General features: G+C 50.9%; 6 protein-coding genes across 8 annotated transcripts; all 6 read right to left on the bottom strand.

The window, feature by feature from the left end:
* Positions 1-612: 612 nt before the first annotated feature.
* On the bottom strand, positions 613-1409 carry LOC134421042 (homeobox protein Hox-D1-like). The gene is made up of 3 exons (XM_063161410.1): positions 1108-1409; positions 995-1065; positions 613-875 (listed from the first exon to the last, which is right to left on the bottom strand). The coding sequence occupies exons 1-3, from the start codon at positions 1407-1409 to the stop codon at positions 613-615; spliced, it is 636 nt and encodes a 211-aa protein (XP_063017480.1).
* A 7221-nt stretch (positions 1410-8630) lies between these two features.
* HOXD3 (homeobox D3) lies at positions 8631-15880 on the bottom strand. Its single transcript, XM_063162184.1, has 4 exons — positions 15760-15880; positions 14763-14846; positions 11031-11576; positions 8631-10623 (listed from the first exon to the last, which is right to left on the bottom strand). Exons 3-4 carry the CDS (start codon positions 11524-11526, stop codon positions 9872-9874), a joined length of 1248 nt encoding a protein of 415 aa, XP_063018254.1. The 5' UTR covers positions 11527-11576; positions 14763-14846; positions 15760-15880; the 3' UTR covers positions 8631-9871.
* Positions 15881-22229: 6349 nt separating this feature from the next.
* HOXD4 (homeobox D4) lies at positions 22230-28537 on the bottom strand. The gene is made up of 2 exons (XM_063162185.1): positions 26286-28537; positions 22230-25877 (listed from the first exon to the last, which is right to left on the bottom strand). The coding sequence occupies exons 1-2, from the start codon at positions 26692-26694 to the stop codon at positions 25573-25575; spliced, it is 714 nt and encodes a 237-aa protein (XP_063018255.1). The 5' UTR covers positions 26695-28537; the 3' UTR covers positions 22230-25572.
* Positions 28538-42528: 13991 nt separating this feature from the next.
* Positions 42529-44494, bottom strand: HOXD8 (homeobox D8). Of its 3 annotated transcripts, XM_063161384.1 has the most exons (3): positions 44344-44494; positions 43926-44073; positions 42529-43360 (listed from the first exon to the last, which is right to left on the bottom strand). In XM_063161384.1, exons 1-3 carry the CDS (start codon positions 44461-44463, stop codon positions 43065-43067), a joined length of 564 nt encoding a protein of 187 aa, XP_063017454.1. In that variant the 5' UTR covers positions 44464-44494; the 3' UTR covers positions 42529-43064. The 3 variants fall into 3 exon arrangements, with proteins under 3 accessions (XP_063017454.1, XP_063017452.1, XP_063017453.1); XM_063161382.1 differs by having other exon boundaries at positions 43926-44494; XM_063161383.1 differs by having other exon boundaries at positions 42529-43357; positions 43926-44494.
* A 3812-nt stretch (positions 44495-48306) lies between these two features.
* On the bottom strand, positions 48307-50975 carry HOXD9 (homeobox D9). The gene is made up of 2 exons (XM_063162183.1): positions 50074-50975; positions 48307-49491 (listed from the first exon to the last, which is right to left on the bottom strand). The coding sequence occupies exons 1-2, from the start codon at positions 50741-50743 to the stop codon at positions 49250-49252; spliced, it is 912 nt and encodes a 303-aa protein (XP_063018253.1). The 5' UTR covers positions 50744-50975; the 3' UTR covers positions 48307-49249.
* Positions 50976-54121: 3146 nt separating this feature from the next.
* HOXD10 (homeobox D10) lies at positions 54122-57460 on the bottom strand. Its single transcript, XM_063161381.1, has 2 exons — positions 56646-57460; positions 54122-55231 (listed from the first exon to the last, which is right to left on the bottom strand). Exons 1-2 carry the CDS (start codon positions 57385-57387, stop codon positions 54954-54956), a joined length of 1020 nt encoding a protein of 339 aa, XP_063017451.1. The 5' UTR covers positions 57388-57460; the 3' UTR covers positions 54122-54953.
* Between the last annotated feature and the right edge of the window lie 3488 nt (positions 57461-60948).

The raw sequence follows: 60948 nt of genomic DNA, 5'->3' as shown, positions 1-60948 counted from the left end.
ATAAATGGGAATGAATGAATGAATGAATGAATGAATGAATGAATGAATGAATGAATGAATGAATGAATGAATGAATGAATACAAGCAAAACCAGCTTCTATTTTGCAGCAATTTAGCAAAGGGCAGGGCAGCAAACAAGGACACTTCTTTCAAAAGGGGATCTTGGATTCATGCCATGACCATCCCTGACCCTTTCTGTAAGAGGAAGTTTCCCTGTTCTCCCCTTCTCTGCCTTCTTGGGGTTTCTCCCCTTCTGTACCAACTCTGCCTGAGCGCACGGATCTGTCTTTTTTAAATGCAAAACGGAGAACGGCTCGGGAGCATGGGGCACGCACCCACCTCCACGCACCCACCTCCGCCCGAACCGGGGGAGCTGGCAGAGCCGCTCGCTGCGCTGCCTTGGGGAGCGGCGCTCTCCGCTAACTCCCGAGTACACCCTCCCGCTGCCTCGGCCCGCTCCGACACCGGGCAGCGGCGCCCCGGGCCGCCGGTTTTCCCGGAATCCTCATAAATAAAACTGTACATAAAGTTCCAACAGAAAAAGCAGCGGAACAGCACAACCGGTGTCCGCGGCCGCCGCTTCCAGCCCAGCCCCGACGTCCCCGCGGGGCCTCAGGCGGGGCCGCCCGGGACAGCGGCGGCGGGGGCGGCCAGCGCCTCCCGCTCCCGCTTCTTCTGCTTCATGCGGCGGTTCTGGAACCAGACCTTCACCTGGGCGTCGCGGAGGCGCAGCGAGCGGGCCACCTCGAGGCGGCGGGCCCGCGACAGGTACCGGCTGAAGTGGAACTCCTTCTCCAGCTCCGTGAGCTGCCGGGTGCTGAAGCTGGTGCGTGCGGAGCAGGCGGGAGCTTGCCCCCCGCACGGCGCCGCGCCGCCTGCAACGCCGAAAAACACCGCGCTTCAGCGGGGGCAGAGGCAGGGGGTGGAGGCAGGAGAGGGGCAGAGGGGAGCCGGGATGGGAGCAGCCCCCGCCCGCACCCGCCGCCCCACTCACTTCTGCCGGGCGGGCTCCGCTTCGCTCGCATCCACTCGAAGGTGCGGAGCGCCGCCGGGGCCGCCGCGGGAGCCGGGCGGGCGGGCGCGGCCCCGGGGCCGGGCGGGAGGTGCCGGAGCTCCCCGCCGCCCGCGCCCAGGCAAGGGCAGGGGCGCTCGGGGTCCCGGGAGCGGCCTCTCCCGGCGAGGATGGACGAGGCGCAGGCCGGCGGTCCGGCTCCCCGCGACGGGCGGCAGCCGGGGCCCAGCGCCGCGGGGGCAGCGGCCGCGTAGCCCGGCGCCTGCGGGGGGGACGCGGCGCTGGCCGTGGTGCCCAGCGCCAGGAAGGCGCCGTCCCCTCGCTGGGGGTACGGGGCCTGCGGGGCACCGCGGCACAGCCCCGGCGGAAAGGCGAGAGCGAAGTACCCCAGCTCCATGGCCCACGGGGCAGCACCGAGCCCCGCCGGTGCAATATTGCCCTAATATAGGCCCTGGAGCGGGGCACGTCCCGCCCCGCGGCCAATGGGAGCCCGGAGGGGCGAGCCCGAGCCGGGGGTCCCGGGCGCCCCCAGCTCCCCTGCTCCGGCCGGCTGATCGGGCTGGAGCGGGGCTGGAGCGGGGCTGCAGGTGGGCAATCCTGCCGTGCCGCACCGGGATTACCCCGGGACAGATCGCTCCCCTTGGCTCGACGGAGTCTCCGCACGCTTGGGACGTTTGCCGGGAGTTTGGAAGGTGAGCGAGCTGGCGCTTTCCCGCTATCCGGGCGCCCGTCTGCGCTCTCCCGTGCCCTGCAGCCGGCCAGATTCTGGGGGCTCCCACGGGAGCCCAGCCGGCACACCCCGGCCGCCCCACCCGCGGAGGTGCTGCTGCACCTCATGGCACTTAATGGTCTCGTTCCATCAGATAAGTGCTCTGCAGCCTCTCAAAAATGAATCTCCTCACCGTTAACAGGCTCACACCGTTAATGGACTTCTATTTTTCCCTTGGCGATTCAGCATTGTTTACTGAGTGTTCACCAAGTTGCTCTACCCAGCCAAATCGTCCAACTCTCTCTTGGTTTTCAATCCCCCAGAATGGCAGGAAACAACAGCAAGGTGAAGGAGGTGAAATCTGGACTCCCGACATGATCATCTTTCCCTAAACGTCTCCAAGTGACATTTGACCATCCAGTGTGAGCCACGCTGATGTTTGACTTGGGTAATGATCGGTTTCATCTCAGCTGATAACCGTGTGTCAGTGCAGTTCAGAAGGGTGTGCTGGGCAGAGCACACCTGGGCTTTCGTGACTTGGGACTGGACATAAAAGGAACACAAAGAGGGGCTACATCATGCTGCTTTGAATTAGACTTGCAACCTTCTAATTCTTACTAGGTGGATGTGGAGTCAGCTGGCAAATGCAAGGGTTGTACTTTATTTAAAAATATATTTTATTTCTAAATAAAAGCATGAAATTTATATACCTTTATCCATCATCTAGTGCCTTCCACTCAACAGCTCAAGGAGTTCCACAAGCTCTTGGCAAAAGTGCCATTTGTTGTGGTCAGGGAGAGGCCACAAATTTTGCAAGGACCAAGCACGATGCCAACCTCATGAAGGCAACCAGAATCCCCGGAGAGGGAAACATTCCACTGGATCTCCTGTGGATTTCAGAGGGCCAGACTGGTGACAGGAAAGGGATATAATGGGGAGACATAATCAGACCATTTCACTGACTCAGTATCAACTCTTTCCCACGGAGATTTGTGCTCTGCAGCTCAGCTTCACCATTATGCCCAGCTGATGGATTCAGAGCAGATCTGTTGGGTTTTTCCTGCAGGGGCCCTGAGAGGACACATTGCTAGGACAGGCATGCACATCCTGCAGAGGTACAGGAGCATTTCCCTGCACAGGGACTCTGATCAGTGACATGACCTCCTATCAGCCCCACTTTCTCCCCAGCTAATGTTGTTCATCTACTATAAACCAACTATTGCAGAGCAAAGGCTGGCTGTGTACAGATTATGTCTTAAGGGTGCTTGAACTTCGAGTCTACAGACACAGCAGGCACTGAAATCTCAGAGTCCTGACACTCAGTGTTCTCCTGGCACAGACTTGTTCACTCTGGTGGGCTGTGCTGCCCTTATACTCTAATAATGGGGTATCACCTAAATTTCCATTTTCAGGGGGTGCGAGAAGAATTAGAAGAAAAAAATAGAGGAACAGTTTAAATGAAATACACTCTGTCAGGCAACATACATTTGGAGGAAGGGGTTAAACTCTGGATGATACAAACTTTCTCAGCACTCCCATGGCAATCAGAGCAGTTTGGAAAATGTTGTCTTCTGAAAAATCAGAAGCCTGGGAACACCAGGTTTTCTCTTTAACAGAGAATGGCTGTCCATGCAGCAGAGCATCTGTGCTCTTCAGTCTCCCCTGCTGTAAAAATTCCTGCCTGCAGGGAAGGAAAGAAAATTGGCTTCAGAACAGGGCTGCTGCTTTACTTGGGTCTTGTGTTTGCAGAATGCAACTGGTTTAATTACACCTAAGACTGGTCTAAATGCTAGAAAAGCTGTCGGTGTTCACACTAACATACGATCTTTCCATTTACCCAGCTGGATGCTGTTACCAGTTTCCTGTTCATTACCTGTTTGTTTTGGCAGGACTGTTCAAGGGTGACAAAAGCAGAAATCAGTGGCTAAATACAGGAAAAACCTCTCTTGTTGATACTCTGGCTTTAGAGGGAGAGCTTTTTCTACATGCAGGAATTTCAGTGTTCAGACTTTAAAAGTTAACTTCCAGTGACAGATAACAGAGTGACTGAAGATGTTTTTTTACAAGGAGTCTAATGGAAAAGATGAAGGACTCATTGGAAGCCAAAAGAAGGAAGAAGAAAAGTGGGGGGGGGGGGGGGGGGGGAAGAATGTGAAGAACATGATGCTATCAGAGACAACTGGAGAATTGCTGGGAGGTTCAGGGATGCCTGTGTGAGTAGTCAAGTGATGGTGAGACAGGGGAGCTGCTGGGGCAAAAACTTATGTAACAACAATGGGCCAAATGAGTCCTTGTGTCACCGTGTTTCTGGAAGTATGTGGGCCTCTACAAAGCCTGAGAAAGTCCTTGTGGAACCAAGGAGATGCAGGAGAAAGTCCAGCCAAAGAGCCCTGAGTCCTGTTGGTTGCAGACACCAGCCCCTCTGCTGCTGCAGCCCTGCCAGCTGGGCACAGCTGGTTCTCAGTGCTAAGGGGGATGTACATCCATGGTGTGGGGACAGCAAGGGTGTGGGTGGCATCCTGAGGGCAGATAAGCAAACACTGGGCATTTAAGCAGTGGCCCTGTTAGCACAAACAAACCACCAAAGGCTCCTGTGAGAAAGGCTGTTACAGAAGGAGGGGAAGCTCTTGGGAGTTTATTTGTAAAATGTGAATAAACCCAGGGATGAACAGAGACTCCAGGGCAGAGATGGGGAGTTGTTCTGGCACTCTAGGGGAGCCATCCTCAGCTCCTGCACTAGCACAGGCAGGTACATCATCCCTCAGGAAAGGGTGTTTCCCTCTGCCATCCATGTTTCCCTGCCACAAGTTCCTCTTTCCCAGGTGACCCCTGGGAGAGGAACCTGTGTTCTCCCAGTATGTGAGATTAACAACAAAGATCCTCTATATGAACACAGAGAAGAGGATAGTCTATCCCTTCTTCTGTAAAGATTTGCTCTGAAGGGTGATTCCACGCTGGCCCCTTGCCATGTAAAGCCCTGTTTCCAGTCCCATGGCTGTGAATTTTTTGGGACGGAAATATTACACATATTGATAACCCAGAGGGGTCAAGGTAAGCCATGCAAAATGTGTGCAAAATGGGTGTCAATGAGTTTGCAGCCAAGATTTCTGTCTTCTCTTGCCTTTCTGGCTCCCAAAGATCCTAAAATGTTTCTTAGAGGAAAGATTGAGTCTGTGTACCTCACTCAGCATGGGATTGCCTACCTTCAGTTGTTGTAAGAAAAACTGCATGTAAAAATAAACGAAGTGTTCAAATCCTACATTTGTGAGTATTTTTACCGGGAAGATGTCCATCCTGTCTAGTACAAATTCCTTGCTGTTTTCACTCTGCTTTGTGCTTATTGTCATTGAAGCTGAGCCTTTCTGTAATTCATCCCAGAACATTCTGAAAACTTCAGAACCCTGGACTCCAAAAAGAGAGACAAAGACTCACCTCTGCTCCTGAGCAGCATCTGCAGAGGCTTAGGGATGTGCAGGCACAGGTACCTCACTGAGTCCCATTTTGTATCTTAGCCTATGTGACCCAAGGGGTTCAGTCCTGCCCTGTTACTCGATGGCTCTCAAGCTCTGGGACTGCATTCTGTTGGATGGGGTTTCTGCTCTGGTCCCAGCTGGCTCAGGTCCAAGCAGAAGTAGGAGGAGCCACTGTCGAGTAAAAAGTGCTCTGGGTGTGATTGCTGACCCTTAACAGAGCCAGCCCTGTCACCCCCTGACAGCCCCACTCCAAGCAAGCACCACGGGGTACTCACTGCTGCCTCTCACGTGGGAGCAGACAGGCATTGCCCATTCAGGGATTAACTTGCCATTCAGTCCCTGGAAAGTGACTGCAGCCAACAGAGCTCTGGCCCAGCTTACCTTGCACCTTTTAAAAGCAGAGGTATGTTGTTCATCAGTGTACAACACCACATGACACCCAGCCACCAGCACGGCCCTCACTGCCCTGGCAGCACCAGCCCCTGTGTGCTGCCCACCCAGCTCCTGCCTGTGTTCCCTGGCAGGTTTGCAGTGCAGTGCTGGGCACCTGGGCTGCCCACCGTGCAGCACACTGTGACTTTGCCAGGCTGCCATGGTGCGTGGCACGCACAGCAGGCTGGCATGTAGGAGGATGGCATCACATCCTGCAGCTCCTTTCCTCTCTCCTCAGCTGACAGCTATCAGCAAGGCACCCTCCCACTGGTAGACCAGCAGCCCCATCCCCTTTACCCTGTTTTTTCCCCTGGCAGGTTGTCCTTTTAGTGCCTGGATGTCCCTGCAGGCTGTTCCAAAGGGCTTCCCATGGGGCTGGAGGGGTGCAGACACCCCAGTGGTGGATCCTGCCTTCAGGCTTTTTGCCATGGAGCCCAAAAGGCCCAGCTGACCCTCAAGAAAGTCAGGGGACTTCTAGTTGATGCTGGTGGGCTCCCTCTTATTTAGCCAGCCTCCTCCCTGCATGCCCTTGCCTCCTGGGTATGCAGCCAGCTGCATCCTCTTCATCTTTGGATAAGGTTGCCTGCAGCCCCAGGTGACCCTGGTGCAGTCTCATAGTGGAAGCCACGGGGGTGTCCCTGAGTCCTTCCCTGGCCTGCCCATGGAGCAGGGCTGGGAGCCTGCAGTGCCTGCTCAGGAAACTCTTGCTAATGGAGCAGGAGGCATTTGGCTTTGTTTTCCCAGCCAAACACAAATGGCACTTACAAAACTGTGGCATCCCTGGAAGCCCCTGGCTGTGCCTGTGTAGGGTCCCCTGCCCTGGTGCTGCTAACCAGGCTATGCACAGTTGGACACTGATGGGCCCCCCCTCAAAAAGAAACAGGATGCAAAGGGGTGGCTCAGCCCTGCACTCACTGCATGGAGATAACACAAAGCCTCAGCTCCTTTTGCACTGGGGAAACTGCCATTGAATGGTGAGTTACTGTAAAGGCCAAACCAGAAAGTGGAGACCCAAACTCCACTGATCTGAACAGAATAACTTGCATGGCCTCACTGAAGCTCCGTGCACCCCCGACACCTCTCAACCAGTGCTGTCAGCAGCTGCCTATCCCAAATACTGCAACATCACTGCTAGCATTTAGAGGGCTTGGCTCACTGACCCTTTTATGGGTCTGGAGCAGATGGAGGGAGCAGGGAAGGAGAGGAAGGGGTGCTGTGCCTCCCATTTGTAAAGAAAGGCAAAGGTAAGATCAGCCCCAGGCCTGGCCTTGGCTGACTAGCTGTGTTTTAAATAGGTGACTGGAGTTCATCACATCAGATGCTCTTGCAAAGGAGCTGAGCTCCTGATGAGTGTAAGAGGGGTTTGTTTATAATTTATGGGTTTTAAATGATGGGCCAAGAAAAAGTCTGGCTTGTGCCAAAGTGTATCTCTCCTCTAGATTGCTGATGCTTGTACAAACATTGTAAAAATGCCAGCAATCTTGCTAAAGTTACATTACTTCTAATAATTAGGTTATCATCATGGACTTCTATTGCATTACAAAGGAGACACCTCTGCCAGAGTCACGGAGAAGAAAGTGAGTTTATTTACAAGATTCTCCCTCACACGAGCTCCTCCTCCTCCCCCCTGGAAACCATGGCTGCTGTCTTCCTGCAACATGAAAGCAATTCAGGGCAGTGGGCCTCAGTAACACCGTGTTTGTGGTCAGGGCTCCTCTGAGCTCCCTTCCTTCCCCAGATCTCTAAACAGCCTTTTCTTTTTCACCAGATTTAATGAAGGACTAATAGTCTAAGTCGAGGCAGACACTGACTCTCAGCCTAGAGAGCACAAAGCAAAAGGGAGAAGGGCGCTGGGTGTCCTACAGAAATGGTGGTGCCTTGCTGTTTCACAGAGAGAAGCAGGTGATGCAAAATATATGGTGTTTCAAGAACACACAAAAACCTACATGGGGAATTTTGTTTGTGGGCACACTGATTGCAGAAAGTTTTGGAGAGACAAACATATGTATATATTTATGGGAAATTACAGAAGTATAAACCACAAGTGGTGTCTAGCATTACTTTTTGTGTTGTTTGTATGTTTTATTTACTCCTGGGTGGTTCTTCTAAAAAACAATTTGTGTGAAAACTTCCATAGAATACAATTTTAGGGCTTAAAAGGGTTAAAATATGTCTCCAAACAAAGAAGTTTACTCTGTTCTGTTTTGTTTACAGATCTGTAACACATATATCCAAATTTGCTTGGTTAAAACTGGAATTTAACAAAAGATACACTTTTCACTGTAGCACAGCATTGTTGAAATCTCACAGAGGGGAAAACAAAACCCTAAGTAATATTTTGAATCATTAGTGCTCAGCTGAACAAAAATAGCAAATGGCGAGGAAGAAAGCAGGGATGGGAAAGAAAAGAAGAATAAATAAAAGAAAACTTGTCTGTATTGACCAGGATGGGAGGTGGCAAAATATTTCTCACAATAGGAATGCCAGGTCTGTCATTAGAGGATGGAGTAGGAGCTGCAGTCTTTGTCAAACTGGAAAGCGATGCATCAGACGCTTTGGTGGGGAATATAGAAGTTTGGATTAATATTTAACCCAACACTTTTAGAAAGAGACAAGAATAGTCTTCTCAGAGCAATATGTACTGTCAGGAAGAGACTTTAATCACAGCGTTTACAAAAGAAATATCTCTGTAAATCCAGCGAGTTCAATACAGCCGTGTAACTAGAGAGGAGGCAACACGAGGCTTCAGAGCACCGTTCCCTTTCTTTTTCCCATTTTTGCATCTTCTCGTTCCTTTAATTTTTTCTTCCCCGCGTTAGCTGTCCTGTTGGTGTCAGGGAGGTGGCGGTGCCCCCTGCGGCGGTCAGGCCGGGTGGGACTGTCCTTGCCGGGCACCGGGGAGCGCGGCGGCACCGCCCGGGCCCTGCCCGCGCCCCGTCTCAGCGTCTCCCTTCGGCTGCGTGTATCTGATTGTCAATTTTCTTACAAAGTTTATATTTATGGAAAAAAAAACAAACAAACCAAGAGGAAAAGCTCGGCCTTCCAAAGATGTCTAAAAATTGATTTATGGTTAGTAAAAGACAACAGTATAAAAATAACAAAGGAGGTGGCAGCTGCTGCGCGGATTGCTATGGAGACCCTAATGAAATTAGCACTATCAGAGGGTTTCTAATTTTTTTGCCTTCTAAGCTTCTAATTCCTTTTCTATTTTGGATAGCCAGAGTGTAATTAAAAAAAAAAAAGAAAAAAAAAAAAAAGAAAAAAAAAAGAAAATAAAACAGCCCACCGAAATAATATGCGCGATACATATCTAGCCAATAAATAAATGTTAACCTCACCGAGGTTTTTATATGCAGGATTTGATCTGAAACAAGATGGCCAAGAGCCCCTCTTTGTAGATCGCCTCCTCAAAGCGGCTGCGCCTCCATCTGAAGGTGGCTTCACGCGGCCGAGCCAGCTGCCGGCCAAGCCACCGAGGCGCTCGAGTGGGGCCAGCCGATTAGAAATAAATACTTTAAAAATACTTTCAATATTTTTTTAAAGTGTAACGGCTCTTTGTGTGATGCCACAGCTTGTTTTACTCTATTAATGATTTACGACTTGCTGTCTTAATTAATCCTTACATAAACTACAAACACCAGCCACTGTTACAACTGTTCAAGACTACTCTCTCAACTAGCTCAGACCGATTATACTAAATAGGTGAAATGTAAGTCACCACGGACCTGAATCCCTCTCCCGAAGTATTGGTGAAGAAACTCTACAAATACCCACATAAATACATTAAGACGAGGATAAATAATCAGTGATACAAAAAATGTCTCGCTTAAAATAATAAATACATATCATTTAGTCCAATGCGATCCTTACGTTACGGAAGAACTCATAAATTAACTTCTCTGAAATAAGCTTACGCGCGGGCAAGTTCCGACGGCTCACGACTGGTCTAAAACACCTCAGCATGACGCGCTGCTAACACTACAGCATCTCTAAGACTTACCTTCAAGTACATCATTACCAGCTTATCAGTCCCTCGGTTGGCAGTATATTGCACTGTCATGCTTAAAACAGCTCTAAGAGAGAGGCTCCTGCTCACGGACCTACTCGGGGCTGCGGAAGAAAGAAGGGAGCTGCTAAGGGAGACAAATCCACTAATACTGTTGGCACTCGAGAGCACAGTAACACTGTCCCGTCAGAAAAGTGAGGTAATGGAGAGGGGAGCGGGGCCCGCTGGCCGCCGCCCCGCTACAGATGCGTGAGCTTGGGCGCCTCCTGCATCCGTCCCTGAGAGGTGTGGTGAGAGGAAAGGTCCGTGTAGGTGGGGTGGGGGTCGCAAGGTCCGTGGTGGTGGCCGCCGGGGATCTGGGCGGCGCAGCTGTAGTCCACGCTGGCGGAGGAGGGGTGCTGCAGGTGCCCCAGGTTGAACATGGGGCCCGAGGCCGGCATGGAGTCCACGAAGTTGCCCCCCACGTAGACGGGGCTGCCCTGCAGGCTGGGGTTGGCGAAGCCGCCGCCGCCGCTCTGCATGGGGTGGGGGTCGTACTCCGCGCCCGCGTAGCGCTTCTGCTGCGGCAGGCAGCTGCTGAGCGGCGCCGTGTAGGCGGCCAGCCCGTACATGCTCTGCTGCGACTTGGCGAACGAGGTGGGCGAGGGCGCGTCGTAGCTCAGGCTGTTGACGCCGGGGAGCTGGCTGGAGTAGCCGACGTGGTTTGGGCCGCTTAGAGGGGGGCTGCGGTCCGGGGACTGTCCGACGGGGGAGTGCATGATGCCTTTGGCTTTTTGGTCCTTTTTGTACTTCATCCGGCGGTTCTGGAACCAGATCTTGATCTGCCGCTCGGTCAGGTTCAGGAGGTTGGCCATCTCCACGCGGCGCGGCCGGCACAGGTAGCGATTGAAGTGGAACTCCTTCTCCAGCTCCACCAGCTGCGCGCTGGTGTAGGCTGTTCGCACCCTCTTGGAGGCCGGCCCGGGGGGGCTCTTGTCCTCGCAGCTCTCTCCTGCGGGGAAGAGACACAAGGAGACATTGGTTTCCCCCCACGAAAGACAGCCCCCCTTCCTCCCAGGGTTCCTCGGAAACCTGCTATACCCTCTCGCTCTGTCGGCCCCGGGGAGGGGGTGCAGAGGGCCCGGGGGCAGCCTCTCCCTCCTCCCTGCCCGATATCCACCCTCCTGCGGCTGCCCCTCCCCAGAGACACCGACCAGGCGTCCCCAGCACCCCGCCCCCAGCCTGTCCCACCTGCAGCGCCCGGCAGGGCTGGCACCTTTCAGTGGGGTGCGGTGGGGGGATAAGAGGGCGATGGCAGCTACAGGAGCAGCAGACAAGGCCCTGAGCCGGAGTTCAGCCCGAAGGACTCAGCCCTACTCCCCGGGAGAGCAGTGGATCGGGGCGGGGGTTTTGGGCTACCTGGTGGGGCGCAGGTGCTTTTCTGCTTGGAGTTCTGCCGGGACTCCTTCATCCAAGGAAATATCTGCTTGCTGAGGCTGGCGCTGGCCGAGCCCGAGGAGTTGGGGCCCCCCTTGGCTTTTTTCGGAGGGGGCACACTGGGAGGGGGGTTGGGCGGGGAGGAGGGCGGCAGGGCCGGGGGCTGATGCTCGCCGATCCCTGGGGGCTGGCTGCCCCCGGGGCCGCCCCCGCCCGACCGCATGCAGCTCCCGCTCAGCTCGCTGCCCTTGTGGGCCGGAGCGCGGCCGGGCGCCGAGCCCTGCACGGAGCAGGCGGAGCCGGGGTACTCGCCGTCCAGGCCGGCCTGGCCGTAGGGCTGGTGGGCCGCGCCGTAGGGGTAGGCGTCGGCCTTGCTGTAGGTGTAGCCCCCGAAGAGCCCCGCGTTGTCGTAGTAGGCGGCTTTCTGCATCCTCTGCTCTGCGCTCGCCGAGGCCCGCGGCCCCCGCTCAAATAACATTGACCGCCGCCCCGCGCCTCACGTCCTCGGCCCGGGCCACTCGCAGCCACCTGGGCAGGGAAACAGCAGGGACACAAAAGAGACTTTTAGAGGGAGGAACCGGCTGGTAGCGGCTGGCACGGGCCGGTCCCTGCGTCCCCCGCACCCCGGCACCCTCGGCCTCCCATGCAGGGGAGGGCTGGGAGGCATCAAGGAAGGAGCAGGGGACTCAAAGAAGGACCAAGAGACAAAAGGGTAGGATCAGGGTCACCAGGCAGGAGTCAGGGCAAATTGGGCCACACCACGCGAGGGCAGAGAACACCAGGGAAAGACCCGAGCCGCTGCAGGTAAAGAGCCACCCGAGAGCCATGGTGCGGGAGGAACGGAGCACATTGGCGGGACATCCTACAGGCCAGCTTTTGAAGCATTTGGGGGGATGTTTTATTTGCTTTGTTTTGCCTTTGGCCTGTTCCCGCTCGCGTTTGGCAGGATCGGGTTGTAGGCACGGGCTCTCAGTGACAACTGTGCTGGGTGGTGTCCCCAAAGAGCCCGCGGCCCACTCCGGCCGAGAGCATGGCGCCCCCCGGCCGGCACGCGTGCGCACGGCCCTGCGCGGCTGACATGATGGATGGAGCCCGGGCTGCGGCCGGGCAGAGGCAGAAAAATCCCGTCCCCTTTGTAATCCCGCCCTGCTTCTTTCCCCGGATTCCTCCAGAGTTAAAGTATAACCGGCGCCATTCACTCCCTTTACTTTGCACTATAAAGGAAGTCGCAGGTCAGCTCCCCTATTTTAATTCTGTGATGAATTAAATTCCCTCACCCAACGTTTCTCGTCCCTTTTATTTGTACCCAGTAGAAAGAACCTGAGACATTTGAGATAATTTTTAGAGGGTTCTTTTCTTTTTTCGGCCAGCAAACTTACGGCTCTCCCCTCCCCGCCCCCCGGCTGCCACATGGGGCTGCTCCCCCCGAAAGCGCACGGTCCCTTAGGGCAGATGTTTTGAGGCAGGGTGCTGATACCTTTCTCCTTGCTGCTCCCAAAACTTCTCTGCGCTTAGTACAAGATGGAAACTGTTCTGCAGTTTTGGTGCGGCTTTTTAATATTCCCTGCTCCTATTTTTCTTGTGGGATAGGGGTTTTCTCTGACACTTTTGGTCATTTTGTAAATTAGCACATACTTCTCCTGACAATATAAATCTGTAAATCAACATATCTTGAGACTTCCTTGTATTTCTGCAGGATTTAAGCCTACTAACATACCAGAGAAAAGTAGCTAGAAATCTTTGAAAGATGCCCGACAATTATAGTTCTTCTGCCTATACTTATGCAATATTAGGAGAGTACTCTTCCTTCTCTCGCAAGTATCATTGGTCTCGCCAAGTATCGTTGATCTGTTCTCTAAAATTCACCGGGAAACACATCTCTGTAAGTGAAAATAACCTCAGCGAGCTGCGATTCACGGCCGCTCTCGGCGGTTTATCCCGTGTCACAGACCGCCGGGGTCCTTTTCTTTCCTAAACAAAAGCTTGAGATGATCTGTATAGCTGACAGAACGGGAACTGTTTTTCTCTCCTGGAAAATTTTTGTTTTAAAAGTCTGCAGAAATGGACGGTGGAGATAAAAATGAGTTTTAATAATGATGTGATAATCTTGACGAGTCTTGGACGTATTTTTGTCCAAATAACTCTGTCTCTCTTTTCCCACTTCTATCATCTACATTTGCGGGACCGGTGTGGACTGAGGACTTTTGTTAGCACAACACTGCCTTAAGCGTAGGCTTTTATATGCCTTGTGAAATATAGTTCCCAAAAGAATACGCAGAATCTTAAGAAAGAATATTGCTGTTAAGCTGTTAAAAGCCTTATTTCTTTTCTGAAATACCAACTGCTTGTGAACTCTGCTTGAACCTAAAAAGGAGGCTATGGGCCATAAATCATATGGACAATGCTCAACTGTTTGGTGGCTCATCTTTAGATCTTAAAAAGAGAGAGAGGGAGAGAAAGAGGGAGAGGGAGACCTATCCAGGGTTTGATTTTCCACGAGTGAAAGGCCCGGGGTGATGTTTTTATAGGTAACACCAAAGCAAGGGCTCAACACTTGGTGGTTTGGCCAGAAAGAGCCTACAGGGGAAAAAAAAAAAAAAAAAAGAAAAAAAGTGACATCCAAATGGTGAGGCCGAGCCGTGGGAGGTGGGCTTGGAGGCACCGAGGGTAGGAAACCGCAAAGTATCCATGTCTGTGTTTCAGATTTCCCTTCTTCCTCTCCAGAAAGGTTCACCTCATCTGAACTGTTAGGTGTCTTACACGATAATGGGACTTTTTGTCCTGCCACTGGTTCCAGTGCCTTTGCAGGATGCCGGGCCTCTCGGGGCTGTACCCGGAGAGCAGCTGCGAGCCCCGGCTGCCCCGGCTGGCCCCGGCTGGCCCAGGCTGACACGGCCCGCCGCTGCCCGCCGCTCTCCTCCGACACTTTCATATTAAGCAGTTCTCTACTAAAACTTCCACTACACTTAATTCTGCTTCGGATCAATATCTAATATGATACCGAATAAATAAGAGGCGGTGAGAGCGGCCAGCGAAGCGGTTATTAAAGCAGCCGGAGCTCTCAGGGTGCATATCAATGCACCTGTCATTGCGGTTGTAGCAAAATTTATGACTGCTAGCGCCGTGGCAGTAAACGCTCCGGCCAGGAATGAAAAGGAAAACACTTCCCAAGCCCCGGCACTTTCAGAAGTGCAAAGCAGCCGGCGCGTAGGAGGGAGCCCGGCAAAAGAATCCCCCGCTCGGCACGTTTCCCGGCCGCCGGCCCGGGGCAGCCCTGTATATAAGGAAAGCGCCGGGGCCGCCGCCGGGCCCGGCCGCAAGCAGGGCAGCCGGGCACCCACCGCTGGGGCTGCGGGCACGTCCCGTCTCTGGGAGCTCTGGGGAGCGCGAACGGGCCCTGCGGGACGCGGAGCGGTGGCCGCCGTGGGGCCTCTCGAAGCGGCTATGGAGCCGCCCGCTCCCCGCGGCTGGTCCGGGCCTTGGCTGCTCCCCAGCCGGGCCCGGCTTCGCGGCACAGGGGCGGCTTCCAGCGGGCTCTCTGCGGGCCGCTCCTTATCTGACGTGCGGGACGCGCCCGGGCTGCCTCCGCCTCCCGGCTTCCACCGAGCAGCTCTCCCCGCTCGGCGGGCACGGGCCGGGCTGCGCTCCCTGCGACGGGCCTGTCGCGATAGGGAAAGAGAGAGATGGATGGAAAAGGAAATGTAGAGAACTCACCAAACTTACGTTTTTTCTTGATTTTTGACTTTAACTGTGTGAGTAGGATCTTCAGGTTCCTTTGGATAATCCGTGGGCACGGACCTGCAACAGAAGTGATAACTCTCAGCGGAAACTGCTTTGTTTTGGACTTTCTTCCTTAGGACTTTGTTAATAAATGCACATCTCGTCCGCAGCCCCTCACCGTGTCTTTCCGTCCGCGTCAGATCTTTTACCAGACAAAGGGTAGATGTTTCTCTTCATTTATTAATAGAGCTTTGAGAGAGGCGGGGAGCAAACAAACGTGCAAAATTCTCCGGTTGCGGGTGGGAGCCGGGTAGGGCGGCCTGCGGCAGCCGCTGCGACGGGCCCCGCGCACCCATGCCTGCCTTCCCGAGCACCCACGCCTGCCTTCCCCAGCACCCATGCCTGCCTTCCCCAGCACCCACGCCTGCCTTTCCGAGCACCCATGCCTGCCTTCCCGAGCACCCATGCCTGCCTTTCCGAGCACCCATGCCTGCCTTCCCGAGCACCCATGCCTGCCTTTCCGAGCACCCATGCCTGCCTTCCCGAGCACCCATGCCTGCCTTCCCCAGCACCCATGCCTGCCTTCCCGAGCAGCCGGCCCGGCAGCGCACGGGGAAAGGGAGCGCCTTTGCGGGGCAGCTGCGGGCACCTTCGAGGGTCGCAAGCACCTCTCCCGCCGCCCGCAGCCACGGCCCGCGAGGAGTTCCGCGGAAACGGAGCTAGCGCGGGTCTCTCTCCATTTCTCCCCCCAGATACCGAATAAAACCAAGAGAAAGATAAGCGAAGAAGTCCCAGCATTGAAAATGCGCTGCAAGCATTTGCGTCTCGGAATTAGTATTTTGCCTTTGTCTGTGCGATGTGTCGATTCAGGACTTTAAGAACTTAAGAGTGCTAGAAAATCCCCCACAAAGAAGCCCAGGTCATTATAAAGACGATATCTAGCCACCATAAGCCTTTGAAATGACCTTTGGCTCGTATAGCAATAACTCACCACTTAATGAACAACCAACGGAAGCGCCTCCGATAGCTCACAACACAACAGATCTTACAACTTTCCACCAAGTCTTCTCTCTCCCTAACCAAACTCAGTAGGATGCTACATTCCCCTTCCAAATCACCTTAATTTATGCTGGCAAACTGGAGTTAGGGAAGTGGAGCTTCATGATTACACACGATGCTCGCTCAGGTTCCTGGCCCAGGCCTGTCCCGGTAACGTCTTATATAATGTATTCACGTGGGCGTACGTCAACTTTAAGTGCTTTATTTTTTTTAAAGAGAATTCATTAGAAATAGCACTTTACACGGTGTATGAAGGCAACCTAAAGTGGGTTGCACCTTAGCCCCTGAGCGGAGAGATCATAATATTGCAAACCGAGTCATTGTTAGCCGCTGTTGATTAACACGGTAAGTTTTCATTTTGTGCCTAATTAATTATCGACTTCTCATCCCTTTCCGAAGCAGCTCCTCAGCCTCACAAGCGATAGCCTTCTAGCTCTAGATATGCTTTATTTAGCCAGAGCTTGGCCAAATACCAAGACTTCCACGGCCACAGGAATAACCCCCAAAGTTTGTACTGTGGAGAGAGGAGTCTGGGCACGCTAGGGTTGTGCTCGTCTCCCAGCGCTCGGAGAAGACGTTCCCAGAGCTGAACCCAGGGAAATCTTTGGAATTATTCAGGCGTGGGACCAATATAGGTATTATTGAAATTTTAGGTGAAGTTACAAGTGAGTGCTTCCATCGAGCCAAATGAAATGCTGCTTGCAGTAATTGGATTCAGCTGACTAACTTGGCAGGCCAGCAGCTTGGAGGCATACAGCTAAGAAAAATGTTCAGTGCTTTTAACTTCTGATCGAGCAGAGCAACACGCAACAGAAAATAATAAATAAATAAATAAATAAATAAATAATAAACAAACACCCTAACTTTCTCCTTCTCCCCTGGCCTCCCACCCTATTTCCTTCGGGGCACTCCGACCCCCGCCGGGGACTCGCCCGGGTGACTCGGGGAGGGCAGGGTCCGTTCCAACCTTACACACGCCCTTGCTCCACAGCACAACGCTGGGCTTTACAGCAGCCATAACCGAGAGTTCAGCCGGGCTCCAGGCAAGGCACAGTCTGTAGAAACAGGCGTTCCTGGGAGAGTGGGGCTGGTTGCAGCAGCCCAAGCGGGAGCTGAGCTGTAAGTGTCTGGGAGGAGGCTGTGTGGCCGCTTCCAGACCCCCAGTCCGCCCAGAGAGGCACCGGTCCCCCCCAGGCATCTTCCCACCGCCTTATTGATCAAACCACACAAATGCAGGGCAAGAAACTTCTCGGTAGATAAATATCAAGCCGTGCTTCAAATCGCATGTGTAACTCGAAGGCATGAGCACACTGGTAACAGCAGTGCTAAAACAACTGCGGAAGGAACACAACAGCCACTAAGGAACACGAATGCTCTGCCAAGGAAAAAGGTTCGGGAAGACACTTGGCACGAACATTTGAGAGATCCTATGTAGGGGCTACATTACCGATGAGCCTATTTTAAATCGCCCTTTACAAATCAACACGGCTACCCCCTGCCCGGCTAACCACGGCAACGCATTAACGTGATGCTCAATCTCACTTTGGCAATGGGAGCATCTAGCAAAGTTCTCTCCCTCGTTTGTTTGCTTATTTGTAATTCCCTTCCACCGAAAATTGGGGAAAGGATAGGGTTAAACGTATTCCCCTAGCTTTTGGAAATGAGTTCACTTTTTATTTAAAGAACATAATAAAAAGAAGATGCAGCTTAAAACGTTCAAGTAGGTGGAGACCACTCCATACATTTGCAGCCACTATGGGCAGAGATTGCAAACAAATTCCAGACCGTCTCTGAGCAAAGGAGATAATACAGCCCCTGCGGTTAAACGTCCCATTTTGTCATGCAGTTGCTTACCTGTGTATCAATTTATCATAAACCTGGGTTCCTCACTTTTCAGGATCTGCGCTTGCAGTTCTTAGAATATATCCTTCACCCTTTGTCTGCAGACAAAACTCTCCTAAACCTGATCTTGCGGTTTTACAAATATTTCCATATACCAGAATTCCCGATAGAACGAAAACAGGCTCAGGCTCAACTACCAATAAAAGAGAGCGAGTGGAAATCGGAATTTGTTGGGCTTAAAAAAAAAAAATCAACACACAACCCTTTAGCCATCAGCCTCCCGGAACCAACGACAGCAATTGGCCGGCTCTTGTTTTGTTTTGGTTTTAAATCGTGCGGCCATTGATGAATTTTGGGGGCGAGCAGGAGAAATCCCTTTATAATCAGAAATATAGGCACTGCCTTAAAATACAGGCATATTGGCCCACGTGATCGCCGAGCAGCGCCGGGGCCGGGGCTGGCGCTCCCCGCGCCCCCGCGCAGCGGGGCAGCCGCGCCGGGCCCCGTGGGGCGGCCCGCGGCCCCGAGCGCTGCCGCCCGCCCGCGCTGCCCGGCCCAGCCCGCTCCGCTCCGCTCCGCACCGCGGCCCCCGCACTTACGCGCCCCGCGGGGCCGGCGGAGCAGCGGGAAAAGGTGAATTCCGCGGGATGATCCCAGCGCGCAGCAATTCCCAGCGGAGACAGAGGAGGTATTTGGAGCCGGCTGCGGCCGGGAGCCTGTGCCGGGGGCAGCTCCGCAGCCACGCTGCTCTGGCGGACAGGCGCCGGGGCCCGCTGGCGTGCGCGACTTTTTGCTCTCTCCTTCTCCGGACCGGGAAGATGCGGGGCAGCGGGGACTACCCTTGTCTGGAGGCTAAACAAACGCTGGGGGAAAAAACCCTCCCGACATTTGTGCGTGTGTGTGTCTGCCCTGAGCCTGCCTCCCTGCTCTGTGTGTATGAAGAGACATGGAGTAAACCCTGTGTATATCTGTCATGTGTGCCCACAAAGCTCCCCAACAACACCGGTTAGGCAAAAGAAAAAAAATATATATGTATTAGCTTCTCTGTTTGATTTTTTGCAACATATCTGTAGCTATAAATACACCACACCTAATCTAACATCTGCTATGATTTCATTACCATCCAAAGCATGGGGATGTGACAGTAACGTATTACCTTACAATACTAACCGTAAGTGCATTGTAACATTTATCTAAATTACATTGCTTTTCCTGACTTTGCAAACCAGTTATAAAAAGATTGGAGTCCAGTGATGGAAACATAAGTTCAATGTAAATTATTGTGTATGGCTTCGGATTTATAATCCTATATTTCTTCGAAACGATGCACTTAAATCTCGCCTCAAGTAAGAGGTAATGGTTCTTTATATCCTTTTCAGTCAGCCATATATTTTGGTGTCTGGGTAGTTTTGCCGAGCCCCCCGCGCTCGCGTGTCTGTGTGTACATACAAAACCCCTACACGCACAGCGTGTTCTGCATACTTGTGTACATGCACACAAAGCCGAACATAATTCTGGCCGCTGTTTAGACATTTTGGATGACGGAGAGGTCTTTGGCTTCCTACACAAAAGTGAGAGGGGAAAAGCTGGACACGAGCAAAGAACACGAAGAGGATTCAGAAGAAAACGCCTTTTTGGAGGGCAGTTCGGAACCCCCCGGAGAAAACCTCACAGCCTTTGGTGCCTTTTCAGAGTCTAGTGAAAAAGAAAAAGAAAAAGAAAAAGAAAAAGAAAAAGAAAAAGAAAAAGAAAAAGAAAAAGAAAAAGGGGGGAAATAGAAAGAAAAAGAAAACACAGGCACATTTAACGTGAAAATGGAGGACGGCTGAAAGAAAGGAGCACCTTTGCCACCAACGCCAGAATGAAGATATCGTAAAGGGGACTGAAAAAGTATTAAGGAACTGTTAATCCTTTGGCTGGTGGGACTCCAGCTTTGCGCGAATTTGTCTCCAGTAAAGGATCTAAGACTTCTTCAATCGGAGCATATGTTCATAGAGCAATAAAACAGAAAGATTTACAGTCTCCGCCCGCCCCCCAGCAGCCTCGCACCCTTTCAGGAATTACTTATGATGATTTATAACAACAACTCCGGCAATTGTCAAACTGATAAAATAGCCCGGGCTATATGCGAGAATAAACGCTCCTATGAAAGGGTTGCGATTTATGTTCAGGTCCATTTTACTGCGTGTCTTGGTGGAGTTTGGTTTCTTTCCCGGCCCAATAGGATAATATAAAACTTCATTGATAAAAATGTAGGAGTTCTCGTGAAGTAGCGAATCTGTTCCTTAGTCACTACCACAGCACATAAACATTTGTCATTTTTGAATAATTGAATTAATGTGTTATTGTTTGAATGTATAATTCATAACATAGGAAACTTTGTCTCTGTCCTGCCACCAAAACGGAAGCAATAAAAAGCTACAATCTAGGGTTTTTAGAAATTACTCCAGCAAGGGATAATAAAGAATATCCTGTTTGCAGGAGGCATTTCCAGCTGACTGGGATTTCACAGAGAAATCTCACACTCGTCCGTATTCTATGGACTTTGTAGAGAGTGGCTTTGTATAAAAACAAAAATGCTATTTTTCCCCGGTCCGAGCTATTGATCGGGGACTTGCGAGCCGGCGTGCCCGCTCCGGGGGCCGAATGCGGCTCGGGCCGGGGCAGGAGCGGCGGGGCCGGGGCAGCCGGGGCAGCGGGGCCGGGGCAGGAGCGGCGGGGCCGGGGCAGGAGCAGGAGCCGGCCTTTGTGCGGGCGGCGGGGGAAGGCGCGCCCGGCCCCGGCTCCGGCCCCGCTGTCACAGACCCACGGCAAAATTTACGACCCCGCTTGCGATGGAGCCGAGGGCCTTTCCCCGCCGCTGGGAGCGGGCAGCGCTGCCCTGGCAGCCGCATTGTTCCTCCGCGGCGCTCCGCGCCTCCCCGCGCAGGCGGCCGCGGCCGAGGCGCCGCTCCGGGAGGCGGTGTGCCCGTCGGGCTCCCTGCTCCGCGGCGCTCCGCGCTCGCCTCTTCCCCCGCTCCCTGGGAAGCAAAGGTCATCGCTTGCGCCCGGTCCGGTTCCCGGCCGCTGCCGCGCTGGAAATCAGGAAGCAGCGTGCCCTATTTGTCAAGTGTTTGACAGCTGAGTTCATTAAGGCTTAAATAAGGAGGAATAAAAGTAAAAAATATTTACGTACCGGGCGTCTCTTTTTCAGCAGCTGCCCAAGAGCTAGGTGTGCAGGGAGAGGGACGGCACCCTTTGTATATTATATTCTTGGGATCTCTTCAGTTTTCAAGTCTGATAGAGTCCTTTGCTTGGCAGATTAATGACGACTCCGTGTTTCTTAAGGGACGTGCTGAATTAATTATTTCGCAAATCACGTGGTCAGGACTTGTAGAAATCTATTCTTATCATCTTCCTTGCACTTTGAAATTCTGCCTGTTATGACTGTTCCTAGCAAGATTATTTTGGTCTCTAGGCTTGGGGGGAAGGAGGGAGAAAAAAAAAAAAAAAAAAAAAAAAAAAAAAAAAAAAAAGAAGGAAAAAAGAATCAGGGGAAAGGGCTAACAAACATGGCCGGTGGAAGCGGTGTGGCTGTGCACCGAGAGGTCCCTATTTACTGTACTGTACAGTGAGTGGGGCTCGCTATTGACTCTGCCTTTCCTCTTCATTCTTACCTTAACGACTAGTGGTGATATAATATACAGAACTGTATTGATGTATCGGGAGTAACAGGAGGAGCCATTAAACAGCACAGAGAGAAAGTATAATCACAAGATGTGCCTCGATATTTAAACTTAGCGAGTGTGTGCTTAGAAAGGCAGCCCCAGCCTGCCCTGGGCACTCTTGGGCAGTAAGGGCACATGGTTTCTGCTGGGCACCCTGCTCCCTGCCCGGCCCGAGCCACAGACTGGATTTTTGGACTCGTGCCTTGACCACGCTCCAGGAGAGGACAAGCCCTCGCTGACAAGCACTTATGACAAAAATAGTGCAATCGACTTCTCCTGGCTATGTTATCGTCTGAGACACTTACGCTGGGAAGTAAAAAAAATATGCTTGCCATAGGTGCATGGCAAAGTTTAAAGTCTCCAAGTTGTGTTTTCTTGTGATCTTTCTTTTGTATCCGCTGTCAAAGTGAGAGTTACTGCTCAGGAAAAACTACTGTCTGCATTGCAATTTCGAATTTCCATTTCTTTATTTAATTGATTCTTTCTAGGACTCACCTAAAAGAGACACATCTGTGTGGGCATCGAGGTGACTTCAGGTGTGGCTCCTCGCCTCCTACCACACATGCAGAAATCCAGGAGTCATTCTAGGAGGGCTTGTTAAATGCAAAGCAGCAGCAAATGGATGACAGGCACTTTTAACTGCAGCCCAAAAGTAAATATAGACTCCAGCTTGGCCTAGAGTCACACCATTATGGCTGAGGCAAACAGCAAACCTGTTCAAAGGGACATTTGGAAGGATGCTATGCAGAGTCACTCATCTCTTAACACTGTAATGATGGGAGGGAGCAGCATTTTCACAGAAGGGAGACCCACCTTGTAAGGACTGATTGTTCAAGGTACAAACCAGAATCTATTTCGCTACACCTTTTATTATTTCAGAAGTATGTGGAGGGCTTACATCAAAACTACAGGCGACAGTTAGTATAAATAACGCTTTAATCAGTGGCAGCAGAACATCAGCAAAGTCTATAAAAAGCATCACACTTTGACAGAGATGAGAGTGGCGCTGGACAATGCGACCGTTTAACAAAGGCTCCAATGCACAACGTTCACCCGCGATAAACAAAAATAATCAGCTTCCCTTCATACAAAAAATAACTCTGGAGGGTTACAATCATTGAAAAAAAAAAAAAAAAAACACACAAAAAAAAAAAAAAAACAGCTCAGGTTCGTTTTGCATGAAGATAACGACCAGTGGGTGCTGCTGGTCACTATTACAGACATCCTGACCATTCAGAGCAATGGCAGCTGGAAACTATTTCTGTTTGGTGCTCTCTGCCTCCGCTTCACGTACTGTCCTGTCTTAGGGTGCAATCACACCTATGCAAACCTACGGTGCTCCAGCCCCGCTCAAAGGGGACGTGCAAACAGGGCTGTAAGAGCTGTGCCTGCTGAAGGCAACACTCGTCCTGCAGTTATTACCATTTCAAAAGACAATGAGACAAATTCTGCTCGCAGCTACATGCCTGTTTGACTTCAGTGGGCGGGGGAAGGAAATCTGGGAGCAGAAGTTGGTCCTTTAACTTCGGGAGCCATCTCGGTTGATTAGAAGCACAAAGCAAGGATTTACTTATCCAAGGCCAGTATTTTCCAGGACTGTACCTCAGAGGCCCAAGTTGGTAGCTCTCTCTCGAATAATACTTTTGCCCTGCTCGCAGCCAACTTATCGGACTTTAGGAAAACAGCGGGGGTCCGGGAGAAGGATTTTCAAGAGTAGCCAGAGGGATTTTACTTCCCCACACCCCTTTTTCTTCTTTATTTTAATAGCTCTGTATGAAGAGCAAAAGGATGGCTTTGAGCAGCTCTGGAGAGGAAAGGCCACTGCTGCAGGAACCTGGTGTAACAAAACTTGAAAACTTGGCTCAGGAATTCCCTCCTCAAGCGCTGCTGCTAGCTGCTCTCCATGCTAGAGAAAGGGAAGGGTAGTTTGGGTCCAAAAGGTTAAGGGTTTAGAGGTCACTCTTCCCGGCTGAAATACAACTAATCGAATAGAAAATTTGTCCTCTGGGTGAACCTGTTCCTGCAATTTAGCCGAACTTCAGTAAAATACCTTTTCAGCTTCTCAACGTGAAGGCGTCAGAAAAAAGACGTCTTTACTATGTATGAACTCGGTGCTTTTTGTCATAGAAACAATGATGCGAATAATGCGGGAATATCCATCTTTAATATCACGACGTGGAGATATTCAAGTATTGCCATGTGCAAGTCTGAGAACTGGGCTAACCCTAAGGAAGAACAAAGAGTTTTCTCCAGGCTCTAAAACAAAAGACCAAGTCTTAAAGACACTTTGCGGACTTCAAGGGATGAGAAAAGGGCAGAAATTAACTGCTGGCCACAGTTAACGTTGCCGAATACACTCTTGTTGAAAAGCTCGCCTTTTATTTTCGAATTAATTCAAGCCCATTTTTGCCAGCGTTTTCCCGAGCGAGCCCAGAGAGCCGTGAGTTCTCAGTGGGAAGCATCCAGCCTGGAGCAGGGCACGTTAACTCACCCCCTGCTCTTTCCACCTCCCTTCAGTGTTTGCTGAGTTTCCTTCTTCGCCACTTTTCTCTTTAATAAAGGGATCACCTCGTTACAATTTTGGCTCTGTGGTCCCTTTCCTAGGCTGCCCTGAGGGTGCAGGAGATAAGGGCTGAGCTTTAAAGACGCCTGAGCAGAGGTGCAAGTGGCTCAGGGAGCTGGTTTGGTTTGGTAGTTACAGAGCACTAAAACTTTGGCAACCAGCAGTCAGGGACAAATTCGTGGGTATTAGACCAGCTCTGCTCCCATCCAAGCCTTTCATCTTTCCTGAAAGCTACTTGCTGAGATTTCCAGTCATTGCAGTCATGTGTCATGGTTTGCTTAAAAGCAATCACTGTTCTAAAAAGAAAAAAAAAAAGCAACAAAAATCCCCACCAAAACCAGAAAAACCCCACCAAAACAACAACAACAAAAAAAAACTACCCAATCTTAAAAAAACACCCAAACCTAAAAACTAAACAAACCAAAGCCATAAAAACCCAATATAAACCCAAAACAAAACAAACCAGCAGCCCACATAGACTATGTCTCTCTAGCAGAAAAGAAATTTAAAATTCAGTTGAAAGAATGTGTTCAGCTTTCAGCTTTGAATGGCTCAGTTTATATCAGAAATTACATTAATTTTTCAGTCTGGGTTGCTGTTGTTTTTTTGTGGGGTTGGGTTTTTTTTGTGACCTCGTCTCTTTCTTTTCCCTTTTTTTCTTTCCATTTTTAAATGAGGTATCGATGGTTTAAAGCACAGCGCTGAACAGAGCAGACTTTGGAAACAGATTTCAAGCCTTTTAGCTCTGGATGGCACACGGTAAGAAGCAGGAACACTTTTCCTATTCACAAAGATGGAAATTTAAAAACAAGGGTGGGGGGGAACAAGAAAGTTGTGTACGTTCAAGACAAGTAAACATTACATATGTGTTCATGAGACTGGGAAGGAAAAATCCTGTATTCCAGCTCCCCTTCCTCGTTTTTGGTTTGACTATTTTTCTTTTTGTCTTCATTCTTCTAAGCAACAAATAAATAAATACACTAACATTACCAGAACATAAAATAACCCGTTTTCACTTCATTTCTATGCACACTTTCTGAGACGTTATGGAAATGAGCAAGAATTTTCATTACACCGAGAAAGGTAAAGCAGCACAAAAAAAAAAAGTTCACAATTACTAGTCTTTATGTTCGAATAAAAGACTATGCTATGAATTTCCTGTCCTCAACTTGCCCAAAATGCATCCTCCCGAAATTGCATGGGATAAAAAGACAATTACAAGTATAAATCCCAGAATAAAGCATCCAATCTTCACTTCAGAATTCAAAACTGAAACACAGGACAGTTTCATTTTCAATGATTTATTATTTTTTAAGGACAGAAGGTCTCATTTAATATTTTTCCCAATTCCCACTGCCTGCATGATGGTTTGTTTGTTTGTTTTTCCCTCTCTCTTTCTTTCCTTTTTTTTTTTTTTTTTTCTTTTTGTTTTCCTTTTTTAGGTTGTGCTAGCAGAGGCAAATAAAATAAAGTCCAAAGTAGCGTCATTTTGTCTCCTTTGTACAACAGTACCTTAAAGAAAGATGACAGTTTCTCGTGTCCTTAGCTGCTACATGCAGGTTCTGCTTGGGCAGTGTCAGTTATGTACAGTACTGGTCAGAAGCGAAGGATGAAATGGAAAATTTCACCTCTTCTACAAAGTTGTCAAGTCAGTCTGATGGTCCTTGGAACCAGTTTGTAAATGGGGGTTTGAACCAGAGGAAGAAGATCTGCCCTTCGTGTTGGGCAGTTTGTGATCTTTTTTCCACTTCATTCTTCTGTTCTGAAACCAGATCTTGATCTGGCGCTCAGAGAGACACAAAGTGTGGGCTATCTCGATACGGCGGCGCCTGGTCAGGTACCTGTTAAAATGAAATTCTTTTTCCAGTTCTAGGACTTGCTGTCTGGTGTAAGCTGTGCGGGAGCGTTTAGGTTCCCCTCCGTTGTAATTGGGATTCACTGGGAAAAAAATACGGAGAACTTTTACAAAGCTAATCTTGACTTGCCGGTCCGACTTTACAAAAGAAAACCTTACGAGCTGCGAGCATGTGGCCGAGCTGGATTCGTCCCAGTCGCTTACAATGGCCGGGCTGCTGCTTTCCCCCCTCGTTTGAGGCAGGCACTACGGGCACACGCAGCTAGGTAGGCTGGGAGCCTCTAGAAGGCTCCTAAAATGGAGTTTTCTCCTGCACGCCAAAGCCCCGCATGGCCAACGGCCTATTTCCTCGGCAATAAAAATTTATGGCGAGTGTAATTGGCCACCTCGGCTTGAAAAGCTCGCCCACGAGCCTGGCAGGGACTCGGCAGAGCGCCGCTGAGGCCGATCGGAAGCAGGGGAGAGGAGCAAAGTAAGAAGAGGATCCTTACCCGAGTTAACATGGACTTTCTTCATCCAGGGATAAACTACTGCCGGCTGCTTTACTGCGGAGCCGTTTGGGGGTTTGAGGGCCGGCTGCTGGCTGCAGGCTCGCGGGTTGGGCATTGGAGGCGGTGGACAATGCTCTGCTGGGCCGGGGAAGTGGCTCGCCGGGCCGGATTGCTCCTGTCCGTGACCCCGCGGCTGCCCGGCAGAGCCCTGGGCATTGCTACAGCTAAAGGGCTGCTCGCTGTAGTTTGACCGTGGGTAGAGTCCCTGGTGCTGGAAATCAGCGCCCTGCGAGGCACTGTAGTACTCGGCCCCCTGCTCGCCTAAGTAGCTATTCTGCAAATATTCCTCGCAAGGAGGAAATTTGGGATCCACATACTTAGAGTTCACCATATACGAACTCATGGCCATTAATTTCTGAAGGTAGAAAATACTAATTTTTCTCGTGTTGTCTTTTTTTCCCCTGCCATAGAGCCCTCCTACTTGCTGTCAACTGAATAAAGTTAGGCGGGCATGTGACCGGCCCGGCCAATGGGGAGCCGGGCGCCCACCGCCGCATTTCCCCGCATTTCCAGCGATTCCTCTCAATAACATCCCTCTCACCGAATGACCCCCCTCTCCGGCGGGCCGCACCCGCAAACCAGGTACCGGAGGTGTGGGGGTACCCCGGGGCGGCGGCCGCTGCCCTGCCCACAGCCTTTTGTCTGAGCCGCCTTCCCCCAGCCCCGGGGGATGCTGCCCTGCCGTCCGAGCCGCTAGCCAGGATCGCCACCGGGGCTTGGTGCCTCGCTTTAAATAAAATAAGAAAAAGAATCGAAAGGAATATACAGAGCGATGAGCTGAAGCGGGGTTAAAAGGGAAGAAACTGATAAGCAGGCGAGGGAAAGAAAAGCCATCAAAGAAGAGGGTAATATGATGTACAATAGATCTGTCCTGTCTTTGTCTAGCAGAGGTCATCCAAAAGTTACCAGAATTTAGTTCTGCTGAATAAAATTAGGCAATCAGTAACTTCTCATTCACTTTCAAGCCTCAAAATATACGTGTGCAAACGTATGCGTGCACAGACGCAAACGCCAACATATATTTCTAAATCTACACATGTATGTATATAAAATCGTACAGATGGCAAGAAAGAGTTCACTTTTAACCACTAAAGTTCAATCAATTGAACTGGAGACGTCATTTAATTAGGTTAAAAATATCACGGGTTTAATGAGATAAATTCGGTCTTCATTCATCAATATCATTCCTGGAGCACAAGTAAATACATTCCAGCGAGGCGAATGCTGCTTTTGCTGCTGTCGTAAATATTTTGATGCGATCTGGACCCTTGACAGGGAAATTTTGCTAACGTCTCGCATATCTAGCTAATTTATGAGTATCTTATAAAAGACTCATTCACTGATTGGTAGATAATATCTTTTTTTTTTTTTTTTTCTCCCAGAAATTTTGTAACTTCTGGTGAATTTAACTGTTTAGATTCAAAGATTGTCAGTGAGAGTTAGGACTGAACGACAACCGAAGTTTTAAGAAACGTCCTAAAACCTAGCAAATAGGAGCGAGGCAGCAAAACTTTTATAATTTCTGAGTGTTCAGCACGCACATGCCTCTTGATTCCGCCAGTATTTTAACTTCTAACCATCTGCAGAAAGGTGAAGTTTTTGCATCGACCATATATTCCCCTAGAATCGAATCTGTGACTATATGAATATCACACAAATTCGGTTCTACAGGGTATATATAGACAACGTAATAACATTCTGTTTTCATCTACAATATAGCAGGTCTCTGCAATTCTCTTAGTCTCTTACTGTCTTCTGAGGAATGCAAACTATTCTGCTGGGACTCAGTTCTGAAATACAGATTTGCAGGAAGGTGGGATTTCAGAAAAGATTCACGCTTGTTATTATTGCTGCAATAGAGCTACACGACCCTCCACCAATTCAAAGCGACGAATTTCGCCTACCAAATTCTCAGAAAGACCTGCCGCTTTCTTTAAATTCTCTGCCACTTACGTCCTCGCTATGGAAAATGGACGTGGTCAGTCAAATTGCGCTATTTAGAGTGATAATGGTTCAAGTAATTTAGCTAGGAGTCTTTAAATATTTAGGCTAACACGAATCTGAAAAGATTCTCCATAATTAGAAATTCCCCCAAAATAAAAAAGAATTTCTGAAAAATCGAAACAGAAGCAAAACAGCCGACAACAGAAACAGCGGTTGGTGAAAAAGATGAGGTTAAAAGCTGGAGTTAGTTGCTCTCGGGAAAAAGAGAGTTTCCAAATTTACCTTCGTCCTATTATGCTGGTCTAGCTATTATCCCCGCGATCTGCCTGCGAGCCTTAGACTCGCACCCTCCCAGGTTTTCCCTGCCGTAGCGTTTATGGTGAAGGGCAGGGCGAGAGGTCAGCCGAAATCATTTACAAACATATCACAAAGTTTCATTATTTTTACTTTGTCGACAGCGGCACACAGGAGTACAAAAGTTCATGAATTGTGTCTGACCCAGCTCCTCACTGCTGTCCTGCGGTCAACCTCTTCTCCTTCCACTATTTAAAACAGGCACCATAAGGACAAATAATGGTGCGGGTGTGATACATCCAACCACTGCGGAGGGCAGATTTGGGGGTGTTGCGCTTATCCGAGCGATGTGCACCGGGTTGTTTGGCTGCCTCCAGCTCCCAAGCGCCTGAGCTGGGAGATGCTATTTTCAAACGCCTGCTTTCCTACCACTGCGGCGGTGCCTCCTTCGCAGCAAGTGCAACACAAAACGACTTTAAATCCTTCATCTCCCCCCGGATTCTTCAAATCCCTACCCAGCTATTTTCAGCATCTCTCCCGCTTTCGCATCCTTTCTCTGAGGGGAGAGGGGACCCCCCCCCGCCCTCGCGGGGGTTGTTTAGCACCCGGCTGAACAGGCAGGGTAACTCCCCTCCGCCCCCCAAAGAGAGCTCTCCTTTGGGGCAGCCCCGGGCGCGGACCAGCCCGCCTAGGGCTGCCCAGGGAGCAGCGAGGGAGCTGGGGAAGCAGCAGCTCCCCGTTCTGCTTAATACTACACATTTTCATATTTGTTAGACGCTGTGACCTGCGTTTCACCTTATTGCACGACTTGCTCAGACAGGTCAAAGCCAAAGAGTTATTGATGAACAAAAGCGTTATATATTCACCTCCTGTTCAACTGCCCATACAAAATACTTTTGATCTATCAGGCTTTTTGTATTCTGGTTCATAATCAGTATGCTAAATGTACGTTGGCAGAAAACAAGTAATCCATACATTTAGGGCCGACCCTGGAATAAAATGCCAAGGGCGTCTAAGTAGCACAGGACTGAGCTATGGGGGAAGGAAAGTTACCTATGGAACACAATTAAAATTGCAACGCTGAAGGCGATTCTTTAGCTTGTATTTATGGGACTCGAAAACCAATACTGCAATGGAAGACAAAAAGACCGGGAGAAGTTTGGCACATACAGTGAAATAGATTATTTATCAGGAAACAGGGAGAGGAAGCGGAGAAACGCAAACAAACACACACGCAAACACTCCTCTCCTTCACATGCTCCGGGTCAGAGCCGGGCTGCCAGAAACGGGAAGGGCGATGTACAACCTAATGCATCTCCAAATACCGCAGTCTTTCTCTCCCTCTTTGAGAGACAAGCCGGTCTCAGCCTGGAAGACCAGGACCAATGCACCCAGCTCCTCACTGGAGCCAGAAAGGTTCAACAGCAGCTCCAGATACACACTGATCTTCTGCCCTCCCCTCGGTCCCCCTGGCGCAGCTCAGGCAGGACCATTTGGGATTCGAAAACCCCTACAGTAAAAGGTTGCCCTGCTAAGCTCTGATACCCGTTCTATTCCGTGCCTTCACAGCATCTAAACCCGCGTTAGAGTCTGCCTTGCCCCGAGACCTCTCTCACCAGCAGAGCAGCCCTACTGCCCGCAGAGCCGGGCTGCAGCTGGGCTGCCCCGGCTCGCCAGCCCCGACCGCCCCGGCCCCTGCCGCCTCCTTCACCCCGCCAGCCGCCTGTGCCAAACGAGGGGAACAGCAGAAAGCAGGCACAGCTCTGCTTGGGACCCCGTCTGCAGAAAAGAGTGGGAGTAGCCAAGGTTATGAGGTGCTGGGATACAACGTGATCCGTCTGGATTCTGCACAGGGAGGCGCTGTACAGTCCCGCCGAGTTAAAATGGAAACGCTGCTAATTGCTTTGGAGTGCTTAAAAGCAGGACGACACCTGTACAGCCCTGTAATAAACCCCCAGGAGACCGCACCTCTGCTTTTAATGCTAGCCAGGATTATGACATGGTACCACAAACCGACTCCACAAGAACCTTCCCATGCTGACATAGTCCTTTCTCTTTTTTTCTTTTTTCTTTTTTTTCTTTTTTTTGGGGGGGGAGGGGTGGTGGAGGAGGAGAAGGAAGAAATATCCATCAGGTATCATAGTTTGCGGGTTTTTTAGGTCTGGAGGGAAGAACCAGGATTTTCGAATAACACAAACTACAAGAAATAAAAGGTTACTTACTGTGGATATTCTTCCATGCTGCAGAACCTGTTGCAATAAAAACGTTTGTTACTGTTGTATTCCACATACGGGTGATATTTCTGGAGCACAATTACAAACCACGTTTGATAGATGAAGGCAGAGAGGAGCTGGTGGTAAATCCTGCAAGCAGAGGAGTGGTGGGATGGAAGCCCCTTCCAAATGAGGACCACGTTGCTTTCAGGCAGTTTTTTATGAATACACGCTTTCCCTGTGCCTGGGGTGTGATCTTTCACTTTTAATATCCATAGTCTAAATTTTATACGGGATAATTTCTAAAGAAATTAAGAGCCAGACCTCCTTCTTTCACTAATGGAAAAGAATAACAAAGGCCTTTTTTTTTTTTTTTTTTGTTCTGTGGGAATCCAGTCGCATTCAGATCACCTTTGCCAAACCATCACCCACAAAATACGCCACGCAGCATTACATCCGTGCTAAACACAGAAAGACCTATAAATTTATCAGAATAAACATCGGATTACTCCAAAATAGTTCTCTTTTAGAATCACCTAATTAACCTCTGAGTAACCACGAGACATGCGCCTTTGTTTGCATTATAGAAGGATAGATTTGACTTCAACTTTCCTTCAAATATTTTATTAAATCTATTCAAAGATCACATAAGGGAAGCAAACCCACACGTTTAGTCTAATTCTCCTGAAACTCGTCATATATTTAAAAGTAAATACTACTGGGGAGTTCTTTTCTGTTAGCGATTTTTCATCTCCTGTATTGCCTTCCTACGATATCTTGGCGAGTTATTGTATTAAACACAGAGCATTTGCCTCCGTATCAATACTTCACTGCATAGAGGTGCCTAAGACCTTTCTTGTTAATTTAATTATTTCTTTTTTTGTTGTTGTTTTTTTAAGTTCTGCCCACTCTAGGTAACATTCATAGCCTGCGAGGAGAGTGGATTAATATCAGTATTTTGGCACTAAGCATCCTCTTACGGAGCCTTTCCTTTTATCTTCAATTTTTATTAAAATAAATGGCTTTTATTTAAAAAAAAATAATAATTTAAAAAGCTTATCTCCATTTAAGAAACGCCATCAAATTCGGAAATGTCAGGCAGAGCAGCCGGCTGGCCCCGGCGCGGCCGCAGCACCTGAGGGTACCTGCGGGTTCCGGAGCCGCGGCGGGCGGGCAGCGCTGCCGCCCCGCTCCGGTGAGAGCCCGGGCCCGAGCCCGAGCGGCGGAGGGAGGCGATTGCGGACTTACTGTGCGCTCCCCCCGCGGCCTGGGGGACCCGGGAGCAGAGGTGCCTGCGCGCTCGCATTCCGCCGACGGATCCCTGCTAACACTTTCCCGATTACTGCTTCCAGGAACGAAAGCATCTGCACTTGTATGCTCTTAAACTAATTTATGGTGGGAATTATATTTTGGCTTGTCAACTCTCAAGCCATAAAACAAAGTTTATTGGAATCACGTGCTTCTAAATAGCCACTCAGGACTTATCTCTGTGGAACCATAAATAACCTTCAGCTTTAAACTTTTATTCGCTAAATAAAGGTTCTCTGAATCTGTCCTATAAAACGGGACCGGGTCGAAATAGCGGGGATGGGTGGAAGCTCAGCTGCATGGCGTTATGCCGGCCTTTTTGAGGAGCGTGTTTTAGGAAAAGCTGCAAAGGGGACTTAGAGCTCCCAAAGTGCTCTTGGGAAAGGAGCCGGGCGTGTTTTCTGTGGGTACCAGTTCAAACCTTTCTTTACAGCTCTTGGGGTACAAGGAAGCACATCTTTAGGAGGAAATAAAAAAAAAAGTCCCACAAAAAAACCCAACCCCCCCCCCAAAAAAAAAAAACCAAAAAACCAAAAAACAAACAAACAAACAAAAACAAAACAAAACAAAACACCACACACACACACACACACACACAAAAAAAAAAAAAAAATAAAACCAACCCAACCAAAACAAAACCAAAAACCCCAAACCAACTGAAAGATGGAACCTCTTCTCCCTTTCCTGGATGTTTATGGCATTTTGGTGAGGCTCCCCTGCAAAACGGCTTTGAGTCATTCATCCCAAAGCTTGGGAGAGCTGTGCCACGGGCTGCAGGTTCGCCGGGCACCCGAGGGACCTTTGTAAGTGACCAAACTGCTGCCAAGAGTGAGTGCACAGGGCTTCGGAAAGGGAGAAAGTGTGAAGCCTGCCACAATGAGATCTTTGAGGACTGGAAGTTTAAGGACGGTTATAAAGCAATAAAAGAGCCCTGGTGTGAAGGGAGCAGGGTGTGAGCTCGCAAATGAGAATTTCAAGGAGCCCGAGCACAGGAAGTCAAATGTCCCAGGCAGTCACACAGCATGAAGAAACTCGGGCATCAGCTCCCAATCTATCATGGCTAAGATGGGGACGTCGGAGCGGCCAGCAGCTCCTGGTGCATCCCAGGAAGGGTTCGTGCCTTCCCAGAGGGCGGGGAGCTGTGTCAGCCCCGCCGGGACCGGCCCCTGCAGAGGGGACACGGCCCTCGCCCGGCCCGGGGGTGAGAGTGCGCCTCCGCCCGGGGGCTCGGCTCTGGAAAACGAGCAAAATGCAATTCCCTGCTGGGTGGTGGCACCAACTGAGTGGTGCCTGTTAACGCTAGAGTCTGCTCTTACTTATGAAGTCACCCAAAAGGGCCGGCTCAGCTCTCTCTATGTTTTTTAGATGGCTCCAGTCACAGCTGAACAATTTCTCTTCCTTCAGATAACAAGAGGCATCCCCAGGTCCTTCCCCTCCTTCTTTATGATCCAGCAGAGTGGCTTTACATTCCACTATTTTTCTTGCTCTTTGCAAGCCCTTACTCACAAAGCATTGCCTTCATGGTTTTTCAGTGGCCTAAGCTGTGGAAGAGCCCTTTCCTCTCCCCTGCCCAGGACGGCTGGCAGGGGCAGTGCACAAGGTGGCATTTTGGACACAATGCACGGTCTGAGAAGCTTTATCAGGCCCAGGGGCTGCAGCCAGCCATCCCAGAAAAAGGAATGGGCTGCCTTGCGTGGGGCTGACTGCAGGGTCTCTGTCAGCTGGTGCACGGCCTGCGCTCCCAGTCCTGGGCAGGCAGAGGGACAAGTTCCCTGGAGCTCCCTGAGCCCTGCTCAGGCACCTGGGCCTGGCCACAGTGGGCCCTGGATCAGGCTTTGTGGTAGCCTCCAGCTGCCTCCTCCCCAAACACATCACCCCCACTGGCCTCTGGAAGAAGGGCGTCAGCAGCAGGCAGCTGCAGGGAGCCAAAGTGGCCACACCTGGAGAGAGGAAAGAAAAGGCTGAGTGGTGGGACAGGAGGGGTGGGGTGTAATGAGAACGTGCAATAAAACGTGGGGGAAAGAGTTTGGGACAAGAAGTAGGATGCAGAATCGAGTGTGTTTGCCCCAGGCCTGGCCCTGAGTGCTGGGTATGGCACAGGTCAGGCCCCAGGCAGCCATGGGTGGGCTCTAGGCCCTGTGCAATACTGTGAGCATCACATCCCTCCCTCGGTGTCTGTGAATGCTTCAGCTCTCTTGGCCTGTCTCGTGGGCAAGAGAAGGCCATGGTTTGGAGATGAGAGACTGCCTGGCATGTGCAGGAGGAGAGGAGCCTTGGACAGGCAGGTGGCATGGCAGCCAGGCTGCAGAAGTGACAGCCCCTGGCGAATGGGGTGGCCCGGGCTGGGCATATGCTTCAGACACACGTGTCCAGGACATGGGGCTGTGAAAGATGAGGCTGTGAGACAGTGAGGAGTTGATGATTGAGATACAGCTCCCTCTCAGTTAAGGACAAGACAAGTGTTTCAGTAACTGAGTAATTCTAGCCATGAGATTTTTGAAGTGGGAATTAGAACGATTTTCACATTTCCTATTCTAAAATGCAGATGTGAAATTTGACTTTGAAGCTCTGGCCAGTTCATTCTCTAGGCTTTTATGCAAGTTTTCATATTTGGGGCTGATGATCTGGAGACAGATAAGAGGTGTAATGACATAACACAGTAACAATTGGTTTCCCTCTGGTAATTGTGATAAAGAGGTTGGGGGAATAGAATCACATGTGCATGCCGCCATCGCTCTCAGTGCGACTTGACAGACACGACGACTGGCATCCTACCCTGAGGACCACGCTGCCGGAAAATTACAGGCTCCATCTCTGACTTTGAAGACCTATTAAGCACCTTGATAGCGTCCAACGCATTTTGCCCCTCCGCTTTTATCATAACCCCGACTTTTCAAGAGTCACCTCGTCGCCCATGCCCTGGCAGAGCAGGATGTGGGCATGCAAAATCCCCTGCCTGCAGCGCCCCACGCCCGCAGGCAGATCCGGGGGCAGCGGAGGCCCGGAGCGGGCAGGGCGGCGTCGAGCCGCGCCTCAACATCAAACGGGGCAGCGGCGGCGACACCTCGGGTCCGCGGGGGAAGAGGGCGAGGAGTGCGGGGCAGGGAGGGGAGGCCGGGGGCCGTGGGAGCGCCCCGCCGGGACAGGCACGGCCCGTGGGGGTGGGTGCCGCCAGGGTCGTGTCCGGGCACGGCTGGGGAAGGTGAAGCCTGCAGGCAACAGGAGAGGCGGAGGCAGGGAGCTCTGCCGGGCCCCGGCTTGCAGGAGGCAAGGGAGGGTGCGCGGGGGCCGGGGGCTGCGCCCGCGGGAAGGGAGCCGGCGGGAAGGAGGGTGCTCTGGCACCCGCATCAAAGGAGCGGGGAGGGAAGAGGCGGGTGCCCGACATCAAAGCGCGGGCTGGTGACCGAGAGGGCAGCGGGGCACGCGGGGGGAGCCCCGCGGCGCCGCGGGTCAGGCGGGGAGAGCGAGGGCGCGCCGGGGTCTGCGGACCCGGGTGAGAACGGGAAATCTCGGCGCTGGAGGGAGTGGGACAGCCGGGTGGCGGCTTGAGGCGCCCGAGGAGGGCGGTGGAGCCCCGCCCATGTCCCCCTCCCGCCGGTGGGCCTGTGCCGCGGGCAGGCGGGCGGCAGGGCACGGGCCCGGGGCTGGCGGCGGGCCCCTCGCCCCGCGGAGGGGAGAGCGGCCAGGCTTGTCCTAGAGCGCCTTCTCCTGGAAGAGGCCGTGAGACAGGAGGGCTGGTGGCGGCGGCCGGGGCCTGTCGCGCCCCCGGCGGTGGCTCCGCGGCCCGGCCCGGCGGCCCTGAGGGGGAGCGCGGGCAGGTGAGCGCGTCCCGCTCCGTCGGGGCGGGCGCCCACCCGCGGACAGAGGCGGCGGAGCCAGGCCGGGCTGGCGCTGAGGGGACCCCGCCGCCCCTCGCTGCACCCTGGCAGGCTCCAGCTCCGGGCGTGGGGCGCCGGGCAGGCACCGCGGGCCGCCTCCCCTGCCCGCCGCACCCTCCCCCGCGTGATGGGAGGCGAGCGCTGGGCTCGGGCAGAGCCTGCTGCCGCTGAATGCACTTTTATTGCCTCTTGTCTCTCGCAGGGACCCTTCCTCCGCGCCCCGCCCGGCCTCCGCGACCTGCTGCAATGTTTATTGCGCCTCATCTTTTCCTTTCGCTTCCTGTTTTTTCCTCTCCCGCTCCAGCAGCATTGAGTGCCGCACTGCAGTAGAGCAGTAAATACCTTTAACAGCTGCCTGCCAACCGAGGGGTGAAATACCGTCTTTGTTCGGGTTTCTTTTTCTGTCCCAAGCGCACATAAAACACCCTGTGGGAATCATATTTTTGGGGGGAACGAGAAAATGAATCGGCGGGATTTTCAGTTCTTAAGAACGCAAAACCAACATACATATCTTCGCCTAGTCTCATCGGGTTTCCCGGGCCCGCAGTTCACAACGCACCCTCCTCCTTGCACCAAAGCCCTGCCAGGCTGGGGGAACAGAGGCTGCCCTTCTCTTCCATGCAACCTGCAGCAGCTAAGCGGGAGCCAGCCTGGCTTCCCGAATGGCAGCGGGTGCCAGCGGTGCCCCGGCACTGACAGGGACAGGGGGCTGCCGCTTCCTGCCAGCTGCTTTGTGATGATGGTGTTTTTATACTGCCCGTGCGTCAGTAAAGGGTGCACTGGGGATCGGCTGTTTCCTTTCAACACGCACACACACACACACACTGAAAAAAAAAAAAAAAAAAGGAGAAAGAAAAAAGAAAAGAAAGAAAAAAGAAAAGAAAGAAAAAAGAAAGAAAAAAAAAAAGAGTACAACTTTGTCAAGTGCAAGAAATTTGACTGTGAATCTTGTACTCCAAAAATTTCAGCACACCAACACCTCTTATGCCATGTTTATAGGTGCATAAATAGATATAAAAATACAGTCCTCATATGTGCCATATATATATAAACAAGTACATATAAATATATATATGTGCCATATATATAAAGGCGTATTTGTTTGCTATGAGTGCTTACAATTCCATAGGCGTGTTTAAGAACATGAGTAGACCTATGTATACTTTAAAGTTAATAATAAATAAATAAATAATTACACACATACATCTGATAAGGAAAAGAATAAGAGCAAAAGCAAGCCAGGAAGGAAGCCATTTAGAAAAAAGCCGAATTCCCACATGAACCAGTGGAATCATAAATGCATGTGTATATCCGTATGTGTCAGCAGATGGACTCGCAGACACACACATACATATTAGAATTCGTTAGAACATCCTGCTTTTGTTTTTTTTCTTTTCCTCAGGCTACGAATAATTTCAAAACAACTCAAGGACGAGATTTTCCGAAGTTTTTGGAGAGATTTATAGTCAAGTAGCTATAATTACTGTGTCACCTAGGAGGGATTCTGAGAGTGAAACCTAACGCAGCGCATATTTTCCACGTTACTCTTGAAGACTGTTGCTATGTTGAAAACGATTCGTCCCAAATAATCCCCAAGTCCTGCAGGAGCGCAGGGCGGCCGGCTGTGCAAACAGGCAGAGCGTGGGGGACAGGGATCCTATCGCTGACTGCAGCGGGGCTCGGGCTCAGCAGGCTGCGGGGTGCTCGGGGCTGGATTAAACAACAATTTCTTCCGTGGGTTCAAAACATGTACTCGGGACACGACTGGCACCTTTGCACCCTCGCCGTGTATTGTGTAGCCGGGCGTTCTGCTTTGCCGTTAATTAGCTGGCTGCTTTCGGGGTAAATGGCGAGTGGGTGAATTCCTGCAGAGCAACAGCACGGTGCACTGCAGCCACCGAGCATCGATGTGAACGCTAAACAACAAACGGCGGCTTTTCCACCGTGCACTCACAGTTCGGAAGTAAGATGGAATGAGTAAAGCATATGTACACTCGCAACAACATACTCCCAAAGAGTATGTGTTCTGCAGAGAGAAATGGACGTGTGGATACGATATATATGTATGAATATAGGTAAGGTGAATATGGATGTATATACACATATGGGTAACGCAGGAATAGTTAGCTATTCTATCCCCTCGACACATTTTAAAATAAACCTAAGGATTTGTTGTTGGGTTTATTTCCGAGAGCTTATCCTCCATCTAGCCCCCGATGATTTCCACGTGGATAGTGGCCGTACTGCGGTCGTGCGCTCCTGGCCGCCCCCGCGTTCCGGCAGCCGAGCCCGGCCCGTGTGCCGCCGAGCGAGCAGCTCGGAGCCGCAGCCCTGGCTCCGCGCCGCAGCGGGACAAGGATGCGAGAAAAAGTCTCTGCGGGGCAGGGGAGGGCTCCCGGGACCGGCCCCGGGCACAGCCCCCGGCTCGACCGGCTCGGCGGAGCCGCCCCAAGCCCTCCGCCCCCGCGGGAGCTCTGACCCGCTTCTCCTGCGAAAACACCTGTTAGGCTTTAAAGTTACTCGGCTGCCCTTCCGCCATGGGGGAAACAAACTACAGCATCACCACAGCACGCTTCAGGCTGGCAGGGCGAAAAAACTATCCCAAAAGCAGACGGCCTTATATCGGAAGAAGCCCCACGGGCAGGCGAGGCGCTGCCTGCGCGCACCGCGCCCCAGCCTTCCGCCCCTCACCGCGGAACACCCAGACATCGCGGCCCGCGGCGCATTTTCCGCGAGAGACGGCGCGCCACAGCCGCTCTCACTCTGCGGCGTGCCCACAACCACTATTAATAATAACAACACCACGATAATTACAATAGCAACAACAACAGCAGCAATCATAGCGGTAATAATAGTAATAGCAATACTAAATGGAAGAAGAAGGGTGTTCGAGGGACGGGTGATGAAGAGGGTCGGGAGGACAGGGGAGCCGGTGCCGTGCCGCATATCGCGGAGTACCGGCCACCAGCCCGAGGGGAACTCAGTGCTTACCAGTTCGCGGCATTGCCCGCCTGCGGAGAAGCCCGGGAGGGTCGCTGTAATCCATTTTGCACCCGTGTAGCAATCCGTGTGCCGGAGGAGATAGCGGCAGCGGGGGCGTCGAGCGGTGGGAGAAGAGCGAGGGGCTGCGGGCGCGGGTCTCCGCGCATCCCTCCGTGGGCGCGGGAGAGGAGGCGGCGCGGGGCCGGGCAAGTGTCAGTGCGGCGGCGGGACCGGCCGCGGCTTTGGGGGAGCGGGGCACAAACATGAGGGCGACTGCCATACACCTCAGCCTAGACAAAGGTTAGAAAAAGAGGGGCTGAGGCTCTCTGAAGGCAGAATGCGGGGGGAAATTCGCCAGGGAAATCAGGAAAAGGCCATGAAAGCGCTCGCTGCCTGCACATGACCAGCCGCAGCCAATGACGAGCCCAAATAGGTCATAAAAAGGTCTATTACCAAGTTGTAAATTTTCTTCAAACAAAAAGGAATTTACTGCAATTCCTTGCGGATTTTGCACATACTGCTTCCCAGCGCCATGTTTCTTTCGCCTGCGCGCTGCGCTTTTACTGAGGCTCCGGTCCCGCCTGCCCCCGGCCTGCGCGCCACGGGCGCGGTGGCGGAGCCCCACGAGCACGGCGGGGGCGCGGGAGATCGGCGCGGGGGCGCGGAGAGAGGGGCAAGCGGTCGCGGAACCGCATAAAGAGGGGCACGGCACTGTGCCGAAGGATCCGTTTCTTGCCAAACGAAAGGGGGCTTAACCCGCATCCCCACCCTCTTCTCCCACCCCTCCCCACCGCTCCGCCGGGCACTAAAAGAAACCACATCTGCTTTAGCGCCCACTACTGAAGCGGAAGCCGTCGCCGACATAAAAATGGTCCGAGGCTCTTCCCCACCCCGCCGTGCGCGGTTCCCGCAGGTTGCGCCGGGCACTGTCACCGCGCCCAGGGCAGGCTGCCTCCGCCCCCGATAAAACATTCCCGGGGCACCAGCAGGGAAAATCCGATTCCTATAAAGTATTCTAAAACAAATTTAAATGGGCCTGTGTCCACTAGCAATACTCAGCTCGGAGACGGAGTACTGTGGACGTTCTAGCTCGAGTTTTGTTTCAGGGAATAGCCAGAGCCCTCAATCCGTGACCTCCGTGCTGGTTGTAACTGCTAACAAAAGTAATCACGCCTAAAGATGTGGGATCGAGGTTGGATCTTTTTAACACTCTGCTTCAGGCAGTTGCACACCTTTGAATATTGCCTCGGCGGAGGCTATGGCATCTCCCGTGGTGTCCCTGCGGCGCTCACGGCCGCGCTGAGCTGCTCCTCAGGGAACGGAGAAATTCCGCGGAAGCCAAAGGCGCGGAACACCCACCCCGCGGCCGCCTCAGGCGGTCTCTCGCCGCCGCTCCCGCCGCAACCCGCGCCGCTACGGCTTTTCCTGGCCAAAAGTCCGATGGCTCCGGTTTTACAGGGGACTCAGCGGCCGCCTGGCTCAATTCCTGACTCCGTTATCTTTTTTCTTTGCAAGTTTCCAAGTGAAACCGAGGGAGAGATTCAGATGCCAGGCTATGGGGGTAAATGCCTTAACAACTAGAGCAATGTTTTGTTATTCTTAATGAGTAAGACAGGGGCGATTCCAGTCAGCACTAGGCCTTGGCCAATTCTGCGGGCTCAGGGAAGTCAGTTTTTGCCTGCGTGGCTGCGTTCCCAGTCGGTCCTAGGAGAGCAACGCAACGGAAACTTCTTCAGGAATATTTTAATTTTATTCTTTGTCTGATAATTAAAAACAACTACCGCAGCAGCTCTTTTCCGGACAAACACCAGCCTAAGGAGTGCTCCGCTGGTGTGTGAAGGTCCTCGACGTGCGGGCAGCCCGGGATGGCAGCGGGCGGCCCCGGCACGGCTTTCCCGCAGCAGGGCCGCCGGAACCGCGCCGAGTCCAGCCTCCGCCGCCAGCGCAGCAAAACCGAGAGGCTTTTCCTGCCCGGAGACCAAATATGTCGGTGCCACTAGCACGAGTATTGTTTTGAAAAGCCAGGGGATTTTGCGTGTCGGGCCACCGAGTTACCTTAAACGCGCAGCTCCCAGCCCCACATCCTCCCCTGACACTACGTGTACTGGTGCATTTATGCAAATCCATGCAGCAAAAATGTTTCTTTCACTGCTTTGTTGCAGCTTCCCCCTGTTTACAACCTTTAGCCAGCTAGGCGATTAAAATAAAACCAAGAACAATAGCTCCGCTCGCTCGTGCCTCCCTCCAGAGCTGGCGCTTTGCAGCAGTGGAAACGTGCCTGCCTCGGTGGTGGGAGCGGGGAAGGGAAATTAAATGAACCCAACCCGCCCCGCAGGTCCCGTGCCCGCGGACGGCGGGTCCCGCCGCGCCGGGCGCGCTCCCGGAGCGGAGCGAGAGAAGGGCCTAGCGGCGGGCGGCACCGCCTCGGGAACCGGGCTGCGATTGTCCGGGCAAGGCCTCGCCTCAGCCCCGGCCTCGTCGGGATCACGCTCGTCTCCGGGCAGAAAACAGAATTATATATCGTGTTTGTCGCAGTTTCTGGCGCGTCCATTCGATTTCCTTCACCGAGCCATTACTCAGGGGAGCGTCAGCCGGTAGGGAAAAAAATGACGCAAAAATCTTGGTAGAGATTTATACCTCATCCTTCGACCCTCTGCCTGCTGCTCCTAAAAAGGGCTGCCCTCGGCCGCCCTGTTTGATACCGCGCTCTGCGGGACCCTGCCGGGAACGGGAGCGAGAGGAGGGAGGGCAGAGAGAAATTAAATTGTTTTGTTAATCAGAGCGGACCTTTCCTCCCGTGGTTGCCGGAACCGTGAGGCAGGCTCTATCCTCAGCTGCGGCCTCCGCTGGGAAAAGCATCATATGATAATATTTAGGGGCAGAAACATCTTTCTCTCGGTCTACGCATGGCTTGGGACTCCTAAGAATTACAGCCCTCCAGAAACCGCCACGCAAGGTCGCAAAAGCTTTGTATTTCCCTGCTTGTCAGCCATCCTCGGGGGAGGCTGGGCCCGTTTTGGTTTGCTTGGAGCAGCCCTTGGGGATGGCGTGGGGCCTTAACGCTCTGCGGGCTCTCCCTGCAGCCGGGCAGGCAGCAAATGCTCCCTACGGCAGGGCCGTGGTTGGGGCAGCGCTGTCCCGCACGGCTGCGGGCAGGAACAGGCGGGAGCAGGGCCCGGGCGCACACCGGGGCAGGAACCGGCGGGAGCAGGGCCCGGGCGCACACCGGGGCAGGAACCGGCGGGAGCAGGGCCCGGGGACACACCGGGGCAGGAACCGGCGGGAGCAGGGCCCGGGCGCACACCGGGGCAGGAACCGGCGGGAGCAGGGCCCGGGCGCACACCGGGGCCGGTCCGCAGCCTGCGCTCGGCTCGCAGGTGAGGCCGCGGTCCCCGCTGGCCGCTGCTTGGACAGCGGTACCGCAGCTGCTCGCAGAAAGCAGGTTTTATACACAATGCGCCATTTCCAAACCCCGCAGAAATACCCAGCGTCGGAGGAGAGACGGGGGAGACTCTGGATGTTCCTTGAGGAGTAGATTACAAAAGGAATATTGAGAGGCCGATATATTTTATAATCGAATAAATTCAGTTTATTTTAATCAAATATTATAGAAGAAGGTTAAATATATTCCTGTGATATTGTATTCAAGATTATTAATTTAATTTATTCAACATAAGATAAAAACAAGAATTAAAATAGTACAAGTGCACTTGTCTTGATTAATAAAGCATTGTTAAATGTCTTACTTATTAATATTTATTATTAGGAAGTTTATGTCGTTTCCCACAATCACCGTCCATTAAGATTGCAAATATATATATATATATGTATATAATTAGAAATTTATTGCTAGAAACTCTGTATCAAATTTGAAAAAATAAGTAGAGGAAATGTTAAATTTAGAGATCGTTCTGGATACGCTAATAAACAAAATAAAAGCACAAACATGTGAAGCACCCGAAGCAGGTAGATGTCAAACGGAGGGATATGGTGTCACTCGTCCCACGACAAGATCACGTAGAGGTGTGGATGAGCCGACATGTCGGGCTTTAGCCCTGCTTATTTTTGATTGACTTTCACAAAGACATTTGGGGCAAAAATTAATTTGTCTGGTCTTCAGCTCTGTCTTCTTCCAGATCATGTGCTTCCTTTTTGGCCTCCCCTTCCTTTCCCTCCTGTCTGGAAGCGGGGAATTTGTCCTTGTTGTTCTCTTTTTTCCATTTCATCCTCCTGTTCTGAAACCAGATCTTTACCTGCCTCTCGGTGAGTCCTAGTGCGTGGGACACCTCGATCCTTCTCTTCCTGGTCAGATAGGGGTTAAATAGGAACTCCTTTTCCAGCTCTAGAGTCTGGAATCGACTGTATGTTTGTCTTCCTCTCCTCCTACCCGGCGCTGCTGTTTAAAACAAAAACACAGGGGTTTGGAAGTTGCTGTGGCCGTTCAAAACAAGGCGCAGGCAGGCAGCGAGGACCCCGGTGCCTCCGGAATCCCTCGAGAGAAGCGCCACAGAACCGCAGGGAGAGAAGGCAGAGGGCACAGAGGAGTCTAGAGCTTTGCACTTGAGTGAGAGGAACACAGCGACAGTAAATGCACGAAGCGCCTCAGCTGTCCTCCCGCATAGGATGCTGCGGGGTCACTTTATCATCTTGTACACCACCCCCTTCCCGACCCCGCACCCTTCCACGGGAGACAGGCGAGCCTGTCAGCTGCGCCTCGGCGTCCGACAGGCGTCTCAAAGGCTACTCCTGGGTCGGGAGCTGCCTGCTGCAGAGGTTTCTGCTTGCTCACTGCATCTCTTTATTATCGCAAGCCACCGCGGTGATAGGACTCGCGGTGAGAGAGGTAGGGAGTGGGGGAGACAGAGGCAGGGAGCGAGAGTCAGCGAGAAAGAAGCAGGAGGAGGAAAAGAAAGTTTCAAACTCAGACGTGAGATGGAAGCAAATTTTTGACTGCGTCCAACCTTGTGGTCTCATCCAGGGAAACATTTGAGCAGGAGACGAGCTCTGATTTAAGTGGTCTGGTTCCTCGCCAATATTAGCACTGGACGATTTACAGTCAGGATATTGTACCAGCTCGGCCTCTTGCTGTGTCGTAAAAATCTGCTGTCTCTGTAAGTTATCGTATCCGTAAAATTTAGCGGGCTCCCCGTGACAGGTAACCCCGCTGCAGGGGGCAGGAGGCGGAGGCGCGGCGGGGGGAGGAGGAGGCGGCTGGTAGGCGGCCGTGGGGCTCCCCCCGGCCGGCTGGTAAAAGTCCGGGCCCGCGCCGCCGCCGCCCCCCGCCCCGCCGGGCGCGGGGTGCGGGAAGCCCGCGGCGGCCGCGCCGTTCCCGTAGAGCAGAGCGGCGGCGGCGGCGGCGGCGGCGTGCCGGCCGCTCACCTCGGGTGCGAAGTGACAGTCGTAGTACGGGGAATTGATGGCTTCCCCCGCCGCCGCCGCCGCCGCGGCCGCCGCCACCTTGTACTTGGAGTAGAGCGGGTTGACAAAGTAGGAGCTCATCGGGGAGGGGGCAGCGGCGGGCGGGGGCTCGGGGCGCTGCTCTCGCCGCCGCCGCCGCCGCCGCCGGTGCCTCTACGCCGCGCTCATGCCGCCGCCGCCGCTGGCCCGTGCGCTCCCCGCTCCTGCTCTCCGTGTATGTGGTGACCAGGACTGGATTATAATCGCTCCCAAAATGACCTGCCTCACTGCTTTTACTATTTCCTATTAGGCACACAGCAGCCCGCGCACGCACACACACACACACACACACACGCTCATGAGCTCAGGGGGGACTTTTGGCTTCAGTTTACATGTGCCGCTCCTCGGGCAAGAAAAAAACTCGGCCCAGCCCTGCCCGGATCCACCCCGGCCGCGGCAACCCCGCTCCCCCCGCCGGTGTGCGCTCGCTAGGAGCCGCTGAAAGGCCGGGCGCGCAGGGGCGAGGCGGCCGCGCAGATCCCGCGCGATAACCGCGGGCGCGCTGCCCGGGGCCGCGCCGCCCGGCTCAGCGGGGCTGCACTGCCCGCAGCGCGGCCTGCACCGCGGCCGGCGAGGGCAGAGCCCCGCAGAGAAGCCGATGCCCACCGCAGGGGCTCCGGGGTGCAGGCGAAGGCAGTGGGGTGCCCGTGGGGCGGCACCGTGCAGCGGCAGGGCCCCCTTGCCAACGGGGCCTGCGGGTCATTTCCTTCCAGGCGAGCGGATCGCTGGGAAATGAGATGCACATTTACCCTTGACGCCTTGCACGCATGGCTGAGGCTCCAGGTTAATTGATACTTAATGGAAATCATGCCTATGAATATACTTTCCATCATTTCACCCTTGGTGGACGTCATTACCGAGGCAAAGAGAGGGAGGGGGGCGAAAAAATAAAAATGTGTGGGTGAACGGTTAGCACCGCTCGGGGACTCGGTCCGAAATAAGCGAGCCCTGTTGGCCGGGAGGAAGGAAGGAAGAAAATCGCTGCCCAGCAGGCTCGGCGCTGCCCCCGCCCGGACCGGCCACCCCCGTGCCCCGAGAAGCGGCGTCTCCAGTCCTCTCTTTCCCGCTTCGTCCTGCAGTGGGAATCAGATTTTTGGAGAGACAACCTCAGGAACTCGAGTCCGCCCTATTTTGGAGAGAGACGAAAAATGTAGGTGAAATATAATACAGGCCCAGCCAGAGCCACGTGTGACCGTCTGATGCGAATTGACAAAAAAATCCTTGTGGTTACATAAAAGGCATTTCAGGCTCCTTCCCCATCGCGCCCCGTTCTTCCACCACCCCCCCGTCTCCAGGCCGATTAACTCGCTTTGTCTCGCTGACCAGCCCGGCTGCCCCGCATGTGAGCACCCCACGGGCCCTGTGCCCGCAAGGACACCCTTGCCCAAGCAGGGGCCCCGGGGTGCACGGCTTTAGGAACTCGCGGAGGCTTAGGGACCCCCGGCAGCCCAAGGAAAGGCGGGGGAGGCGGGAAAGGCCCGGGCACACCCACACGGACACGGACACGGACAGACAGCAGCAAAAGCCCTTCGCCAGAGAGCACAGCCTGGCAGGGGCTGAGCGGCGGCATAGAGACACTGCCTCACCCTGCGGAGGGGCACAGAGGGGCAGTGCCTGCTTCCCGCATCCGCGCCAGACACCCCCGGCCCTGTTCCTGGGCGTTGTTTCCGCGGGCGGCCCGTCCGTGCCCGTCCGTGCCCGCGGTGCCCAGGCCGGGCCGCGCTGCCCGGGCCGCGGGCGCGCAGGGCGGGCGCGGCGGCCGCGCAAGGGTGGAGCGCGGGCGCCCTCTGGCGGCGAGCTGCGGCAGCGGCAGGCGGCCCCGCCGCGGGCCGGGAACGCGAACTGCGGAGCGCCGCGGGGCCAGCGCCACCGGCTCTGCCTTCGCTGCCTGCACTGGGGTTGGGTCCCTTCTTTTTTCTTCTTTTTGATTCCTTTCTCTTCCTTTCTCTTCCTTTTTCTTCCTTTTCTCCTTTTTTTTTCCTCTCTCCCCCCTTAAGTTTACAGTGCCATTTTCTCTTAGCACGTTTCGGTGACCCTCTTTTATTTTTTTGCCAGAGCTATAATTAACTGCATACAAAGAATGCGCCTCGTTTACACATGGCAGCCAGGAAAGACGCCTGTGCTTTGAAGACGACTGCTATCGCGTTTTCGATCATGTTCCCCCACATATTACAGCATTAAATCTCCATGTGTGGTAGTTTCAGAGTTATACGTTTTTGTATTGAAGATGTTATTTTGTTTGCCCGCGCTTTTATGTATTTATGGATTGATTTATGTAAACAAAAGTAAAGATGAATCTTTGTTCACCCCCTCCTTCATCACACATGCCTGTGAATTATTCGGTATAACGCGTGTGCACGAGACTGTGCATATGTGAAAACATATATTAACACAACCAACGGGCAGGAGTTAAAATATTCTGTTTGACACTAAAAGTAATTTCCATAGATGAACTGCGTTTCATCGATCGAGGTGTTTGGTTTTCTTTCTGCCATTTTGAAATAAATGCACGCGATATTAAAAACAGGTAAACAAAAGGAAAAAATATACGAGGTTAAATGTGTCAATCTGCTTGATATGAAATATTAAATGATGATGTGGGCTTGGTGAAAATTTCTTAACAGAGTCTCTGCTGCGATCAACACAATGCAGTTTTGTGTACAAGGATATTGTTTATGTGTTGTTACAGATCACACACACACATCCCATCCTCCCCCCCCCCCCCCCCCCGCCATGGGTATTTGCGAAAATATTGAGGCTGGCATCATAGGATTCATTGCAACAGAATATCCAATAAAATACATTTCAACAAATAAGTGGACTTCGTAAAATCTCTGTTTCGTGACCTTCAGGTCCTTTTTGAGTCTGTTGCCTTGGCCCAATGCTGACATACTGAAATTTATAGTCCGAGGTTTTAAGACCTAGTTTGTCTGCATTTTTTTGCCTTTTTCCCCCCTAACAAACACAAACATCAAAATAAGGTGCTTTCAAAGAAAAGTGCCATAGCATATCGTAAACTCATTAGGTCCAGACGTCTAGCCATCTCAATGGTTTTATTATACCACGGTTCTTCCTGTTTTAAAAGAATTATAGGTATCTTCTCGACAATGGATGGGAAGCAATGCAACACCTTTTCCTGGCGGTGCATGCTTTTTGCTTTCTTTTTTCTTTTTTTTCTTTTTTTTTTTTCTTTTTTTTTTTTTTTTTTTTTTTTATTCACAGAGGTAAAAAACATTAAACACCAGGTCTCTCAGCTCTCCCCTTAATCTTGAATTAACCGAACTGCTCGTAAATATTTACGGGTCCTTCATTTTAATGGTTGCTCTTTAAACAAAGCATTTTTTACAATGAACTTCATCTCAATTATCTTGATAAAGTCATGTGTGTTTATAAATGCAGAAGGCATGAGGCGCGTCGCTAAATGAGCTCTCGCCAACAAAGCCGAGCGTTTGGCAGCAGCCGTGTCCCCTCCAGAGCTTCCAGCCTCCCACTTAAAGAAAGCAGAGGTTAGAAGCGACCCAGTAAGGAAAAAACCCAGGAATAAAACCCATGTTTAACCGAATAGGCATCACTGTGTGCCCTTGGCTCCTGCGGGCCGGCGTGGAAGCATTTCCTGACCGACCCCAAGGGATCGCTGGTACCTGAGGGCCGGGCACGGCGCGGCCCCTCGGCGCTGGCCCCTGGCAGCAGCTGCGGCTCGGGGGCCGGGGCAAGGTGCCGGAGGTGCTGCTGGCCAGCTCGGCCTTTCCCGCCATCCCGGCCTCTCCCGCCATCCCGGCCTCTCCCGCCACCCCGGCCCGCGGGGGCTGCGCGGGGCTGCGCGCAGGGCGGGCGGCGCGGGGCGCATCGCGAGGGGCGCACAGATTTCTGCTCTCACCGCAGCGCTGTCGTTGGGTCACGGCAGACTTTATTGTGTAATAAGTGACAACAATTACAAGAGGTCCGTGCCGGAGCCGCGGAGCGAGCGGGTAATGAGTACAAGAGCACCGCGGGCGGGGACGGCAGCGCCGGGGCACCGGCAGGGCCAGGCCTACGGCGAGCGGCTCCGAGCGTGACACAGCTCCTAACAGTGCACTAAGGGGGGGAAGCAGCTCGTGGCCTCTCTGTGGCATCTATTGCGAAGGATTCAGACCTAGAAAGCAGAAGTTTGGGGAAAGATTTCCTCTTAGTAGGTCGTGGACAGCACAGCAACCCCCATTGATTTAAGCGGTTGTAATTTAATATGTATTTTATTACCGTAATTATAATTAATTTCCTTACCTTTATTTTGGCAAAATAACTATCTAGTCTACATCACTTTTAAGAAACATGTCAAACATTTAACATCAGATAGAGTTCCCAAAGCTAACGTGCACTCACAATATTGTCATCTAAATGGTCTGGGAAGGAGGAGGGGAGTATCAAGAGACTGAAAAACACGTTGTCGAGCAAGACAAAATTTCCGGAAATACCTGACACAGACCACGTTTCACTTCTACCAAGGAAAAAAAAAAAAAAGAAAAAAGAGAAAAGAAAAAAGAAAAAAAAAGCGCGATTGATTTAAAATCCCTGGGGTGGAGTGGCGCAGGAGGAGGAGGAGGAACGTATGGGGGGGCTAAGGGTGCAGAGAAAGAATAAAACCAAGCCAAAAAAAAAGGACAAACCAAACCACAACCAAACCCCCAAAAACCCCCCGCACAACCAAACAAAAACAAGCAGCCACAACCCAAAACCAAAAAAAAAAAAAAAAAAAAAAAAAAACCTCAACAACCAAAACCTCACACTGCCCCGATAAAAATCCAAACTCAAAACTAAATCAATAGTCTCCAACTACGTTTCCACCCCAGCGTTATTCTCCTTTATTGCCTTTCTCCTTGTTCATCTTTTTCATTTTCATTCTTCTGTTCTGAAACCAGATTTTGACCTGTCTCTCTGTGAGGTTTAAAATCCTAGCTACTTCGTAACGGCGGTCTCGGGTGAGGTACATGTTAAACAGAAATTCCTTTTCCAGTTCCAGAGTTTGATACTTTGTGTAGGGACAACGCTTTTTCCTCGTTGAACGAGCGTGGATCCAGTTTGCTGCAGGGTTATCTGGAAGAAGGGAGGTATATAGGGAACGGGGAGGGGGGGGGAGAGAAAGGTCGTTAAATTAATTTAACGAAGGATGGACTGTTTTCACAACTTTGGAGGAATTATCATAAAAGCCTTAATGCCCCAGTCTGTTTACTGTACAAATGATGTCTTGATGGTAGGTGGTTATGTGGAGTCTTTTATGGGTGCTTGTTGCTGCTTGCGCTGGGGTAGGCGTCTAGACGTTTTTATAGGTTAGTAAAACTATCAGTTTTGCACATTCGAGCCTTACAGGTTTCGGCAATAAATCAAAGGGGCAATTTCTTTCTTTCTTTCTCTCTCTCTCGCTTTCTTTCTTCCTTCCTTCCTTCCTTGCTTGCTTCCTTTCTTTCTTTCCTTCCTTCCTTCTCTCCTCCTCTCTTTTTTTCTTTCTTTCTTTTTCTCCCTCTCTCTCTCTGCCGCTATTCCTCTCTATATCCCCCACTCCCCGTTTTGTTTTGATTGTCTTTTTCTTTTATTTTCTTTTTCTTGTCTTTCTTTCTTCCTTTTTTGGGTTTTTTTTTTTGAGTTTTTTTTTTTTGGGGGGGGGGGGGTTTTACTTACTTGGGTCAAGTTGCTGCTGCTTCTCCTCTTTCAGATCGCTGCTCGGGCTGGGGTTGTGGCTGCAGGCGGCGGGCTCCTTGGCGCTGCCGGCAGGCGCTTTCTCCCGGGACTCCTGGAGGAAGGAGCTGCACGTGTACTCGGGCACACCGATCCCCTGGGACTCCCGAGACGAGGAGCATTCAGTCCTTTTGGAGGAGGAGGAAGAGGAGGAGGAAGACGAGGAGGTGGCTGCTCCCGTCTCCGGCTTTATCCCGTAGTGGCGCCCGTTGGAGGAGCCGGAGCCGGACGCGGAGCCGCCGCTGCTGCTGCCTCCGCTGCCGCCGCTGCCGCCGCCGCCGCCGCCGCCCGGGAAGCCCGGGAAGGGCTCGATCCAGGAGCGCACGTAGCGGCCGGCGTCGGCTGCCCCTAAGTGGGGCTGGTGCATGTAGGGGTGGTAGATCCCGGTCATTGCCGCAGACGGCTGATGGTGAACAGTGGACCAGGAGGTGGAAAACACGGTGGATTTTGGTGCAAAGCTACAAGAGGAAAAATCTGAACTCTCTGCAACACCTGATGGCCTGGAGGTCGCACTGTGACCTCCCTGGACGAATCTACTCCCATAAACTTCTTCGCTTTCATGGCCTATGAGAGAATCGACATAATAGTTACTTATGGTGCCACTAGACGACATTTTAGGCTCCCCTCTTAGTCATATAAAAGGTTACACTGTTAACTGTATATGATACCCTCCCGGAGAACAATCGTAGTATTTTGCAGACTGCAACCCTCAACCATTGGTTGTGGAGCCCACGTGATCATATTTACCAATACTGCGAGTAAATCAATCCGCTAAACTGGGGCTGCTGTGATTAAAAAAAAAATCATCATCAACAGCGGCCCCGCACAGCGCTCCGCACCGCCCGCGCCCCCGCACGGCTCGGGGCCACCCGCCCTGCCCTGCCCTGCCCTGCCCGGCCTGCCCGGCCTGCCGTGCCCGGCGTGCCCGGTGTGCCCGGTGTGCCCCCTGCCCGCCCGGCCTGCCCGGCCCTCCCCGCTCTCCCGCCTGCCCTACTTGCCCGCCTGTCTGTCCGCCTGTCCGTCCTGCCGGCCCGGGCGCGGCGGGCGTGGCCGCGCTGGCTGCCCACGGCCGCGGCGGGCGCGGACTATTTCTTCACCTTCGCTGAGCGATTTCTGCCATTCATTTCTTAATCAATGAGAGGCAGGGTGTTTAAATAAATCCAACAGCCTTGGCTTGCTAATCACACTCCAAGCTGCTGAGGGAACCCGCTGGGAAAGGGGGATTCTTGCCTGTAAAAACAAACCATCGCAAGCTGGGACTGTAACGACTTCTCATAAAACAGGAAAATGTTACAGTAAAAGCACATTGCGGTACTTCCATATTTCAGAGCATGTGCGGGTATTATTATCCGCTCCCCTCACCCCCGGACAGAAAGTTTCCCTGGAAAGGATACACTTTTAAAAAGAGATGCCCATTGTGTTGTTTTAAAACAGGTGGAAGACCTCTGTAATGATTTTATGCCTTTCAATAAAAATTTTATGAGGTGTATTTGATTATAGATTAATGTGTCCCTAATAAAATGGACGGATGGAAACAGCAAAGCCTCTGTCTCCGAGCACGACTGACGTGTGGCTGAACACATGCTCCTCTATCTGCGGAACTTTGGGGCTACACAGCGTTCACAGAGCCCCCCTTTCGGGTGCGCAGCGCGGCCCGGCAGGGACGCGGGCACGGACAGCGCGGAGCAGGCGGCGCGGCCGCGGGCAGGGCCGCACGGGCGGGCGGGCTGCGGGCCGCGGGGCCGCCGCTGACCCCAGCCCGCCGGCAGAGCTGTCTCCTCCGCCCCTAGCTCAGGGGGAGCCACGTTCAATGCCTGCGTGACGGTTTTTTTGCCCCCTTCGCTTTCTCTTGCATGCCTTCCCTCCCCAGCCTTCCCTTCCCTCCCGGCCTGGTTTTTCTTGCCCGAGCGAAAGGACGCCCCGTTAGTACTGAAAAGTGGATTACCCGTGGTCTTCTGCCCACGCCTGCTTCCCCGGGCGAGGGACGGTGGCTGTGTCGGGATCTGGAGGAAACGCAGAGAGTTAGTGGCGAGCCCGCAGCACGGCCCGCCGGGGGCACGGACAGCAGCGCTGGGAAAACACTTCCTACTCGCGGGCCGTTATGAGGAAGGGACTGAAATTCCTGTTTATTTAATGATTTATTGCTCTCCTAGGTTGTTTTCTTCCTTTTTTCCCTTTTTTTTTTTCCTTTTTAATTTTTTTCCTTTTCCTTTACTCTTTTTTTTTTTTTTTTTTTTTTTTTTTTTTTTTTTTTGTGTGTCATTTGGCTTTAGCATTTTCTTCTGCCATTTTATAATTTCTATTTCATTGTTTTCTAGAAGCTGGGTTTGTGATATGGCAAAGAATTGCCCCTCGCTTCAAAGAGATATAAATTGGTAAAGCGGGCAGATTAGAGTGAGCCTCATTTTTACATACGTTAAACTCTTGGTATGGAGCCAGCTATTTACTTCTCACTGCCGAAACTTCTTTGGTGGTGTAGCGAGTACCTTTAAAGGAAAAGAAAAGGCCGTGCGAATGTATGCAATATTTACGGGGTTGTTTTGTGGGTTTGGGGTTATTGGGGGGGATATTTTTTAAGCATCGTTTTGATGTTTGTTTTCGAAAAGGGAAGGAGCACAAAGTACCTAGGTGCTTGCGGCTCTCGCAGCTCCGAAATGATGATGCCTTGGTTGGAGGAATATATAGCCTCTTCCCTCTGAGTAAATGTGCACATGAGGAAGTACTGGATTAAATTAAATATCAGTGACGAAAGAGCAAACAGAATGCCACCAACAGCATTATGAGCAGTGTCTGTCACCAAGTCGCAGAATATTGGCACTATCTTGAGTTTTATTTCTAGATTTAGAAAGAGCTTAGGGGAGAAATGGGCGTTGATTGTGAGCAAGCTGGTTTCCCAGCGCCAGCAGTAGCCACGCTACTTTTGCAGTGCCCGTTTGAAGGTGAAAGTATGCCCAAGCATTTGCACTTCAGTTTGAAGTCATGTTCATTTGCAAGCTATTTGCAGTTCTGCTGAGTATATGTGCTCGCATTCGCCCGCTCCCAGCACACGTACCTTCCTCAGCTGCCAGCGCAGAGCCCTGCCAATACTATTTTTCAGCTATGTACAGAAAGGGTTAAGAGTCGTGAACGTCATTAGCTGGATGTGTGCTACTAAAATGGAATTGCGCGAAATAAAACGATCTCTGAGCAAACAGAAACGGTGCAGGGTGACAAAAGTGGGTCTGAAGAGGCTGGTGTACTTTTGTGAGCACGCCTGGGAGGGTTTCTGCTCGAAAAAAGCCAACCTCGCCAGATACTGGCAATGTTTTGAGGGAATATTTTTTCCATCCACGGTCTTCTGAAAGCTGTTGAGCCGACCGAAAACCGAGCTCCTTAGCATTAACTTATACCTAGCTTTGCATTTATTATGGAGGTTTTTTGTTGGTTTTTCCTTTTTCTTTTTTTTTCTTTTTTTTTTTTTTTTTTTTTTTTTTTTAGTGAGCAAAGACATGAAATCAAAGTCTGCACATTGTAAGCACGGAGGGAGTGATATTTTTTTAAATCAACGTATGAACATCAAATAAAATGACACACATATTCCTGACAGCTTGTAGTAGAAAGATATTTTTATCACTTACCATTTACGAGTTGTACGAGTTGATTGGATGAGGATGTCCAGTTAAGTCATAATATTTTACAACTTTTTTATCCGTCCTCTTTTTTTTTTTTTTTCTTTTTTTTCTTTTTTTTTTTCTTTTTTTTTATTGTTTTTTTTTTCTTTTTTTTTTTTTTCTTTTTTTTTTTTTTTTTTGGTTTGGGGTTTTTTTTGGGTTTTTTTTTTGTTTGTTTGTTTGTTTTGGGGGGTTTTTTTTGGTTTTTTTGGTTTTTTGTTGGTTTTTTTTTTGCATTCAGTTTGTCAGACTGCGAACATCACACAACATTTTATCAAGTAATCAGTTGTTTACAGATACATTTATAAATTAATTTGGTATACATCATTTCCCGGCCCAGTCTCCACCCCACCCCGTAGGGAAAAGAAAAAAAAAGAAAGGAAGGGGGAAAAATGGAGGAAAAGAAAGAAAGAATGCCAGGCAAACTCACACAAAGACCAGAATATGGTAAAAAAGGTACACCAGTCCAAAAAGCTGTTGACAGAGAGAGATCAGGAGACCAACCTGTATCCGTGCTTCAAACATTTGTAGAAAACCAAAGGAACCGCAGTAGTTTACAGAGTTTATTGCATTATACATGCAAACAGAACATGCACAAGAAGGACAATTTGCTGCTGAACGACTACTATTCCACATATGCACCACAAGGAAAAGTCTACAATGGAGAAGAAGGAAATATTCCATTTTACGAAGGACAATCTCTAAGTTCATTTGAGAGGATAGTTACATTATAATGTGCTTCTCTTTCCCCCCGCCCCCACAGTTTCCCCCCACTCTTTTTCTGAAAGTATTGAATGTACTCAAAATGTTATGGCCCGTGTAACAGCCCCACATAAATACCATTTTGTTAGTAAAAACATGAAAAAGTCACATTGCTTGGATGTTCGACAGTTCCAATAAGTTAAGACCAAATGATAATATTCAATAATAGTTACCCTGCATTACGATGAGAACAAAAATAAATTACACGTGCTAGGTTTTATATATACTCATCATAGTAATACATATTCACTTGCAGCGCTAAAAGAAGGACGAAGAGTCACATTCTATCAGAAAACAAAACAAAACAAAACAAAACTGGAAAATGCCGGGTTTTGCCAGAGTCTCTCCTGCCTTTATCAAGTGGTGGTGCTGTGCCCATTCCTCACTGGTGCCCCCCCCCGGGGTTAGGGTTTAAGAGAAGGTCAGATTAGCGGTCAGTTCCCGGATTCGGTTCTCCCTGCTCATCTTCTTGAGCTTCATTCTGCGGTTTTGAAACCAAATCTTGACCTGCCTGTCAGTGAGGTTTACGCTCTTACTGATCTCTAGACGGCGCTCTCGAGTGAGATACATATTGAATAAGAACTCTTTCTCTAATTCCAGTGTTTGGTGTTTAGTATAAGGACACCTCTTCTTTCTGCCACTCTTTGCAGTTAACCAATTGCTTGTTGGAGTATCAGACTTGATTTCCTCTATCAAAATCAAAGAAGAAGAAGAAAAAAAAAATCAAAAATACCTCAGACTGTTAGAGTGTACCCTTGGCCATGACCCCTCCTCTGCAGTGTCTGGCAGATATGGTGGATGTGGGCATTGCCCAGCGCCCGGCTGAGGCGTGGGCTCAGCCAGGGGACCTGCGGCCAGGCTGGGCTCGCCTGTCCCCAGCCCTGCGCCCTGCCCTGCGGCCACCCCGCTCTCCTGCTCCTGCCAGGAAGGGTCTCGCAAGTTTTCGGCCGGCGTTTAACATTTCAACAATATTTAACCTGCCGTCCGCCCCATGGACACATCTAAACGGGTCTAGCCTCGCCATGGCCGACCCGGGCTCCCACGACAATTGCCACGGAAATATTCCAATTACAAAATAGGCTCGCATTGTATTTTGAAGCAGCATCCCCACACACATCAGCTGAATCACGCAAGCACACCTATAAACAGATATAGACATTTCCCAGGCAAAATGATATACAAGAAATTACGACCCCCTGTCTCGGATTTTTTTTTTTTTTCATTTTCCTTTTGGGTTTTCTTTTCCCCACCAGAAAGAAATCTCCCCCACATGAAGCTAGACCTGTACTACTAAACATAATTGAGATAAAGAAATTCTCAATGCACACAGAGGATAAAAATTGACCTAGAGGTTGCAAAGTACATTTTGATAGCAGAAAATTTCTCGTTTTGGGATTCTTCGATACACGCCGTTCGAAAGAAAGGCGTTAGTGCACTTTAAAAGGGAAAATAAAATCAGATGCCACCACTTTCAGGTTTCAAAAGCATTTCAAAATACTGGTGCACTTTTGGAGACCAAGCCAAGGTTATCTAAAGCACCACATTGAAATATTCCACCCTTGGACCAGGCAGATAGCGGGCTGCTGTTTTCATTGTGCATTTCTTTCCAACTTTACCCAGTCTGGTAGCACCTATTCCTCACCTATTTTAAGAGGATCGTAATTAACTTTAAATGCAATCAAACCGCAGTAAGGCTCAGTGGAAAAAAAAAAAAAAAAAAAAAAAAAAAAAAAAAAAAAAAAGGCGAAATACTACGAGAGAAAAGTTGAGCTGCTCGTATTTTACAACCTCCAGACCCGCTTTTTTTAGAGGTATGGGGCTGCTTTTTGCTGCTGCAGCGCATTACGGAGCACACGGCTATATTCCCCGCATCACAGAGGCTGTCTGCGTGCACGGGAGAGGCAGATCTCTACGGAAAATCTTTGGACCGTTTTGTGAAGCATTTTTGCCTGCCAAAATCTTCAGAGAGACAGCACCTGCAGCCCGATACTCCTTAGCATTAAATGTGATGGCTGTGATGCTCGTTAGTATATTCGAGCGTGCTTTATGGTGCTGGCGTGTTGGAGTTACACCACGGCACGGCTTAAACTCGGTAATACAGACCTTTACTCTCCTTCTCCTGGACTTCTGGGCTGGACACGGAGCCTTCGGGCAGACAGCTCCGCTCCTCTTGCAACGTGGACTTGGGCTCGGGACTTTCCACTTGAGAGACTTTAGCGGTGCTGTCTTGGTTGTTCGGGTTTTCATTCATTTTCTTTTCCAGCTGAAGTTGAGCAGATATCTGCGGTTTGGAGCTGCCGCGAGGGTTTAACTGTAACATTACAGTTGAACTCGTTTCAGGGCTATTATTGTACTCTTGGGTTTTCCCAGTGGCGTAGGTCTGGCTCAGTCTAAAATATCCTGGGACAGGAACCTCGGGGTTCTCAATGGGGCATGATTCAGACACCAGCCTCTGGTAGGAAGGGACGTCTGCAGAAATGAGTTTGGATCTCTTATCGGAATACATGCAGCAATTGCTTTCTTCTTTAATATTTGTAGTGAAGGAACAAGTGGGGACCTGCTGTGTAACAGGTTGCTCTATTCGACAAGATCTGTTCGGGTCTGTCCAAGTGTCTACTTGAGGTATATAAGGATGTACATTCATACCCATATTTTGGTGATTAACTTCTCTCTTAGCCAGAGACGGAAGGAGTCCACAGGTTTGCATCCCATACGTCCCAATGTCTGTGCTAGGTGGCATATACATGCTGGCGCTGTTGGAGTAGAAACTGTCACTCCTGCACGCACTGATGAGAGAATCTACTAAAAAAGTATTAGCGGCAGGAGAGCTGTTGGGAAAGGACATTTTGGGGCGGAATTTGAGGAAGAGAGATTGTGTCCTTTGTAGGCTGACATCTCTAGGAAAACATTCCCGTGTAATTGCGGATGCCTCCGCGCGACCACATGACAGGCGGGCCAATGGCAGCGCCCGCCGCCCCGCGCGCCGCCGCCCCGCCGCTGACGCGCCCCGCCGCGCCGCCCCGCCGCGCCCCGCCGCGGTCAACAGCGCCCCCTGCGCCGCCGCGCCGGCACCGCACCGCGCCGCGCCCCCGCGCTGCGGCACCGGCCCGCGCCGCGCCCCCCCGCGCGCCGCGCCGCGCAACCTCCGCGCCCGCCCGGCCGCGGAACCCCCGGCGCGGAGCGAGCGGAACCGCGCCCGCCCGCCATGGCTCCTGTAAGAGCCCCGCCGCTGACAAGTGCGGGGACAAAAGGTTGCGGGATTTATTAATGCGTATTAAGGAGAATCAGGGGCGATCAATAAAACCCTCATCTACATTCTCGGGCTACTCGGTAATTTTCTTGCTTCTGAAGCTTTTTCAAGAGTTATACCCTCTGTTGCCGCGCACGGGAAGATATTTTATTAACAAATCAATCGAGACTTTGTAAAGGATAAGATTAATAGTTAAGATTTAGCATAATGGCGTTCGCGTTATGAATTATTGAAAATTATACTATTGATTTTTTTCCTAGCTGCTAACCGAGAAGGTCAATTTTTGTTTTAACACAAATCGTCAAATATTAAAAGGTGGACTTTTGTCATAACTCGAATTTTATAGGGAAGCCACATTCCTAAAATTATTTTACAATGCTCTCTCCCGACCGCCTGGGAAGAAAAAAAAAAAAAAAAAAAAAAAAAAAGAAAAAAAAAAAAAAAAGAAAAGAAAAAAAAGAAAACATAAAAGAAAAAGAAATAAAGTGGGTTTTTCTCTTTCCCTGCAAACCGAAAGCATCAAAAAGGAAATTTCTCCTTCTGTAGTGTTGCTCATCAAAAAAGCATGCAGAAACTCATGTCCTCACTGCAACTCCTTTAACTCCTTTAAGCAACTTTTTCTGTCTTTTTTTATAAGAATGATGAATGCATCTGTATAATAAAGCAAACAAACAGCAAAGAAAGCAACCAACAGAAGGCAACACTAACTGTCTACATGGCAGATCAGAGTTTTCCGTCCCAACATTTTAAACGTGTTTTATTGTTTTTCCTCCCACTCCTTAGCCGTATTTGCACCCGCAGCTACTACATTTTAAATAGTGGCGGTAGAAACTGTTTATTACTCTTTATCGTTTTACTTTCTTTTCTCTTTCCTTTTTCTTTTTTCTTTTTTTTCCTTTTTTTTTTTTTTTTTTCCCCCAAACTGGGGTATTTCTTATCTGGGACCAATGTTGTCAAGGACCCTCATCCACACAAAGTGAACTTGTTGATAATTTTTGTTTGGGACTCGTTCGCCTGTTTATTTTGGGCCTTTCTACCATCAAAACACCCTTTCAGATCCCCAAGAGCAGGCAGCACATGAAAGGATTTTTAAAAATTTAAATGCGTCTTTCGCACACTTACAAACATGCGTTTTCCACCAGCGTGGGTTTGAATTTTCCTCTGTTTCCTGGCATTTGGATGTTTTTGTACTTTACCGTACACTTTAGACCGCTGGAAACAATAACCCTATTTAAAATTTCGCGGTGGTGGCAATGAGACAGACCTTTTAAAACCTTATCGCAGCTGTTCAAATACAACATCATTGTCAGGTTAAGAGCCAGCGTCTTTTATAGCTGCGGTCTCCAGCTCCTGGGTTGCCGGAGAGTTTAAATATTACCTTCGTAATATTCGCTGCTCGCAGGCTCTTTCGGCAGCATCCCCTGCGCCTGGCGCAGCCCCTGCCCGCCCCGGGCACGCTCGGCCGGCGCCGCGGGCTGAGCCGAGCCGAGCCGAGCCGAGCCGAGCCGGGCGCGGTGGCCACGTAAGATCATGATCAGAGCCATGGCTAAGACTCGCCTGCGCCGCGGAGAAGCCGCGGCAGAGCCCACGACGCTCCCTGCGAGCGCCGCGTCCCCCCCCGCCTCGCCTTCTAGCAATTTCCTCCTCTTCAACAACAGCCTGGACAACCCACAGAGTTTAAAGAAACAAAATACTATTTTTCTTGACGCAGTTTAAGGCTCGACTATTAAATCTAATCAGGAATTTTATGCCCATCAAATGGTTCTTTCATAATCTTTATTTACACTGTAAGAAAAGGGGTCCCAGAAATATCCCGGCTCGAAGTATCAGCCCAGAGGTTTGCGGCGGGTTGCGCCCAACAGTAAAGTTAAAACAATAAGCAAATGCTGAGCTGCTTTCCACGCCGGCCTCGCTGCTGCTGCTGCTGCTGTTGCTGCTGCTGCTGCTGCTGCTGGAGGAGCTGAATTCTGGGCTCCTGATTAGACATGAGGGCTCTTTGATTTTTTGTAATTGAAAATATTAATTTCATGCATGTCACTACACGGAAACTCAGATGACTGTTGTGATTATAGTAATTTAAATATTGCGTTCAGGACTGGCACACGGCTCCATAAGACCCTTCGCTCACGGTAAATCATGAGGGATTTAAAAACGGGCAGCAATTTTTTATTGAAAATGAACAGTAGAAAGTTTAAGTTTGATGTAAATAGAAGTTGAATAAACATGCGAGAGCCATTGGGGAACTGGGGACTTAGGCTCTGGGCATTTAATGTCACTATTGTTTTAAATCATATTAAAATGGAATAAAGTAATTAACATTAATAAATAAATCAATATTGTGCAATAAATGAGATATACAATCTACATTAATATAAAGGTTTTGCTCTCAGAGCCCCATATTTTTTAGAACGAGGGTGAAAAAATGCCCCAACCAATGGGTCCATGCAGATGTAAATTACTGTTTGTAATAAAGCATAGGTGGACATTACAGTTTTCTCCTCTAGCAAATGTCAGGGCTAAAAACTGGAGGTTACCAGACGTGGCAGCAGGGCTTAATTTTCACTGCCTTATCTCCCTGAACCTTATTACTGGTGATATGATTACGTTTTTGTCTCGGCTGTGCCGAGCATTCTCATAGTTGCAATTTGCTGTGTTTGTGTCCCATTATGCGAGGGGGATGGGAGAAGGGTACGGAAGAAGCCAGATATTTTGCAGATGCCTTCAGTAACAAAGGTATTGCGAGAAATGTCTTATTTTTAAAATAGGCTGGAACCCCGGAAGCTTTTAGTAAATTTCCTTTGATTTACTTGATTTCACCATTTTATTTAGGGTGTCTTTAAACGCGCTGACTGTATATTTTATGCCACGCTGTTAAATTGTAGGGACATTGAAGAATAGTTTTATTTAAGAAAAAAAAAATTTGGTGCGATATTGTGATCTTTCTTCTTTTAATAAAGCAACTGTCACGTTGCCCAGATTTCTCTGTGCCGTATTTTCATAGAAAGAGTCTGCGTCTGGGCTCAGACTCTCTAGATTTTTTTGACTGAGGTAAGGGGACAGACACGACATACTGATGACACTATGCTTTTTCCTAAATATGAAATCCTATAAAATAAACAAAATAGCACGCTGATCTTTTCTTCAAAGGTGTTAATT

The sequence above is a fragment of the Melospiza melodia genome, chromosome 8 (genome assembly GCF_035770615.1).
Source record: "Melospiza melodia melodia isolate bMelMel2 chromosome 8, bMelMel2.pri, whole genome shotgun sequence".
In the NCBI taxonomy this organism is placed as follows: domain Eukaryota; kingdom Metazoa; phylum Chordata; class Aves; order Passeriformes; family Passerellidae; genus Melospiza; species Melospiza melodia.
The sequence above is the reverse complement of the archived record's forward strand: the minus strand, read 5'-3'. Positions and strand labels throughout refer to the sequence as shown.

Coding starts and splice junctions, on each gene's coding strand:
- HOXD4 (XM_063162185.1), bottom strand. CDS start 26,694: ATGGCCATGAGTTCGTATATGGTGAACTCTAAGTATGTGGATCCCAAA. Junction 25,878..26,285: donor GAAAGTCCATGTTAACTCGG/GTAAGGATCCTC, acceptor TTTTTTTCCCAG/TGAATCCCAATTACAACGGA.
- HOXD9 (XM_063162183.1), bottom strand. CDS start 50,743: ATGTCGTCTAGTGGCACCATAAGTAACTATTATGTCGATTCTCTCATA. Junction 49,492..50,073: donor GCAGCAGCAACTTGACCCAA/GTAAGTAAAACC, acceptor CCCTTCTTCCAG/ATAACCCTGCAGCAAACTGG.
- HOXD8 (XM_063161382.1), bottom strand. CDS start 44,463: ATGAGCTCCTACTTTGTCAACCCGCTCTACTCCAAGTACAAGGTGGCG. Junction 43,361..43,925: donor TCCCTGGATGAGACCACAAG/GTTGGACGCAGT, acceptor TGTTTTAAACAG/CAGCGCCGGGTAGGAGGAGA.
- HOXD10 (XM_063161381.1), bottom strand. CDS start 57,387: ATGTCCTTTCCCAACAGCTCTCCTGCCGCTAATACTTTTTTAGTAGAT. Junction 55,232..56,645: donor CCAGGAGAAGGAGAGTAAAG/GTCTGTATTACC, acceptor TGATTTTGATAG/AGGAAATCAAGTCTGATACT.
- LOC134421042 (XM_063161410.1), bottom strand. CDS start 1,409: ATGGAGCTGGGGTACTTCGCTCTCGCCTTTCCGCCGGGGCTGTGCCGC. Junction 1,066..1,107: donor GCGGGCGGCGGGGAGCTCCG/GCACCTCCCGCC, acceptor CGCCCGCCCGGC/TCCCGCGGCGGCCCCGGCGG. Junction 876..994: donor GCGGAGCCCGCCCGGCAGAA/GTGAGTGGGGCG, acceptor TCGGCGTTGCAG/GCGGCGCGGCGCCGTGCGGG.
- HOXD3 (XM_063162184.1), bottom strand. CDS start 11,526: ATGTTATTTGAGCGGGGGCCGCGGGCCTCGGCGAGCGCAGAGCAGAGG. Junction 10,624..11,030: donor AAGCACCTGCGCCCCACCAG/GTAGCCCAAAAC, acceptor TCTTCCCCGCAG/GAGAGAGCTGCGAGGACAAG.